General features: G+C 43.7%; 2 protein-coding genes across 2 annotated transcripts; one reads left to right on the forward strand and one right to left on the reverse strand.

Annotated features, from left to right (window-relative positions):
* Nucleotides 1-9,735: 9,735 nt before the first annotated feature.
* Nucleotides 9,736-39,727, reverse strand: NSDHL (NAD(P) dependent 3-beta-hydroxysteroid dehydrogenase NSDHL). Its single transcript, XM_078064706.1, has 9 exons — nucleotides 39,613-39,727; nucleotides 32,264-32,304; nucleotides 30,053-30,164; nucleotides 26,358-26,516; nucleotides 18,227-18,373; nucleotides 14,787-14,915; nucleotides 12,925-13,067; nucleotides 11,799-11,901; nucleotides 9,736-10,733 (listed from the first exon to the last, which is right to left on the reverse strand). The coding sequence occupies exons 3-9, from the start codon at nucleotides 30,122-30,124 to the stop codon at nucleotides 10,401-10,403; spliced, it is 1,086 nt and encodes a 361-aa protein (XP_077920832.1). The 5' UTR covers nucleotides 30,125-30,164; nucleotides 32,264-32,304; nucleotides 39,613-39,727; the 3' UTR covers nucleotides 9,736-10,400.
* Nucleotides 39,728-39,896: 169 nt separating this feature from the next.
* On the forward strand, nucleotides 39,897-44,084 carry CETN2 (centrin 2). Its single transcript, XM_078065228.1, has 5 exons — nucleotides 39,897-40,022; nucleotides 40,959-41,117; nucleotides 41,444-41,572; nucleotides 42,913-43,050; nucleotides 43,505-44,084. The coding sequence occupies exons 1-5, from the start codon at nucleotides 39,924-39,926 to the stop codon at nucleotides 43,592-43,594; spliced, it is 615 nt and encodes a 204-aa protein (XP_077921354.1). The 5' UTR covers nucleotides 39,897-39,923; the 3' UTR covers nucleotides 43,595-44,084.
* Nucleotides 44,085-71,864: the final 27,780 nt, after the last annotated feature.

Raw genomic sequence — 71,864 nt, forward strand, 5'->3', positions numbered from 1 at the left:
CCACATATCATACAAAAAATCAGTTGCAGGCAGACTGCAGATCTAAATGTGAATGAAAGGCAAAACCACAAAGCTTTTATTTTGTTTGTTTGTTTGTTTAAGTGGGCTCCATGCCCAGTGTGGAGCCCAGTGTGGGGCTTGAACCTGAGCTGAGATCAAGAGTTGGACGTTCAACCTCAATCGACTGAGCCACCCAGGTGCTCCAAACAACAAAGCTTTTAAAAGATAAACGGGAGCTTGGTGGGGAGATGGGGTAATTGGGTGATGGGCATTAAGGAGGGCGATTTAAGTAAAGAATACTGGGTGCTGTATGCAACTGATGAATCACTAAATTCTACCTCTGAAACTAAAAAATAAAATAAAGATGTTAGTAGAAAGATGCTTTCTAAAAAAAAGAAAGAAAAACAGGAGAATATCTTTGTGAACTTAGAGTGGTCAAAGATTTCTTAACCATGACACAAAAAGTGATTAATATAAAATAAAAATTTGATAAACTGAACTACATGAAAGCAAAGAACTTCTGTTCTTGAAAACACACTGTTGAAACGCAAGGCCACCCCAAATATGAGAGGAAATCTTCACAATACAGAAATCCAACAGAATGCTCACCCAGAATACATCAAACAAACAAACAAAATAAACAACTACTATAAATCAACACAAAGGATAGGCAAGCCTATAGGAAAGCAGGTAAAAGATCTAAACAGGTGCTCAGTATTAGTAGTTCTCAGGAAAATGCACATTAAAGGCATAAGATCTAACATTTAAAAGACAGAAAATACCAAGTGCTGGTAAGGATATGGGGGCAACTAGAACACTCACACATTGCCAGGGAGAGGGTAAGTTGGTACAACTGCTTTGGAAGAGTGTTTGTTCTTATCTATTAAAGCTAAATATATGTGTTCTCTGACCTAGCAATCCCAGTTACAGGTATTATTATGAGTTGAATTGTGTCCCTCCAGAATTCATATACTGAAGTCTTCTCCCCTGCCCTGTATCTCACAATGTGACTGTACTTGGAGCTAGGGTCTTTACAGAGGTAATCAAGTAAAAATGCAGCCATCAGAGTGGGCCTTAGGTCAATATGACTTTTTATAAGGAGAGGAGATTAGGGCACAGACACCCATGGAGGGAAGACCATGTGAGTCCACAGAAGAAACTGAACCTGCTGACATCTTGATCTTGGACTTCTAGTCTCCAGAACTGTGAGAAGCTAAATTTCTGTTGTTTAAGCCACCCAGTCGATGGTACTTTGTCATGGTAGCCCGAGCAAACTAAAACAGGTATATACTCAATACAATTGCATATATATGTTCAACAAAAGGCATACACAAGGAATATCCATAGCAGCACTATTTTTAATAGCCAAAAGCAACCCCAATGCCCATGATAGTAGAAAGAACAAGTCATGGTATCTCCAATCTGGAGGAAGAGAAGCCAGACATGTAAGAGCACATACTGCGTGGTTCCATTTACGTAAAATATAAATCTACATTTCTTGAGCTGGGTGCTTTTACACAGACATGTTCTCTTTGTGAGCTTGTTCAAGCTGTACACTTATGTATGACATGCATATTCTTTTTAGTGTCTATTTTGCTTCACCAAAAAGTTTAAAAACATAAGAGCACCAGACTTGGAGGGTCCCACCCCCCAATAATCTGCAGGATTCAAAGAGAATTAAACGGGAATGGCCTGTCTTTATTTGTTGTAGGTACCATTGATAATGTTCCAGACTACTTGCTGGGACACAGAAGGTGAGGGCAATGGGCAACCTTTGAGAGATGGCAAGAGCAGACTGCCTGGCTCATGGAGCCCCTGGATGCTGGGCAGAGGACAAAGGGGAGCCCGAGTAGAGTCAGGGATACCTGGGACGAGACTGTTAATATCAACCCGTTCCCATGATTCTGCATATCACAGCATACCCACTATCTATCCATGGGGGACCCTGGTGTGGTGGGGACAGCCCCAGCCCTGCCTCTCCCCACCATGCCTTGCAGGCCTTGGTCTGAAACTCTCTCCACTCTGACTTGGAATGGGCTCGTCTCCAGGCCTTGCAAGCAGCTACCTGCCCAGCTCGAGTACTGCTCATCTACTGGGGCCCTGAACATAAAGGGTAAGGGGATTCTTCCTGGTTCTAGAAGGAAGGGGGTACACAGGCCCCACAGGGTTATTTTGTGGAATATCTGAAGATACATCTGAGTTTTCGTAGGCTTTTGTTTAGAACTTCCATTAAGAGCATTTCGGTTATGCGGGACAGTGCCGGGGTGTGTAGTTCAGACACAGACACACAGACACACACAGACACACACACACATAATCACAGAAGCCATTTGTGTCACATGGTCATTTTCTGAAGCCCATGGAGCTGAGGAGGAGAGAGGGCCCTCCCTGATCAGTGTTCTATGGGACAGTTGTAAAAGGCATAACATGTTACCACAGGATGAGGCTCACAGCCCAGCAGTCACCAGACTGCCTGTGGCTAGATCTGGGCACAGAATGGAAGTGATGTCACTAGCGCTTCACATTATTTCATCCAATTAACTGAGAGTTAATTAGTATGTCCAAAGCGCTTTGAAGCTGAGGAGTACTGTTTCTTCACGACTGGGGTGAGAGCGGCAAGCTCAGGAGGAGCACAAGGAGCACTGTCTTCCCTGTGTCTGCGTCCCTATTCTTCTCATAAGGGCACCATCATATTGCTTTAGGGCCCACCTGAATGACCCCATATTAATGTAACTGATAAAATTCAATTTGAGAATAGGAGCACACCTAGAATCTTCTGTCCAGCTCCTTCTGGAAGCTTTTGGCTCTCTCAGTCACCCCTAGGTTCCTGTGCTGAGGAAAAAGATTAGGGGGAAACTCACAGGCAGGAAGCACTCATTGGCCACTAGAGATCAGATGGGCACTGTTATGGGTTGCATTACGTCCCCTCAAAAGATATGTTGATGTCCTAATTCCCAGTGCCTGTGACTGTGACCTGATTTGAAAATGGGTCATTACTGTTTTCTCACTGTTGCAGGGTTCTCTCGGGCTCTGTGGAGCACTCCTGCTGGGGTGGGGACAGGTCGGTCGGCTCCACGGTGCCACTGCAGGGGTCACAGGGAGGTCCCAAGCACGCACTGCCTTGGGGGACTCCTTAGTGTGGAGGGAGGCAGGCACAAGAACCAGGAACTTTGCGCTAGTGTCATCGGTGGCAGAAGCCCCGGGCGGGCACCAGCAGGAGCCTCACCTGGCCTGGCTGCCGCCCAGTAGAGACTTGTAGTAGACAGCCAGGCAAAGAGGGCAGGAGGCATTCCAAGGAGAGGCCCTCACGCGCTGCCATTAGCAATGGGCTTCTTGGTCCCACGGGAGTCCCTTTAAAGCTCCTGAGCAGACTGCCTGTGAAGCCCCTGGCCCAGAGGGGCCGTAGGTGTCAGAGGTTATCTTGGGCCCCTCCACACTGAAAGCAGCTTCTTAGCATTCAGTGGTCTGGCCAGAACTGACTTCGGAGAAGAGAGCAATCAGACAATCAACTGTTAACAGGGGCCCTATGATTGGCTATGGCTAGATGGTCTTTGTGTGGCCTTAGCTTAGTTTCTGAGCTTCACTTCTCTCAACACTAATCCCAGCCCCAAATACAGCACAGAGAGGCATGTCTAAATCCTACTTCCTCTCCTACCAGGAAATGAGACCTAACACTTGCTCACCTGGGCCACTGGATTCTCAGGCCTTTGTAAACCTGCCCTGCAGATCCACCCACATTTCTCAGCACCTTCTAAGCCAGCACCATCCCATTAGTGACCTCTGTACAGGTTTTGCAATCATCAGTTGGTGCCAAACTAGCCCAGTGAATTATCTGAATAGTATTTGGCAGACAGGGCTGCAGGGATCCAGCAGTTTGCTTGAAGCCCTGGGCCTGTCAGAGATAGGTTGGAGCATTGGCCCTTTACCCAGCGGCCTGCCTCTCCCTGCCAGCTTGGTGAGGGGATGCCCCTCCCTAGATTCATGACTGTTGAGCCTGTTGGGACTTGCCTGTCCTCTGGCCCCCTTCTAGCTGGAGGCCTGCCTTATACCCAGGCCCTAATACCTTCCATGCAAACTTCAGACAGAACTGTATCTGGCCAAGCCTTAGCTAGTCATCTCACTACCCTGTACTTGGGTTCGGATAGAACCTCATACTTCACTGGTTTTGCTAGGCAAACCTTAGAAGACCAGGAAACTCCTGCCCTGCTGAAAAGCCCAGAGCAGTGCTTTTCTAGACCTCATGTACTTTATTAGCCACTGTGGTAGACTGAGTAATTGCTCCCCAAAATGTCCACTTCTGGAGGAGGAGATGTGTTGATGGAAGTGGAGATTGGAGTGATGCACTCTGAAGATGGAGGAAGGGGCCACAAGCCACGGTTTTATAGTGGTGCTTGCCTCTGGTCCTTCTCGAACTCTTTCCACCATCCAAACACAAATGCCACCATGTCACTTTTCAGAGGGCAGAGGGCAATCAAGTCCCAGCTCCCTGACCCCTGCAACCTCATTTCCTACCATTTCCAGTCACAGACCATGGTGGTTCCCTTGGCCTGGAAGCTGGAATGCCATTCCTTATCTTCTCAAGCTGGCCAAATTGGATTCACCCTGTTTTATTTATTCATTTATTTTTTGAAAGTAGCCATCCTCATGGGTGTGAGGTGCTATATTATTATGGTTTTGATGTCTATTTCTCTGATGATGAGCGATGTTGAGCATCTTTTCATGTGCCTGTTGGCCTATCAGTCACTCTTTTTTTTTCAAGTTTTTTAAAAAAGATTTTATTTATTTATTTGACAGCGAGAGACACAGCGAGAGAGGGAACACAAGCAGGGGGAGTGGGAGAGGGAGAAGGAGGCTTCCCGCGGAGCAGGGAGCCCGATGCGGGGCTTGATCCCAGGACCCTGGGACCATGACTGAGCCGAAGGCAGACGCTTAACGACTGAGCCACCCAGGCGCCCCCTATCAGTCACTCTTAAGCAGACATTGGCAAACTTTTCCTGTAAGGGGGAAGGTAGTAACTATTTTAGGCTTTGTGGGTTACAAGATCTCTGTTCATAACTGGTCAACTCTGCCATTGTAGCATGGATGTAGCCATAGACAATATGTAAACCAATGGGTGTGGCTATATGCCAATAACATTTTATTGACCAAAGCACAGGCAAATAGGATTTGACCCCAAGTTCAGTCTGTGGACCTTTGCTCTTAAGGCAAAGAGCACTTGGGTTATTACTTTCTCTGTGGGACTCTCTGAGGATAAGTGCTCTATCTTGGTCACTTCTGCATCCCTTTGGACTTAGCAGGTGCTCAGTTAATATTTTCTGAATTGATGGTCCCCCCAGAGAATAAAGCCAATGGTGTGTGTGTCTCTCAGTACTTACTAGAGGTGTCTCATAAGAGTTGCAGTACAGGGAAAGGCTAAGAGGCCTTCACCCTCTTCCCCCCTTTTCTCTCCTACCCATCTCACTCAAGAAAGTTTTCTGGGCTGAAGGAGCTAATGTGAACACACCTCCTGGGGGCTGAGTGGGTGAAAGACAGACCTGAGAAAGGGAAGGCTCTAATTTGGGTCCACTATCATCTGGAGTCTTCCATAATCGACAACTAGGCAGTGCTGGGGGAAGGAGGTGCGTGCTGCTGATGGAAGGGTTCTAGTGTCTCTCAACATGCCTCTTTTTTTTTTTTTAAAGTTTTATTTATTTATTCATGAGAGTCAGAGAGAGAGAGAGAGGCAGAGGCAGAGGGAGAAGCAGGCTTCCCACTGAGCAGGGAGCCCGATGCAGGACTCGATCCCAGGACCCCAGGATCATGACCTGAGCTGAAGGCAGACGCTTAACCATCTGAGCCACACAGGCGCCCTCAACATGCCTCTTTTTTGTCTCCATTCCTAACTCTTCTTTGTGCCCTTTCAGCCCTTCATGTTGCAAAGTCTCAGATTAGAGCCTGTGTCCCTTCCCAGATGAGCACCTTTGCTGTGTTAGCTGCATGAATCTAGATGAGTAATGTGGGATGCACTGGCTTGGGGATCGGGAGCTTGTGGTTTAGCCCTGGCTCTGCTAATTGCCTGAGTGCCCTTGGCCATGACTTCTCTCTGGGGTTCCCCCAGTTGGTCAATGTGGGTGTTAGTAGCTTTGTCCTCTTAATGCCCTTTCAGTCTGGTCACACTTACTGGGCAGAGAAACAAATCAAAAGCCCCTGGCCCTTGAGGAATGTAGTGGCTTGTTGGAGATCTGGACAGCTAAGCCAATGACTGACGGCAATGCAGGGTGGGCTCTGCAGGAAGCCAGAAGACAGAGACCGTGGGGAGGAAGCTGTGAGGAGTGAATGATGTTGGAGATGACATTTGAAAGAGGAGGCTGCAGGCCCAGCAGGACGAGATACCCCGAGGTGAGATGTGCCGAGAATGCAGCTGAGGAGCCAGAGGAACTTAGAGGCTAGCCTGGTGGGGTTAGGTGGGGGGGGGGGGGGGGAGACAAGGGCCCACAGACAGAACAGCTGGCCACAGCCACCCTGCGGTCCATGACCACATGCAGATGAAGATGCTAATGAAGCCCGGGATCCCTACTCTGGCCTCTTCACCCTCAGCTTGTCTCTCTTGGACCCTTACCCCAAAGCGGGCTTCCCTACAGCTGCTGGTGCCCACCCCACTGGCTTGAATTTTGTATCGGGCCGCAGTCATCTTTGAAAAGCTAATCCCAGCTCTGTGCCCTCTCCCGACAAAACACACTCAGATGCCCCCAAGGCTGCGTCCAATTCCTGGGGTTCACAGACCTCCCAATTCCACACACGAGTGCCAGGCCTGGAACCTCTGCTCCAACCAGTCCCACTGGCTCTTTCCTTTTGTTGCTGCTGTTACCCTAGGATTGCAAGCCAGGCACGTGGTTACCCACATTTCTTGAGCACCCACTCTGTGGGGACACTGGTTGGCTCCGCCATCAAGGAGCTCCTGGCCTGGTGGGGGTGGGAGAAAGTACACCGAGGGAACACACTAAATAAAGCAAAGACTGAGAGCTACAGCCTGGGAGCCCAGAACAAATAGATGATCTCCAATTGGGAAGATCAGAGTAGACTTTTGTGGGGAAAGGGATCTGGCTATTCTGTATTAGGGGACATAACAAGGTGAGGGCATGGCAGGCAGCCAGGGCAACCTGAGTAAGGGGATGTCTGACGGGTCATGAGCAGTATGGCTGGCGCACAAGTGTGAAGTCCAGTGGAAGAAGCTGGAAAGGTGGGCTGAGAACAGGTTGTGATAAACTGGCCACAGAAGGTGTTCAAGAGAAAGCTGGGACCCACTGAAGTGTTTTTGACAGAGGAGGGACAGATCTAGGTCTCTTTTAGGAAGGACAACCTGGAGACACATAAAGGCTGGATCAGGGGAGGCAGACAGATCAGCCTGGCTGTTCCAGTACACCTGACCCTGGTGCTGAACTAGGTCAGTATCAATGGGGAGGGAAGAGGGACTGAAATGAGAGACCTCCCCAATGGACATGAAGAACTGAACATGGACTTTCAGCTGTCCTCAAGCTGGCAGACAACTGCCTTCCCTCTAGCCTGATTCTACAGATGGATGTGCCACGGAGGAGGGTAGTGGAGGGCGGTGCAGGCCTAGGTCGGTTATCCAGGATGTCATTTTAGGGAAGTGTGCTGCAAAGTTATCAGCCATCAGAAAAGGGATGGGTTGGAGTGGCCTGGGGACTTAGGCTGGTGAGCGGGACAAGTTCAGTCTTACAATGGCTGAGGCAAGGTTCTAGCTGGACTTGGTGACCTGGTGGGAGTCCACTTCGGTGGTTTGGAACCATGGGTGGGGCCTGTAAACACAGCAGCAGGCCCACTGAGTCTCCGCTCAAAAGGTCCGAGGTGGGGCCCCATCATTTCTAACGAGCTCCTAGGGGGTCGCAGAGGCTACGCTTTCTGGGCAGTCAGACTTTCTACAAACAGATGGGGTGACATAGGTCTGAGTCAGGAATGCAGGGCAGAGCAAGGAGCAGCCATAAAATCTGTCTGGGGTAGGGAGGGTGTTTCCACTGCAATATCAGCTCCAGGCTGTGCCTGTTTTATTGACCACTGAAGCCCAGGCAGTGCCCCACAAACATGTAGAAAGAATGGGTGAATAAAACAGGTGAGCAGACAAGAGGTTCCCTCAGGAAGTAGAAGATACGAATAGATTGGACAGTCTGGAGTTCGATGAGGGACATCTTTTGTAGAGGCAGCTGCTAGCATTTTCCCAAGAGAGCTGAAAGGACAAAGCTGAGGGCACTTTGGTCTGTCAGCCTCACTCTTTTAGGCATGAGTCTCCTCGTAGCAGCTCTGAAAGCAGAGTCTATCAGTCCTATGCCCTGGCCTCCTCCTCCCTCCCACTCCTCATAGGAAATCAAGCAGCGAGCTCTGAGTTCTTTCCAGGTGCTTCAGCTAAAGCTTCATTTGTATTTCCATGGCTGCATCATTGCCCAGACCTTTGCCACTTCCTAAGTGATCTCCCCGGCTCCACACAGGGTGGCGACATAAGTTTCTTGATTTTTGTCCTCCACTGCGTAAACTGTCAATGGTTTCCCATGCCTATAGGAGACAGTTTAGCTCTCTTGGCTTGGCATCCTCAGCCCTGCTTATCTCTTCAGCCAACCCAACTTCCCACTACTCCACGCCCCCAACCCCGAGCCATGCTGGTCACTCCTGTACTTACTGAATCCAAGAAAGACAAACACACTGTTAATGAGATTATAAAAAGCCACTGACTCTGAACCTGACCTTTCAGCCTGAAGTGCCACCTACGGGCCTGTACCTACTGACTATTCATTCTTCAAGTCCAATTCAGTGCTGTCACCTCCTCGTTGGAAGTCTCTTTGATGGTCTTGCCTGGAAGCCATGTCTCCCCTCCTTGAACTTACACCACCTTGTCTCAGGTGCATTATTTTTTGTCTGGTATTACAGGGGCTTGTGAACATATCTTGAGCTCCTCTATTCTAAGTACCTTAAGGGCAAAGACCTTGTCTTACTTCTACTTGTGCTCCCTTGCCCCATCAACATAGCAGTCTCCCCTCAGGTGGGTGTGATGTTCCTATCACACAAACCTCATGGCATGTACAATATCTTCACTTTATTCCAGTGTCCCCGGCTGCCTCTCCACCCCTGGACAAAGGCAGAGAAGAAAACAGAAGTCTTTAACATTACATTTCGATTAGTCTGGGAAGAAATCAGGTTCTGTAAGCAGAACATCACCAGAAAATAGAGAACACTGAATCCTATGTGCTTTGCCTTTTGGAGACTGGCCTGAAGGGTTCTATGAGTGTGAGCTGCAGAGAAACAGTCCTTTCTACATCATCTCATGGAGTTTCTGCCCAAACTCCAAGCAGATAAAGAATGCTCTTCTCTCTGACCTTTTCAATGGCTTACTGTCAACCAGCTCCATGTCCCATGTTAGAAGAGCTACACAGCTGAAATGGCAGGCCACTGGGGCACACTACCACCTTGTAACTAAAAAGGACAATGGGGCTCCGCTGATAAAGAGAGACATGTCAGGATGCTTGGGTGGCTCAGTCGGTGAAGCGTCTGCCTTCAGCTCAGGTCACGGCCCCAGGGTCCTGGGATCGAGTCCCGCATCAGGCTCCCTGCTCAGCGGGGAGCCTGCTTCTCCCTCTGTCTGCCGCTCTCCCTGCTTGTACTCTCTCTCTCTCACATGCACGCGTTCTCTGGCCAATAAATGGATAAACTCTTAAAAAAAAAAAGAGAGAGAGAGAGAGAGACACGTCCATGAAAGAATGTTTTATGCAAAAACAATGCAGCAGGCACAGCGGCTGTACCATAGAAGGAGGTGCCCACCCAGAGGTCTTTTCCCTCTAGAGACTCATGGGGGGAGGGGTAACAAGTATTTAAGCTTTTAAAAAGTTTTTGCTTTAAATTCTGCATCTATTTGAAGTTTCACCATGTGTTTAAAACTTCTGCTTTTCTTCTAGGATATGTGTAATATGTGGCTCCTTGAACAGTCCGTGGCTTCTACTCTAGTACTGGTTTGCATGGAAGTAAATCTAGTTTCCCATCATCCATTAGCAAATGGATTGTTTTTTTCCCTACAGCTTCCTTGATTATGTAGGAGGATGCTGGAATGATAAGTAACCCAGGAGAGAGGAGGGGTGGGAGTGGGGGGGAGTAGGGGAGAGGGAGAGGAGAACACAAAACAGTAGAATATGAAGCTGCCTGCTTTAAGAAATTCAAATTCAATCCGACAAATGGGAGAAATGCCTCCGGTTTCCTCCACCCTTGTGGTCATGGAACAGCTGGGTGTGCTCTCATCTAACTGGCAGGAGGAGACCTAAGCTCAGAAGAAAGTCACCTGAAGGAGGTTAGTTTGTTGGTCCACAGGGGAGAGTTAGTAGCCGGGGAAGGCACTGCGAGGGCCCAGTCTCTGGGCTGCATCACTTGACCTTCCGCAGGTAATAAAAACTCCGCACAGTCCTTTCTATAGCGTCATCCATGGTGACCAGTGGCCGGTAGCCCAGGACCTTTTGGGCTCTCTCACAGCTGTAATAGTGGAACGTGCCAGCCAGTGCGACACGCATCGGTGTGAAAGTGGGTTGGAGCTGGATGACAGGACTGACCACCAGCACCAGGAGGGACAGCAGGAGGGCCAGGTAGTAGGCCACCCAGTAGGGGATGTGGTACTTGGGGGCCTCGTAGTTGAGGCCTGTCAGGATGCGGGACAGGAATGTCCAGAAAGGGATGGGTTCGTCATTGGTGATGTGAAATGCCTGGAGAGAGAACAAGAAGTTAGAAAATGCTCCCCAGCTGGCAGGCCACACTTGGAACTTGGAGCTCAGGCATAAGCTGCTGGCTCAGCCTGGGACCAATATTTTGGGAAGCCAGTGGCCTCTGCCTGCCTGCCCACCCAAGATCTCCAATCTGCAAACGTCAGCCAGTGGGAGAGATGCTTTTTTGATTTGGGCAGACTAAAGGTATAGACAGGAAAGGTAAGTTTTATCTATGGGCCAGGATTTTTAAGTGAAGCTTAGATTACACTCAGGAAGGTATGTTTGTTAATTTAATAATCATGTTAATCATGGTAAAACTCCTTATCTTCATATGCAACAACAGGTCACATGCCTTTTCTCAAATGTGCTGTATTTGGTCTAAAACAAAAGCCATACGCCCACCCGACCTCCACCACCCTAAATGTTATAGGAGTGGGAAAACAGCAGAGGTCCAGGAGAAAAATGAGATCCAAAGAGGGGGTTCCAAAGGGAGTAGTGAGAAACAAGGAAGAGGGGGGCCCTGTGAATGGGAGGAGAGGGTGAGGGGGCCCTAATGTGCTCTCCCCTCTCTGCATGAGAGCTCACCTCCCTGACATGTCCATCCTGCCCACCAGGTGCCAGATGCCAAGAGACTGAGATACATCCACCCCTCCGGAAGGGTGAGAGGCATGAGCAAGGGTGGGCAATGGGAGAGAAATGAAGAGACTTTCAGAATGACTGGGAGGGAAGATGAGTAGCAAGCACCCCACTGAATGTACATGGGACCCTGCTGGGAGCAGTCACGTCCACAGTGGGTATCCAGGTCCCGTTACATGGAGAACCAGATCCTGAATGCTTGGTCAATCCCAGCTCATGGGCTCTGGATTTGGGCTGTCCCGAGGGATGTGGCACTGCAATGTCACCACACTCCCTACCACAGGGGATCAACCTCGGACCAATGGGATCCTAAAGCAGATCAGCCAGGACCCAGGATCATGAAGGCAATTTGCCAATGAATCCAAGCACAGGGACATGCAGCCCGAAGACGGGCAGACGTGCATGGGGCAGGAGGAGGGGCTGCCTTACCTTCCCACTCACGGCCGCGTCTTGGGAGAGGTGCTCTGCAGCCAGGATGTGTCCATGCACCACGTTCTCCACAAAGGTGAAGTCCACCAAGTTCTCCCCGTTTCTGTGGGCGTACGGGGCATGGTTCCACTGTTAAAGATGCTAAGGGGCCAGGATACCTGGGGCCCTCAGAGGCAGTGGGACATGTAAGGGCCGAGCAAGGAGTCTGAAAGCCCAGTGCCCTGCCTGCCCCATCCTGGCATGGCCCACACTCAGGGCTAAGGGCTTGCTTTGGCCTCTACACCTTTCTACCATCTCTTTCTAATCCCTCAAAGCAAGAAGACAGGGCAGCAGGGAGGCAAGGTGGCAATGGAAAAAAAAAAAAGGAAGGAAGCAAAGGTGTACTGGGGAAACAGCCACGTGCTGTCACCACCCACAAAGGCCTCGCCACCTGCATTTTCTTTGAGAAGGAATGTGAACACCTCTACCAGCCTTCCTAGATCCAAGGCCTGGCCCTTGACCCTGTGCCAGTCTCCCGCCTCCCCAAGCCTGTTTCCTCAATTTTCAAAAAGGGACACAAATATTTTCCCAGGCTACGTGATGGTATACTAAGTTGAACAGTGTCCTACCCAAATTCATGTCTCCCTGGAACTTTTGGATGTAACCTCATTTGGAAATAGGGTCTTTGAAGATGTAATCAAGCTAAGATGAGGTCATACTGGGGTGGAGTAGGCCCTAAATCCAATGGCTGGTATCTTTATAAGAGGGAAATTTGGATGTAGATACACAGAAAAGACGCTCACGTGAGGGTGGAGGCAGAGATTAGAGTGACTTGTCTACAAGCTAAGGAACACCAAAGACTGCTGGCCACCACCAGAAGCTGGGAGAAAGGCCTGGAACAGATTCTCCCTCAGTTTCCAGAAGAAACCCCCGCTGCCAACACCTTGATTCCAGACTTCTCGCCTCCAGAACTGAGAAAGAATTAATCTCTGTTGTTTTAAGCCCCTCGGTTTGTGGTCATTTGTTGGGGCAGCCCCAGGAAACCAACACAGAGGGCAGCAGAGAAGGCGGCATTATAAAAGAGCTAACCAAGCAAGACTGATGCTTGTGAGGGGTCAGGGAGAAGACCAACTGTGGGCCAACTTACCCAATCACGAACTTCATCTTGCCTTTCCTGGCTGCCTCGATGAGGATGGGGACCAACTGGGGGTCCCTTGGGCCGAAAATGCCATGAGGGCGAATGGCCATGGTTAAGAAATTCCCCTCAGGATCATTGGCACCCAGGACTGTCTGTAAAAGAGCAGAAGGGGCATGTCAGCGGCACCACTTACGGGGGACACAGAGGCTGACTTCTGCTCTGGTATAATTTGGGGCTACTTCTCTATCCCATCCACCCATACCACCCAAATTTGAAAACACAGGAGATACAGTATGATCAGGGGCCCCTGGCTGGCTCAGTCGGTGGAGCATGTGACTCTCGATCTCAAGGTTGTAAGTTCAAGCCCCACATTGGGCACGGAGCCTACTTACAACAACAACAACAACAATATGATCAAAGAGAAAGGCCTGGGTTTGGGTTCCAAGACTGAACTGCACAAATGCAGCCAGGGGAAGATCTGAGGGTTCCAGGTAATGAGTCAGTCATGAGTCTCCTGCCTCTCCTGCCTTAAGTTCCACAGGCTTGTTTCCACCAGTCCTGAGCTGTTCTCAGTTCTGAGTACCACCTCCTAGGAAGGGACTCTGATGAACCCAAGTGGGCCAGGAAGAAGGGACTGAGAAGGTAAAGGGTCTGGGAGAAACAGGTCAAGTCTTCAGATGTGTTCTGTGTCTGAGCCATGGCTGTCACTTGCACCTCCTGAGCACAGGAGGTGGGAGTCTCAGTGCCTTGGATGAGAGTACACAGGGCCCAGCAAAAGCCTCAGTGCTTCCTGGGTTAAGTCCTAGCAGGTGGCAGCTCTGTGAAGCTCTCTGTGCTCCAGGGAGCAGGGTGGCAGAACCTGGAGACAGGACTCCAGCTTACAAAAGGCCAGGCTTCCACCCCTGGATTGGGTAGGCCTTTGTGTCTTCTTGCAGACGAGTTCTCCTGGAACTTTCTGACCTGGAGTGATAGCAAACGGATGGGAGGCAGCTCAGTGGAATTCACGCCAATTCAGCCCTAAGCTCTAGCTCGGTATGTGCTGGCTACGAAATGCAACCTCAGTGGGTGGGACAAGCTGCAAACACCTGGGAGAGGTGCTCGCGGCTTCCCCAGCTAAGGCAAGCTGTCCGCGGTCAACGAGCATCCACGGCCTTCAAGCGAGTCTGTCCTTATGGTAATATTCTCCTTGGACATTAGTCTGGAGCTAGCCGCTGTCAGGGTCCCTGGAGCCCTGGAGTCCAAAGGCTCAGTGCTCGTTACTCAACGCGGATTGCTGTTAAAACCAGGTGGAAACCAGTACCTTACCAAGTACTTTTCCTTAAAATAAAGCAAGATCCTTTCATCGTTTAATTTACATAAGGGAGGGGGGCAAGAGTGCCACTAGGAAGGCGTGTTCAAATGAAAACACTTGTGTGTCAAGCCCAAGTTCTGCCTGTGTGCTTGGGATCATCATCAATTGCCTCTGATTTCTATGGCAACCGAGGAACCTTGCACGGCCTAGCGGTTGAGTGCAGGCTCTGGAGCTAAACTGTGTGGGTTCAGCCACCTACTACTTGCATGACCTCAAGACGAAACTGAATCTCTGTGCATCAACTGTCCTCATCTATAACCTGATGATGACAATAGTATCCACCTTATGGGGTCCTTGTGAAGTTTAAACGAGGTAGTTCCTGTACAGTACTCTGAGCAGTGTATGGTCACATTAAGCTATTGTCATTATTTTTAAATTGAATTTCAGCCACAAATTTTACTTCCCAAGTTAGGTATGCAGGCCTGAGAACACTAACTTCATAAGTATTTTTCTTAAAAATCTAAACCATCCAGATGTTCATGGAACTTGCTTGTCACTCAACCAGTTCTCAGGTACATACCCTCTCCTGTAAGATTTTTGTCTCCGTGTAATAGTCAATGGGTTTCACAGCATAAGGCAGGTCTTCGGTTCCATTCTTGATGTTGACGCCCTCAAAGATGACACTGGCACTGCTGGTTAAAATGAGTTTCTGGCAGAGGAGAAAGGAAGATTAAAAAATACAAGTAAGAAATAATCATTACTTAAACAAGCTGATGGTCATACATGAAAGAAAATCAAATGGCACCTGTTCGCAACCCTCATGCAAGCCACCCTGTAAATGATTTATTGCAATGCTTTGCTTTTCAGGCCTTCTTAAAATAATTCAAAGATCACCATCTTCTGTAGCTACGTGGATTCGAGACACATTCTATTACATTCTAAAACAGAGGATTTCACCTTTTTTCTCTCCTATCACTACTGAGAGATGGAACGGACTTCCATTATTTGTGGTATCTAAGTATGGGAATGATTCCCCAAGGGAGAAGGATAGCCCACGAACTCTGAAAGAGATGTGCCGTGATTCTGAGACCAACCCTGCCATGTCAGCACATGTACACGCCCACTTGAGAAATGCTATTTGAAAGGAAATGCTTTCTTACAAGGGTCCCAGCTTCTAGCCCTCTGGTTAAGGGCAGCACATCCAACACTGAACACCATTAGCTCGAATCACAGCTTTACCAGTTTTATTCAACATTGTACTGGGATACTTTGAAAAGAAGAAACAAAACTATCACCATTCACAGATGTTGGAAAAGTCTACATAGAAAACACTATGAACATACAGAAAATTTTACAGTTAGAGTTCAGCGGAACTGGTGAGTACGAAATCAACATACAAAAACCAACTGTGTTTCTATGCATTAGCAATTAAAAATGTAATACGAAAGATATTATTTCAATAGCCAAAAACTAGGTACATAGGGATAAACAACAAGATGTGCAAAACCTTTCTAAAGTAAAGGGTGAAAGTATTGAAAGAGAGAGAAAGAGATTATGTGCCTATGGATAAAAAGACAGTATTGGCAAGGTATCCACGCTCTCCCAAATTGCTTTTAAATTTGATGCAATTACAGCAACAATTCCAACAGGAACTCGACAAGCTGATTCTAAGATTTAGATGGATAAGCAAAGGGCTAAGAATAGCCAAGCAGATTCTGAAGAACATGGTTCGGGGGTGACTTGTCCTAGCAGTTACTGAGATTCATCCTACAGCTTGCTTAGTGAAGGCAGAGCACAGTGGCACGGGCACAGGCCGAGGCCGCTGGAGCGGAAGAGAGAGCTGGCAACAGACCCGTGCAAAGCACCAACACCTGACATGTGCTGGGTGGGCCACTGAACAGAGGGGAAAGGATGGATCACAGAATAAATGGTACTGAACAACAAAAATTCAATTGCTACCTCAGACCATATACAAACATAAAGTCCTGGTGGATTAAAGATTTAAATGTGCACAGTAACACTTTGAACCTTTGGGGAAAAACCCCACATTAAACAATCTTTTGATTTCACTGTTATGAAATGTTTCCTAAATACAACATGAAAAGCCATTTTCTTTTCTTTTTTTTTTATTCAAGAGAGAGAGGGAGGGACGGATAGAGGGAGCACGAGATGGATAAATCTCAAAAACATAACGTTAGGGGGAAAAAAAGCAAGTTGCGGGAAGATATATTGAATATATCGTTTCTATAAAGTTTTTAACATGCAAACTGATAACTTATATTGGCTGTACATGGAGCATATAGCAATGATAAACCCAAATTCAGAACACTGGTTCCCCGTGGGGTGGTGGGGAAGGACAGCAATGGCATGGAGAATGGATACACACAGAACTTCAACTCTAAAAGGTAATGTTACTTAAACACTGTGATGATTATATGGGTGCTATGTCATTCTTGAATCTTTTCTGGATAACTAGGTTATTCCATTTAAAAAACAGCAGCAGTGAAATTCACTGAGCTCTAGGTATACAAGCATGGTATAGACTAAGGAGTCTGGGATTTGGCATCAGAGTGTCTGATTTGAGTCCCACCTCTTTCATTTACTAGCAAAGAGACATCTCTTAGCCTTCCAAATCTGTTTCCTCACCTGTTAAGTGACATTAGGAGTTCCTGGTTACCTATCGAGGAGCAAATCAGGTGACAACTGCAGGGCAAAGTGTCTTGTCATTTGCAAAGCACAAGGGGTGGTTTTGACCATGATCCATCCTTTCTAGGGCACTGAGCCCTGAAGAGCTCCTTCCCCACTTGTTCTTGCTGGGCCAGCTGATGATGCCGGGTGCCCCATAAGGGTGATCCTGAGAAGCAGCATTTATGACAAAGCACATGTGGAAATTTATATCCCCTCAGGTCTGAGCTATAACAGGTTTCCACTGGTGAAAAGTAAATAGTCTGAAAATAGAGGCAAGGTCTGGAAAATAGTATGGCAGTTCCTCGAAAGGTTAAACATAGGATTACTGTATGATCCAGGAATTCCATTTCTGGGTATTTACCCAAAAGAACTGAAAGCAGAGACTGGAGCAGATATTTATATACCTATGTTCCTAACAGCATGATTCACAATACTTTTTCAAAAGTGGAAACAACCCAAGTGTCCACTGACGGATGAATGGCTAAACAAAATATGGTCTATCCACAGGATGAAATGTTATTCAGTGGTAAAAAAGAAGGAAATTCAGACACATGCTACAACATGGATGAACCTAGAAGACATGAAGCGGAGTGAAAGAAGTTAGACATAAAAGTACAGATACCGTATAAGTCCACTTCTTTGACGTCTCTAGATTCATGGAAACAGAATGTAGGATGGTGGGTGCCAAGGGCTTGGAGAGGAGGGGGTGGGGAGCTGGTGCTTAATGGGGATAGAGTTTCAGTCTGGGAAGATGAAAGTTCAGGAGATGGACGGTGGGGATGTTTGCACAGCAACGTGAATGTACTCGATGCCACTGAACTGTAAATTAAAAAACGGTTAAGGGTGCCTGGGTGGCTCAGTCATTAATCAACTGCCTTCAGCTCAGGTCATGATCCCAGGGTCCTGGGATCAAGCCCCGCATCGGGCTCCCTGCTCAGCGGGGAGCCTGCTTCTCCCTCTCCCTCTCCCGCTCCCCCTGCCTGTGCTCTCCTGCTCTCTCTCTGTCATAAATAAATAAAATCTTTAAAAAAATGGTTAAAATGGTAAACTGTATGACATTTATTTAACCACAATAAAAAAATATAAGCAATATCGACATTTTATGGCTCTTTAACCAAAGACTAATAAGCCTTAGGGTCCTCAAATGGTCTATTGCGATGCAGCTCAAATTGGCCCAGCAGCAAATAGGACTCAGTTTCTAGGATCTTCACAACACTTTAGGAAGCAAGCCTGGCTAGGCCCAGGAAGAGAACGAGAAAAATCCTGGCTCCCGCACACTTAGAAAGGGCCATGACATGCTCCCGACAGCACTCACTCCAGCTTTCCCCTTACCTGAACTCCAGCCTCTTTGCAAGTTTCAATGACATTCTTGGTGCCAATGTAATTCACTCTATAAAAGAGTTCCTTGTTGTTACTGGATGGTGGGGGTGATGCACAGTGGAAAACTGTGCTTACACCTTTCAGAGCTGGGTACAGATCCTGGAAAAGCAAACAAAGACAAAAAAAAAATCACTCCCGCTTTAGACAAGTAAACAGCCTCCTCACATTCCCACACTCTAATCTGTGGTATGTAGGTGTCTTGCCCTTTTATAATTCTGTAATTAACATGAAAATACATCTCATTGTAAAAGATTCAAACAATATAGATGTACCTAGGACAGAAACCAAGTTGTCCCTTCAATTGCCCCTCTGCATTGACTGGTCCCCAGTAAAAACTGGGTTCGGGCATGAGAAACCTGTGGGATCCAGACAAAGGCAGTATCGGTACCACTGTGCACCATGGGGGTGGGGGGGTGGGACAATACAGGTAAAACTCCTGGGAAAATGAGCTCACAGATACAAATTATGAATCATATGAAAAAGTTCCGCCCCATGAAAGACAGTGCAAATAGCCAATACACAGGACTATTCCTTTCTGTGAAAATAGATCTAGAACAGCAAGCTGAAAGGGAATGAAAACACGTCTGTTTAATTTACTGCTAAAAGGAACCAAAACTCCCGGGAGCAATGGCTGATTGCAGATCTGGGGCAGGAAATAGACAAGAAGAGCCAGGAACACCTTGTCAAATCAGAAAGTAAGGAAGCTAGCTAAGACTCCTGGGGTCCTGTTAAAAGGACTCAAGAGTCAACTTGAAGAGGCTCTCACTGTCCAAAGAAGGGACAATTTGATCACCAGGAAGAATAAGAATTCGTTCTGTAAACTAATGAGTACAGGGAAATGGCCAAGCAAAGAACTGAATTAAGAAACAAAGAGAGAATGATAGCATGTCACCATTTTCCGAAACGTTCATTAAGTAATAAGATCTAGGAATGATCATCAATAGATTAGCATTACCAAAAGAAAGACAATCATGACTTACGTGCCTAGATTCACTGATTATTAATATTTTGCCATAATTTTCTCTGTGTAGATACACAGACATATGATTTTTTTTTTCTGAAACCATTGGAGAGTAAGTCGCAGGCAATGTGCCACTTTGCCTCTAAACTCTTTACTACGTATCTTCTAACAACAAAGACATCCTCCTAAATACTGCTACACAATGATCATATACCAGAAATGTAACAGGATAGGACACTCTTATCCAATAACTTGTCTATATACAAATTTCTCCCATTGTCCCAATATTGTCCTTTAAAGGCATTTTTATATTTGGATCCAGGATCCAATCATAGATCATATTATATTTAGTCCTTATATCTCTTCTGTCTCTTTGAATCTGGAACATTCAGTGATGATTCTTGCCTGGAACCATTATTAACATACTGGTTGCAAAATGGTAAAATCCTAATTCCAGCATTCTTTTTACTTTTATTAGCTGGCATTCCTCTGTAATGTAGACGATCCCCTTTATACTGATTTACATGGATTCTTATTTTATTCAATGCATTACAATCCACTACTATTGTCTTTTGTGAGGCTTAAAAAAATCCCAAATTTGGCCAGTGGGGGTTCTTAAGGTTGGTTCCTGTGTCCTTTTGACATGTTCCCATTAGTTTTTGAACACTTTTTTTTTTTAAAGTAGGCTCCATGCTCAGAATGGAGCCCAATGTGGGGCTTGAAATCACAACCCTGAGATTAAGACCTGAGCTGAGATCAAGTGTCAGATGCTTAACGGACTGAGCCACCCAGGTGCCCCTGAGCACTTTTTTATTTTGTCCTAAGAAAATGTCTCAGGCTCACTTGGACTACCCCTGCTCAGAGTCCTGAATGGGAGCCCTGGTTCCTTTTATGGGCAATGGTGTCTAGAAATCAAAATATGAGCATTAGATATGCTGATTGCTATTGGTGCCCCAGAGAAAAAAACTGAACCAGAGTCAGATCCAGCTTCTAGTCCATTAGAAATATAGTAATACAAGGCACAGATGTGACTTTAAATTTAGTAGTACCCACATCCAAAAAGGAAAAAGAAACAGATGAAAATAATTGTAATGTATTTTAATATAAGATTATCCAAAATATTATCACTTCGACATGTAATCAACAGAAAAATCATTAATGAGTTATCTATATTCCCTTTTTCTATTCTAAGTCTGCTTTACTGGACAGTGCAGTCCTAGGTCCTCCAGCTTACAGGAAACACTAGAGGAGAGAGGGACATAGCAAACAAAACCATGGGGATGCAATCTGCAAAATCCAGTCCATGGGAAATGCTATGGGACAATCAATACAGTTTAAAATAAACATCAGTTATTCAACAAACAAAATGTGAAGGGGAACTTATAGAAGAGACTTAACTAGTTCAATCAACTTCAACGTCTTAACCTTTTTGGTTCCTTATTTGGGAAGAAATCTACATCAAAATACTTATTAGACATTCAGGGATATTCGAACACAGGCTGGAAACTAAGGACTTGTCAGTATGTTTTAGGTGTAGTCATGGAATTGTGTTTTTAAAACGGCTCCTTTAAGTCTTACCAAAAAAGGTGTGTGGGGGGGCACCTGGGTGGCGCAGTCGGTTAAGTGTCAGACTCTTGGGTTTGGCTCAGGTCTAATCTCGGGGTCATAAGATCAAGCTCTACCCTGGGCTCCGTGCTCAGCGTGGAGCCTGCTTGAGATTCTCTCCCTCTCCCTCTGCCTCTCCCCCCTGCTCGTGCTCTCTCTCTCTCAAATTAATAAATACATCTTTAAAAAGGCTCCTTATCTTTTAGAGACAAATACTGAAATATTTACAGAGAAAATGAAAATGGTGCCTAGGATTGGCTTCAAAATAATCTGAGGGTGGGGTGGGGATATAGGTGAGACTAGATTGTCCATGAGTGGATATAAAACAGAGGAAATCTATAAAATATTACAAAGACAGAAAGTGAAAGAACACACGAAGGAGAAAGTAACAGACATGTAGATTATAATGAAAGACTCTACTGTATGTCCAGTAAGGCTTCCAGAAAGAAAGAAAAGAGAGAATGGAGGTAGAGTCAATATTTGAAGAATTTTCCAGAAATGAGGAGAGGCATGAGTCCTCAGATTTTAAAGGTCCACTAGGTGTTGCGTAGGTTTTAAATATAAAACTAAAACACAGACCTAGACATATTCTCTACAAAACACACAGGATAAAAAAGAAAATCCTAAAAGGCATGAGAGGGAAACCCAGCTGACCCTCAAAGGAATGATGATCAGACTGAGTGTCAGGAAAAATAATTATGGACCGAAAATTCTGCCCCCCTCCCAACAAATCAGCATTTATGAGAGATGGTGAAATAAAGACATCCTCAGGCATACAAGGACTCAGAAAGTTTAGTGCCCAGATATTCAGTGAGGGGTGTTAAAGGAAATGCTTCAGGACGAAGAGGAAGGAACCTGGAAGAAAGAAATGGGAAACAAGAAGTACTGATGAATGAATTCAGGAATATGGCACAAAAACTAAGTTGTGACTTACAAACCCATTTCTAAATGTCCTTTGCCCTCTTCATGTCCTCCTTAGCCTGGACTTCATGATCCATCATTGCAATCTTGGCCTTGTCCATGTCTGTCTTTATCAAGTTGGTCTGGCAAACTCTGGCCCTGGTTAAGTGCACCTCTCTCCTTTTCCCTGCCGGTGCCTGAGAACAACACACCATGGTGGCGGGTCTCGCTTTAAGTTTGTGTTTAAAAATATCTGTAAATTGGGGCACCTGGCTGGCTCAGTTGGTTAAGCGTCTGCCTTTGGCTCAGGTCACGATTCCGGAGTCCCGGGATCCAGCCCTGCATCGGGTTCCCTGCTCAGAGGGGAGTCTGCTTCTCCCTCCCCGCTCACCCAGCTCGTGTTTTCTCTCACTCGCTCTCTCTCAAATAAATAAATAAATAAAATCTTAAAAAATAAAAAAAATCTGTAAATAAATACTAGCAACAATATCATGGGAGTTAATAGAGAGCTGGGGGAGCAGTTTGGAGAGAAGCTGAGGTTTGCTAAGGAGCCTCATCTCCTTTGAGGGGACACAACAGTGATCAAAAGAGACCATATCCCTGCCTTCATGGAGCTCACCTTCCCCGGGGGCGGTGGGCAGAGAAACCAGCAGATACAGAGTATATCAGTCAGTACCAAGTGTTATACAGAAACCTAAGGTAGAATAAAGGAGATCCGGAGGCTTGTTGCTTAGCATAAGTTGGTCAGAGACTTAAATAAATTTAGGGAGCAAGCTCTGTGGTTCACAAAGAGCATTCCCGGCAGAAAGAGCAGTGAGTACAAAGATCCTGAGGCAGAAACTCAGTTGGTGAGTTTGAGGAGTAGTCAAGAGGCCAGCGTGCCTGGAGCAGCGCAATGAGGGAGTACAGGAGAGGGTGAGGCCAGAGAGGTAGTGAGGGCAGGTCATGCAGGGCCTCAAAGTGATGATAAGGGCCTATACGTTTGCTCTAAACAGAACTGGACCACTGGAGGCTTCTGAACAGAGGGGTATCATGATTTGATTCATGCATTAATAGGGTGGTGGCTTGGACCAGCACAGTAACAAATGAAGGAGTGAGAAGTTGCTGGATTGGGGATCTATTCTGAGAGTGCAGTCAACAAAATCTGCTGATGAATGGGATGGAGGGTACAAGAGAAAGAATCAAGGGTGAATCTAATGTTTTTGGCCAAAGCAATTGGAAGGACAGAGTGGGCCATTTATTGAGACGGACAGGACTTTAGTAGGTTTGCTGTAGTGGGGAGGGGACTTGCAGCAGGGAACTAGGAGCTGAATTTTGAATATGGCAAGTCCAAAATGTCTATTATGTACCCAAACAGAGATGTCCAGCAGGCAGCTGGACAGATATGAGTCTAGCAGAACTACAGGCTGGAGATCTCGAGCTGGGAGCTTGTCAGCCCCTAGACTATATTTCGTCTGTGAGCCAGGGGAAGGGGGGATTTGATTGGACATTGAGTGTGCTCAGAGAAGAAAAGAGATCCAAGCAATAAGCTCTGGAGCCTGCCACATTTAGAAATTATAGAGATAAGGAGAGAGAATGGCAGGAGGAGAAATGGGCAAGTGGGGTGTCCTAGGCTTGGCCACTGGATCTGGTCGCCTCCAGGTCCCTGGTGGTTGTGACAGGGGCTGTTGGTGACAACCTAGCTGGAGTGCTTGTAAGAGACAACGGAATGAAGCAATCAGAGGCGGCAAGAGCCAATGGCTCTTTGAGCTCTCCTGTGACAGCACAGAGAAGTGGGACCTCTCCCATCAGGGCATTTTGCTTTCTTAAGATGGGTGATCCTGCAACATGTCTGTGTGCTGTTGGCTATGACCGGGTAGAGAAGGATCCACGGCTGATGCAGGAGAAAAAGGCCAGAATCCCTAGTGGAAGCACTGAGTAGGAAGAGGGGGGTTCCGGGTGGCACCTGGAGCATTTGCACGGATGAGGCACGTGCAGAACGCAGGTGTGGTCTCAGGCAGGTCTGAGGATACGGTGCCAGGAGATAGCACGGGCCCGGCTTGAAGGCCGTGGCCATGAAGAAAGAGGCAAAAACATTGTATTTTCTTCTCCAGTCCCGTTCAGCTGCCCAGAGGCCCCAGGGAAGAGGAAGAATCAGATTTAAACAGGGCTGGGGTTATACCTAGGAAGTACAACGTGATGCAGAAGTTTATGTGTCCCTTGGTGAGGCTCCAGTCCCATTATTCCATCAAACACTGGTTTAGGTACTGCTGTAAAGGTATCTTATAGCTGTGGTTAGCCTCTGTAATCAGTTGACTTTAAGGACAGGAGATTATCCTCCGTACTCTGGGTGGGCTTCATCTAATCACTCAAAAGGCCTTAAGAGGAAACCGTGAGGTTTCTGGAAGAAGAAATTCTGCCTTAGGAATGCAGCATCACCTCTTGCCTGAGTCTCCAGCCTGCTGGTCTGCCCTGCAAACTTCAGTCTTGCCAGCCCCACAATCACACGAGCCAATTTCTTTCATTAAATCTCATTCTATCCCCCTCTCTCTTTCCCTCTTCCTCTCCGTCTACATACACACACACCCTACTGGTTGTTTCTCTGGAGAACCTGGACTGATAGAGACAAGAAGAAAGAGGCAAGGGGGATAAGTGTTATGCAAGAGAGCAAGTCAGTCATGGACTCAAAGGCAGTGAGGACACAAACGGGGTGAGGGGCCGTGGCAAAGAGCCAGATGTCTGGGTGCGGTTTCAGAATTGGTACAGTGCAGGTATTAGAGGGCCCGAACTAGAAAGACAGGAGGTGGCGCTCAGAGTGGAGGGCCTGCAAGTGAGATCGCGGAGAGGACACATTTACCGGTGACACGAGGCCTGGAGGCCAAGAGGAGTGAATGAGAGGAGGCAAGGGTAGTGGCAGGGTCATGTGTGTCAATACTGAACTCATCGGCAATTAGGACAAGGCTGACCTCGGCCAGGAACTAAAATCACTAAGAAATGAGATGGAGCCACCTGGGAAAGGTAGGAAAGGGAGCAGGTGCCTGTGGAGGACTGTCACGAGGAAGGGCACAGTCGGCCAGCATGACCCGCAGAGCCAGAGGGATCTTCGGGCAGGGAGGAAGTGGCAATGACGGACAAGGAAGACTCCTACCCCATCTCCAGGCTCAGAGGCGTGGGCAGCGTGGGAGAGAAAACAGCCTGCGTGGGCAGTGTGGGAAGCCGTGTCCTTAAAATTCAAAGTAACAAAACTATAGCAAATGATGCCAAAGCTGAGAATGAGAACCCACTGACGGGCTGAGGGAAGCTATCTGTGATACAGCATTCCAGACAGAAAGGAATCACAGAGCCGTAAGAAAACCAAGGTAAGCCAAACACAATGGACAAAGGTCACCACCCGGCAACTTCACAGAGGATCAACAAAGAGCACAGAGCCTGGCATCCTGAAGATGGAGGGCACATGACTGTAAGCCTCACCAAGGTACCATTCCACAACCTTCCGAATGGCGATACCAAAAAGTCTAACAAAGACGTACAACAGCGGCGATCCGAACCACGCCGTCGGTGTGAATGGAAAATTGACAGAGCAGCTTTGTTGAGCAATCTGGCAACATCTAATAAAATTCAAAATGTTACTACCCTTATGACACAGGTAAAGCTTGCAAACATGACGTCAGCTCAGTGAAAGAAGCCAGTCACAGCATGATTCCACTTAGATAGGCACATCCAGAGAGACAGGAGATGAGTGGTGGCCAATGGCTGGGAGGGTAGTAGAGGAAAAGGGGAACAACTGCTAATGGGCCTAGGGTTTTCTTCTGGGATGACAAAAATGTTCTGGAATGAGACAGAGGTGATGGTCACACAACTTTGTGAATGTACTAACAACCACTGAATTGTATATTTTAAAAATGTTAAATTTACAGAATGTGAAGCATATCTCAAGGAAAAAAACCCCTGAAACCCAGCAATTGCACAGGTGACCCTTGAGCAACATGGGTTTAAACTGCACGGGTCCACTTATATGTGGTTTTTACATAAATACAGTACAGTACCATGAATGTATTTTCTCTTCCTTATGGTTTTCTTTTTCAAGTTTTTGTTTAAATTCCATTCCTTATGGTTTTCTTAATAACATTTTCTTTTCTGTAGTTTACTTTATTGTAAGAATATAGCATATAATACATACAACATACAAAACGTGTGTTAATTGACTGTTTATGTTATCAGTAAGGTTTCTGGTCAACAGTAGGCTATTGGGGACTTTTTGGGGAGTCAAAAGTTGTACACAGATTTTCAGCTGTATGGGGGGTCCATGCCCCTGACCCATGTCATTCCAAGGTCAACTGACTACTCTGGAACAGTAGTAGGCACACTATAGCCCGTGGACAACTTTGTTTGTAAATAAAGTTTTATTGGCACACGGCCACACCCATTCATTTATGTCTGGACCACGGCGGCTTTCACACTACCATGGCAGAGTGGAGTTGTACTGACCAAACGTGGGTTAAGTTCTTTCCTGTAACTTTAAAATTTTTCAAAAACATTTTTTTTTGAAACAATGTGGTTGACCTCTGAGCGGGGGAAGCCTGGTAGTTTCCTTTTGGGGGGCCTGTGGAAAACTGGCAAGGCTGGGTGGTCCGTTACCTGTTGGCTGCAGAGGTCTCCCAGAAAGAACTGCACCTGGGGATTGTCAAACCCTTGCCGCATATCAAATACATTGACAATGTAGCCTCTTGCCAGCAACTGCTCCACCATGTGCCGTCCCAGGAATCCAGAACCTCCGATCACTGTGCACTTATTGGCCTGAAGAAAAAAAGGGTGGTAGGTGGGACGTGAGAACTGGAAGCTATAAAGAGCCTGGACTCACATGTTCATGAGCCATCATAACGGCACCTCCATCTGTTTGAAATTCTTCTTGCATCCAGTTGGAAGCTTTATATAATTCTGGTGTTCTAGTGCCAGGGCACCCTTGTCTCCTGGATCAGTTAAGAAGGAAAGAGAGACAGCAAATGAGTCTGAGATAGATTTTGGCTGGATTGGATGATCTTATACCAATGATCAAAACTGAACAATACAAAAAGCCCGAAAGTGATACCTTCTTGCTTCTAATAACTGATCCCTTGGCACTTCTAAGGCAAAACAAACAGAAACAAAACACAACACAACACAACGTGCCACCCACTCAATGGACAATGTCCACTTAAACTATCAGAGAGAAGAAAGCAAAGTCTCTATACTCGCAGGAGAAAGTCAGCTCTTTTTCCTCCCCAACCATTACAGGGCTGGGCTCTGTGACTTTAGGCTTGTCACCTTCTCCCTTCCTGCCTTAGTGTATCCAAGACTGCTGCTGTCTGATGGGATCTCCTGAGGGGTTGCAGGGAGGATCAGTAAACTGCTAATCAGCCAGGCCTAGGGCTTTGCTTTTCCTTCTCTGAGCTCTGAGCAAGTTGAGGTATCAGGGAAGAGCCACAGTGTTTACATTTCAGCTTTTACAACATGCACACTTTCTTGGCTAAATTCCAATTCTGGTAACTGGGGGTAATGGAAGGACAGAGCACCAGATGTGGGCACTTCAATATTCTGATACCAGGGAGGCAATGCAAAACTGTGTCTGTTGCATCCTGATTAAGCTGGCTCCGCGTGTCTCCAAAGAAGGGCCTGTGATATCCCTCCCCCCTGGGGTCTTTCTAAAACCGTATCTGGGCTTCCTGAAGATGACAAACCCTCATTCTCCCTAACTCATGTACAGTCAATCAAAGTTGGGAGTATGGAAACTAAAGATGTTAAAGAAATTCTGCTCCTGATTCGAAAACAAACAACTAACCCCCCTATTTAATCCTTAAATACCTATACAATTGAGATACGCAGGAGACTCAACACGTTCCAAGGCCCCTTCTACAGATTCACCCCTTCAACCTGGTGTCCCGTCTAGACTGGCATTTTTACTGGAGTCTGCTGGGCCACCTGGAGATGGCTCTGGAGCTCTGGCATTTGTTCAGGCATATGCATAATCTACTGACATAATCAGCCTCGCCATTCCACGCCACCCCCCTCAACCAAATGATCTCTTCAATCCATTTCTGTCTAGGTTTTGTTTTGATTACTCTCATATACATGTAATCATACCATGCTAAATAATTTGCACTTTGACTGAAACTTCTAAGACATTCCCAGGACACAGGCAAATTAAATTACGCAAATTCCATTTGATCCTCATTTGGGCTAGCCCTTCTCCTTTCCTCAAGTCAGCTGTACAGGAAAATGCAGTTTTTTAGAATAACTCCAAGCCTCCCTGCTCCCCAAACTGATTTTTCATGGGTTGCTAAAAGTTTGCCCGAATCCAAAGAGGTTCAGACTAGACATGTTTTGATAGTATCCCAAAGGGTTTCAGATTCTCTTGGTTATATTATCTGGCATCTCTAGTTACAGTTGTTTCAAAGTTTGATAGTCTAATTTTTTTTTTAAATCAAATAACCTTTCTGTTATGTCCAGTGTAATTTCATTTCATGATTTTAAATGTGAGCAATCCTTTTTTAAAAAAGATTTATTTATTTATTTATTTGAGAGAGAGGGAGAGAGCGCGTGCGTGCAAATGGGGGGGACAGAGGGAGAGAGAATCCCCAAGCAGACTCCCCGCTGAGAGCAGAGCCCGACTCAGGGCTTGATCCCAGGACCCTGAGATCATGATCTGAGCTGAAATCAAGAGTTGGACGCTTAACCGACTGAGCCACCCAGGCACCCGAAATGGGGGCAATCCTTAATTCTTCCCTTTGACAGAGTGGTGTGGATTTTTTTGTTATATTGAAATGCGGCACCAATATTGCTTGGAACAAGCGAGCCAATGGCTATCCCTCAGAGATTTATGAGAACTGGCATTTACCCCAGAGAAGTCAGGTATGTGATGGGACAATGTCTTTAATCACACCTATAATACTACATGGTTAGAGATCATGTGAAATAACTACTTGCTTTTTATGGCCATGAAAGATGATGCAGAGGAAGTGGGCACAGCAGACAAGAAGGAATATGTACTAACAAGTAAGAATAAAACTCCAAATTGAAAACAGGTAGTGAGATTCAAGAATGGGTTACTGGGGGGAGTTATAAAATCAACACCTTGGAGAGAGTTTTAAGAATAGAAAAGAAAGCCATCCAAATGATTTCAATTGCTAATCTGCCCTACAAAATTTGTTTGGCTTAAACGTCAAAGCCGTGACAATTTGTTCTTTGATGTGATTGTATTTCCAATTTCTTGTTCATGTAAGATTTCAATAAAACTAAAAAATCTATTCAAAACATTAATCTGCCCTACAAATGATTTCAATTGCACTATGATCTTGAGCTAAGAGAATAGTCTAGGGCCCTGGGTTTCTTTTAACCTGTTCTGTTTTCCTTTGTCTCTAGCAGTGGGCCTCTTTTCAGAGAACTCTTACACAGAACATATTATAAGGTAAGATGAAAGTGTTCTTTTTATTTCAGTAGTTTAAATGTATAACTTATACTTCTTATAAAGTCAACCAATGAGAACACCACTGATACAACCATTGAAATGTACATTTTTTTGGCAACTAGACTCTCACATTAACCTTCAACTACAGAGGCACATTAGAGGCTTTATTCTGAGCTACACACGAAAACCAGGATGATCTGGTGGTCCAGGGAATCTTCTCGGCATCCATAATTTATTAACATTTGATATAAACACATTTTACCTTGGTGTGATTTCATTTCTGAAGTGTTAGCATTCATTAAAAGTGAATCAAAGAATCAAACCCAACATCTGCAGATCTACACAAACAACCTTCAGGGGGCCTGACAATTCCTTAAAGTCCTTTCTGATACTTGCAACACTAGATCTTAGGAGTCCTTGCTATTGCCATTATGATTACTGGGGAAGCCTTCTGCCAAGCCTAGTCTAGCCTGCTGGAGGCCACATGAAGGCAAACCAAGGCACCGAGCTGACAGCCAGCAGTTACCGCCAGGCATGTGAGTGAGGCTGTGTGGAACAAACACCTCAGGGGGTCCCCATGACTGCAGGTGCGGCCAGACGAGATCAGCCAAGGACCCCCAAGCCGGGCCCAGCCTGAATCACAGAATCATGAGCAAAGAAATGGATGTTGTTTTAAACCACTATGTTCTGACATTGTTACACAGCAAGAAGTAACTGATACCTTAAATAAATATATGTATCTTATATAAAAAGTCAACTTTGATTGATTTAATAAATGTACTGAATACAATTTTTGACCCACAGCTAGTATCAGTGGTTTGCTGGTGTATGTGTGCTTGACTTTCCCCTTATCTGGTTTTGGTTAACCTTTTTTTGTGTCGGTACTTACATTTGGAATGTCTTCTGTCAAATGTGTCCGTGTGACCTGATCTCTCACTGGCTCATCAAATGCTTGTTCCATTTCAGCTCCAAATACGGTTATGCTTGTGATGAAGTTTTCTCTTCATAAAGACATATTTAGAGACAGACATTTATGTTACATAAACTGAAACATCTTTTAGGTGTTCGTGTTTTTGTGTGGATGCCATTCCCGTCGAGTTTTCACAAAGAGCTGAACTATAGCTGTAGCTGTTAAATAAAGCCCTCTGCTGAACACGCCTGTGACAGGCTTCTCTCTGACACAAGGGTATAACTGGGCCCATAACTCACCGTACACTTGGATTAGAGGCAGAGTGGAAAGCGAGTTAAAGGACCTCATTGTCCATTTACAACCAAAGGAACATCTGTGGCACTGTGGCTTTTTCCATGGCGCTCACAGGCTCCAACTGTCCTGTTGCTCTGTGTTGGTCATTGCATTGCGGTAGCACAGTGGGAAAATGCACAGACCTTGGGAGTCCCGGGTTCTGGGGCCAGCCCTACTACCAACTAGGTAAATATGCTCAAGTCCTGTCTCTTCGCTGCAGCTGAGTTTCCCTTAAATGGACTAAGCGCTCGTCCCCATGACGCTAGGGCAGGGGCTGCTGGCAGCAAAGAGTGTAACAGGAGACAGAGCTCTTCTTCTTGTTGTAATTAAAGCCACCCTAACTATATGCAGAAGAACTCAGTGTCTGGGGCCATCAGAAGCCCTCGGGAAATGGTCCCAGTATGGTGGGGACCGAGCACTACACAACTGGGAGACAACGCCAAACAGAAGAGTAGTTTATAAGAGAAGCTTTTGTGACAGCTCTTAGGATATGCTCCTCTCTTCATTCACCCATAATACTGACTCGCAAACAAAAAGCAGCATTCAGTTTTGGGTTAGATGTATTTGGTCTTATATCTGTTTTCTTCATAGTGGTCAATGTACTTAAGTCATGGATCTCCTAACATCTGGAGATGGTGAAGTCTGTGACAAAGAAAACAGTCTAACTGCTTGCAAAAAGCTAGATTCAGAGAACACTCATTGGTGAGAAGATGGCTGCCATGCAAAGACCATGACTGCTCCAATCCAATTCATACACACACACACACACACACACACACACACACACACAGACACAGACACAGACACACACGTCCTTGTAGGAAATTATTCTGTGGGTGGATGAAATGGCCTTGTAACTGATATTAAGAACCTCTATGTCCCATGGGGGACATTTTAGGGTACCATATCTCTGAAATCATAATGGAAGTTATCAGGAAAATGTATTTCAAAACTTCACTTATCATGACCTTTTCAGATGCGTATTATGAATAAGCAAAGCTGATCTGTACTTCTATGCCTATCCCATCCCTCCCTCTATCTCATAATCCTCTTTATGTTCGTAAGGGGCTCTGTCACCTGTTCACTCTAAACAGATGTGACTGGTGAGCTTTAATTCATTTGGTTCAGTGTGTATGAGATGGGGAACGAGGATTTGGGCACTTTGGGGTACTTGCACCAAGGCCTAGCAAACAGCTCTCAGAATTCTGTCTTGCTCACCACTGTATTCTGGCGTGAAGTGCAGGGCCTGGTACTCATGAGTCCAGCGGATATGCGAGTGCCCACTTTGTACCAGCCCATGCAGACCACCTTCTGCTCTCTACCACACAGACACCCATCTAAAATGCAGGAGCTTCACTGAGGGCCAGTGGGTTTATTATATTCTGGCAGTGCTACCCTCACAAATACCCACTGCTGGCTTCTTACTCTATTTCCCAGATACTTGAAGCAGCATGAGGAAATGAGAGGGCAGATGGTATTTGGAGTGATGTGGCCATGAGCCAATGAACACCTGGAGCCATCAGAAGCTGGAAGAGGCAAGGAAGTTTCCTCCCTTAGTGCCTTCGGAGGGCGCATGGCTCCACAGACACCTTCATTTCAGACTTCCAGCCTCCAGAACCGGGAGAGAAGAAATTTCTGCTGTTTTAAGCCAAGTTTGTGGTTGGTTGTTATAGCAGCCATAGGGAATCAAAACAAGTATTCTTTGCGGTTCTGAAATCCAAATAGCACAGCTGCCAATTCCAAAGCCCCCTGTACTATTAGAAAAGCAAGAAGCCTTTAAGCCTGTTCCCCACTTGATCTCTAGGGGAAGATCTGGGAGGTGAAAGAAGAAACCCATTTTGCTGCCATGATCCATACCGTTCAAACAGCGCTCACTCAATCCTCAGCAAACCAGCTTCCTGTAGAAACAAAAACAAAATCAGATCTACTTTGTCTCAAATTATATACAAATTATTTTAAAGTCTGTAAATACTATGGGCCAGTTCAGAATGTTGGTGATACTTTAGTTGTCTCTAGGGACTAGGGTACCCAAGACTAGCTCAGGAAATGAGTCAGATTCCACTGGTAACCCTCCCCAACCTAAATTCCCCATATGATATACACTCAGATTAAAATGAACACCAAGAATAGCTCTGATTGAATAGACACTTCTTCAAAAAAGATACACTTTACAGATGGCCAATGAGCAGATGAAAAGATGCTCTATATCACTAATGATTAGGGAAATGCAAATCGAGACCACAATGAGATACCACCTCATACCCATTAGGATGGCTATTATCGAAAAAGAACCCAGAAAACAGAAAATGACAAGTGTTGACGAAGCTGTGGAGAAACTGGAAGTCTTGGGCACTGCTGCTGGACTGTGAGAGACAGCATGCAGTTCCTCAAAAAATGAAACATAGAATCACCATAGGATCAAGGAATTCCATGTCTGAGTATATAGCCCAAAAAACTGAAAGCAGGAATTTGAACAGATATTTGTACACCCCTGTTCACTGGCACCACTATTCACAATAGCCAAAAGGTAGAAGTAACCCAAGTGTCCATCAATGGATGAATAGATAAACAAAACGCAGTATTATTCTGCCTTAAAAAGGAAGGAAATTCTGACAACTATGGAATGGGAGAAAACATTTGCAAACCATGTATCTAATAAGGGTTTTTAAATAATGGGCTAAGGACTTGAATAGACATTTCTCCAAAGAAGACATACAAATGGCCAACAGGCACATGAAAAAATGCTCAATGTCACTAATCATTAGGGAAATGCAAATCAAAACCACAATGAGATATCACTTCACTCCTGTCAGGATGGCTGTTATCAAAAAGCCAAAAGATAAGTGTGGGTGAGGATGTGGAGAAATTGGAAGCCTTGCACACTGTTAGATGGAATGCAAAGTGGTACAGCTCCTATGGAAAATGGTATAAAAGATCCTCAAAAAATTAAAAATAGAACTACCATATAATACAGCAGTTCTACTCCTGGGTATATATCCAAAGGAATTGAAACCAGGATCTCGAAGAGATAAATATTAGCCCTCCGAGGCTCATTATAGTACTATTCACAACGGCCAAGATGGAAACAACCTAAATATTCATTGACAGATGAATGGATAAAGGAAATGTAGTCTAACCATACAATGCAATATTATTCAGCCTTAAAAAGGAAGGAAATTCTATAATATGCAACAACATGGATGAACTTTGAAGACATTATGCTAAGTGAAATAAGCCAGGCACAGAAAGACAAATACTGCATATTCTACTTATATGAGGTACCTAAAATAGTCAAATTCAAAGATTCAAAGAGGAGAATGGTGGTTGCCAAGGGTTGGGGAAGGGGGGCAGTGGGGAGTTACTCACCCATGGGCATAAAGTTTTAGTTTAGCAAGATGCGCAAGCTCTAGAGACCCCCTGCACAACACTGTACCTATAGTCAACAATAATGTATTGTACACTTAAACGTTTGCTAAGAGGGTAGATCTCATGTGCGGCGCTCTTACCACAGCAAAATAAAAATGAAAAAAAGGCAGGAAATTCTGACATGCTATGACATGGATGAACCTTGAAGACAGTATGCTAAATGAAATCAGCCAGTCACAAAAGGACAAATGCTATATGATTCTACTTATATGAGGTAATTATAGGAGTCAAATTCATACACACAGAAAGTAGAATGGTAGGTGCCAGGGGCTGGGAGGAGGGGGAATTGGGGAGTTAGTATTTGGTAGATATAGTTTCAGTTCTACAAGATGAAAAGTTCTGGAGATGGATGGTGATGACAGTTGCACAACAATGTGAAATGTACTTGATGCCACCCACTATCCTCTTGAAAATGGGCTCAGAATAGCTCTGAATGGGAAAAATAAGACCCCAAAGAGCAACACTCATGGGGCTGGGATTGTGAAGGTTCACATATCAGAAGCCTCACGTCTTTCTCCTTTACAAAGTTATGTCTTTGAATCCATTAAAAACCAGTATGTATGCCCTCCATACACACTGGGACAAAGCCTTAAACTAAAACTAAAACAACAACAACAACAACAACAACAACAACAACAAAACCTAGGAAGAGACCAAGTGAGCCCAATCTCCTCCTTCCTGCTGGGGCAAGTCCCCAACAACTAAGTCCTGGAGGCAAAAGGAAAGGACAGTCTGTCCACTTCAAACCAGATAGAAAGACAAGTGTTTTCTCCTTTGAAAACATGGGAGATTGGCTTCTTTGTAAAGATGAAATGCAGAGCAATTCAGAGGGGCGTGTTAGGGTGTGTGCGGGTGGTCGGGGCCCTGCCTGCTGTCTTCCATGGAGTCAGTGCTAGAAACTAATATTCTCTGGCTCCATCCAAGTTCATCACTCTAGTCTGTGGACAGACAATGCCTGTGTGCACAAGAAAACTGCAAACAGGAATCAAGGCAAAATGCACTTCCCTAAAGGATTCAATCAGCTCAATCTTGTCCTTTCATAGATCTAAGGTATCTTGTTTCTGTCATTCCTTCGTCTCTCTGCTTGTCTATCTCTAGGACACAGAAAGGTCCTGGCTTTGATTTTGTTGTGGCCCCTGAGAAAACCATCAGTATGCCTGCAAGCTTTAGCTTATGTTGTTCCCTCCACCTGCAGTATCTTCCCTCTCCTTGGTGAGTGCCTCAAACAAGTCCCAAGGGTAAAGGGGACCTGCAACTTGTAAAAGAGCACCCGGGTATCGGCTCACTCCCCGAATGCTGGCCACTGCCAAGCAGAACCTGCACAGGACACAGCACCAGCCTCCAGGGAGCCCACCATGTAGTATGGGAGAGAGACGTAGCAGGGAACTGTGGAAGCGCTTCTGGGCTCTGAGGAAGGTAAACCCGGAGCAGGGAGGCTGGCCCGAGGTGATCTCTGAGCCAAGTTCTCAAGGCCACAGAGGAGTGAGTCTAGCACGGGGGTTGGGTGTCCTGAAAGACATTCCATGGCCAGCGATGGGAAGGACAAGGTGATGACACAAAGCCAGCGTGTTCTGGCAACTGTAACAAGTTGTGTCACAGCAAGTGTGAAGCAAGACTGGGAGCAAAGTTGAGAATAGGAAGGGGCTGTGTGCCAGGTTAAGGGGTTATACTAAGAGGAGACGGGGGAGCCCCAGGAAGTTGTAAGCAGGGTGAGTGTTAAGATTGGAAGCAACACTCTGGCTGCAGTGTGGAGAAGGGATTTTACCCAAGTCTAAGGCTTTGGGCATGCCGGGGAGGGGAAAGAGCAAATCGAAGAAAAGAAATAATACTGCCTGAAAAGATGCTAAATGTCAAGTCCTTTTACATCTAAATATATTATACCATTAAGATCCCCAAAGCGCTCAGTTAGGTCCCGTTCAACAAAGGAGAAACCCAGGCTCAGAGAGGTCAACTGACTTGCCGCAAGTCAGGCAGATATAACACAGCCAAGGCAGGCGAGGTTGTTCTTCCTACTCCGCCGGGCTGCTACCCTGCACGCTGGCTGGGAAATAGGGTGTGGAGAGACACGATGTATAAGGACTAGCAGAGGCAAAACTGGGCAGGAGGCTCAGACGCCAGGTTGAGTCTGGACTTTACTCAACAGTCACACGAAAAAAGGGCAAAAGGTCAGCAAACACTGTCACTTAATGGATGTTAATATATTTCATGCCTTTCTCAGCCTGAGAAACTTATGCTCTGTCCCCTGCCTCCCTAAATACTGCCCCAATGCCCAGAGGGGAAGCAGGTAAGGGCCTAGAACCCTTTTACACTGGGCTAGCTGCAGAGGGCAGATCCTGGATCTCTAGTTCCACTGCTTTAGCCCATACCTTTGCACACCCCCCTTGTAATTCTCCAAGCATGCATGAAACCAGGAGCTGGTTCTTTGAAAAGATCAACAAAATCGATAAACTTCTGGGAAGACTCGTTAAAAAAAGAGAGGACCCAAATAAGCAAAATAACTAATGAAAGAAGAGAAATAACAACCAACACCAGAGAAATACAAACAATTGTAACAGAATATTATGGAAAAAATATATGCCAAAAAATTGAACAACTCAGAAGAAATGGGTAAATTCCTAGAAACATATAACCTACCAAAACTAAGCAGGAAGAATTAGAAAATTGGAACAGACCAATTACCAGCAACGAAATTGAATCAGCAATCAAAAAACTCCGAACAAGCAAAAGTCCGGGACCAGACAGCTCCACAGGTAAATTCTACCTATTCTTCTCAAGTTATTCCAAAAAATACAAGAGCAAGGAATACTCCCAAATTCATTCTATGAGGTCAGTGTCACCCTGATACCAAAACCAGATAAAGACACCACAGAAAAAGAGAACCATAGGCCAATATCTCTCACGAATATAGATGCAAAAAATCCTACACAAAACCTTAGCAAACCTAATTGAACAATACATTAAAAAAAATCATACACCACTATCAAGTAGGATTTATTCCTGGGATGCAAGGGTGGTTCCATATTTGCAAATCAATCAACATGATATATCACACGAATAAAAGAAAGGATAAAAACCATATGATTATTTCAATAGATGCAGAAAAAGCATTTGACAAAGTACAACCCCCATTCATGATAAAAACTCTCAACAAAGTAGGTCTAGAGGAAACATGCCTCAATATAATAAGGGCCTTACATGGAAAACCCACAGCTAACATCATACTCAATGGGGAAAAACTGAAGCTTTTCTCCTAAGATCAAGAAGAAGACAAGGATGTCCACTCTCACCACTTTATTCAACATACTACTGTAAGTCCTAGCCACAGCAATCAGACAACATAAAGAAATAAAAGGCATCCAAACTGGAAGGAAGAAGTGAAACTCGTGTTATTTGCATTTGACATGATACTATAAATAGAAAACCCTAAAGAGTCCACCAAAAAACTATGAGAACTGATAAATGAATTCAGTGAAGTTCCAGGATATAATATCAATGTACAGAAATCTCTTGCATTCTTATATACCAATAATGAAGCAGCAGAAAGTGAAATTAATAAAACACTCCCATTACAATTGCACCAAAACAATAAAATATCTAGGAATATACTTAACCAAAAAGGTGAAAGACCTGTACTCTGAGAACTATAAAAAGTGAGGAAAGAAATCCAAGATGATGCAAAGAATGGAAAGACATTCCATTCTGATGGGTGGGAAGAACAAATATTGTTAAAATGTCCATACTACCCAAAAGCAATCTACACATTTAATGCCATCCCTATCAAAGTACCAGCAGCATTTTTCACAGAAGTAGAACAAACAATTCTAAAATTTGTACGGAACCATGAAAGACCTCGAATAGCCAAAGCAATCTTGAAAAAAACAAAACAAAACTGGAGGTATCATAGTCCCAGATTTCAAGTTATATTACAAAGTGGTAGTAATTAAAACAGTATAGTACTGGCATTAAAACAGACCACATAGATCCATAAAACAGAAGAGAAAACCCAGAAATAAACCCACAACTATGTGGTCAATTAATCTCCGACAGAGCAGGAAAGGATATCCAATGGGAAAAAGACAGTCTCTTCAACAAATGGTGTTGGGAAACCTGAACAGCCACATGCAGAAGAATGAAACTGGCCCATTTCCTTACACCACACACAAAAATAAACTCAAACTTTGGATTAAAGACGTAAATGTGAGACCTGAAACCCTAAAAATCCTTGAAGAGAGCACAGGCAGTAATCTTTCTGACATCGCCTATAGCAACATTTTTCTGGATATGTCTCCTGAGGCAAGGGAAATAAAAGCAAAAATAAACTATTGGGAAACAATCAACAAAACTAAAAGGTGACCTATGGAATGGGAGAAGATATTTGCAAATGACATATCTGATAAAGGGTTCGTATCCAAATATATAAAGAACTGATACAACCCAACCTCCAAAAAAACCAAATAATCTAATTAAAAAGTGGGCAGAAGACATTAATATATATTTCTCCAAAGAAGACATCCAGATGGCCAACAGACACATGAAAAGATGCTTATCATCACTTATCATCAGGGAAATGCAAATCAAAACTACAATGAGGTATCACCTCAGCTGCCAGAATGGCTAAAATCAACAACACAGGTAACAACCAGTGTTGGCGAGGATGTGGAGAAAGGGGAACCCTCTTGCACTGTTGGTGGGAATGCAAATTGGTGCAGCCACTCTGGAAAACGGTATGGAGGTTCCTCAAAAAATTAAAAATAGAACTATCTAATGATCCAATAATTGCACTACTGGGTATTTACCCAAAGAACAAAAATAAAAATTCAAAGGGATACATGCACACTGATGTTTATAGCAGCATTATTTACAACAGCCAAGATACTGAAACGGTCCAAGTGTCCATCGACAGATGAATGGACAAAAAAGATGTGGTATATACACAATGGAGTATTACTCAACCACCAAAAAAAATTAAATCTTGCCATTTGCAATGACATGGATGGAGCCAGAGAATATTTTGCTAAGCAAAATAAATGAGAGAAACACAAATACCATATGATTTCACTCATACGTGGGATTTAAGAAACAAAATAAATGAGCATGGGAGGGGGTTAAAAAGAGAGGCATACCAAGAAACAGACTCTGAACTATAGAGAACACACTGCTGGTCACCAGAGGGGAAGTAGGCGAGGGGATGAGTTACACAGGTGATGGGGAGTAAAGACTGCACTTATCATAATGGGAAAAAAAAAAATAAATTTTAAAAAAAGAAAACAGTCTCCAAGCACCCCTCACACTTCCAAAACTCTTGTGTGACTTTGCTCACGACAGTATCTCGGCCTGAGTGTTTGGGTGTCAAAGAGTATATTTTGATGACCTCTCCCTCATGCTCGCTCATATCTCTTTCACTCCCCTCGAAGTCCGTTCCCAAGCCTCCACCTCACCTTCCTGGGCTGCTTTTAGCCAGAAGAGAAGAGATCCTCTCTTAAAATCTGTTCGGGGGAGAGGGCGGTGCTCTAGAATGGACACCCTCAAAGGAAGAGCCTCAGCCGGATTCGGTTTCTAAGTACCAGTCGTCCAAACCTCTGTGACATTCCCGTTCCCTTCTCTGGGTCTCAGTTGCCCCCTGAGTACAGTCTCCGCTCGGACACGAAAGGTCACGGTCTTCTCTGGCCCCTCCGGCCCTAATTCAGAAAGGCCCCTACCGAAGGCCCCACCCAGCCCCCTACCCTCCCGCCCAGTAGCCGATAGAACGCAGCCTCCAAGGGCGAGGTCGTGATCCTCACCCGTCCGTAGGTGATCCCCCGCTCAGCCTCAGCGCGCCTTCAGCTGGCACCCAAAGACCTACGGCCCCGGGAGCCACCCTTTTCTCCCCGCCCGCATGAGCAGAGGATCTGCCGAGACGCCTCCGCCAAGAGGATTGGCTCAGCTCGGCGCTAGCTCAGCCAATCGGCGCTCATAACATGATTCTGCCCAATGAAGCCGGGTCTCGGCTGTGAGCGCACAGCCCCCAAGCCCTGGGCCCGGCTTTTGTCCGTTAGCCCCACCCACCACAGCCCTACGCCAATGGGGAGCAGCGGCGGCAAGCGGGCCGCCAATGGGGAGCGGCGCCGCGCGCGCGGGGCGGTGGGAAGGGCGCCGAGTCAGTATGTACGTCGGTTGCCGTAACAACGGGCAGCGGGGTCCATCGGCAATGGTGAGTGGGGGCGGCCCTTTGGTGCCCCGCGCCCAGAGGCCAAGCTCTTTCCAGGCCTCATCTGGCCCTGCCAGCTCTCCTGCTCCGTTCTCGGCTTTGGAGTGACCCTACTTCCTCTGAGCTCTTTCCCGGAAGGGTAGGGTAGAGACGCCGGCCGCCCAGCTGGGCCTGTGATTCTCCGCTGCCTCCCCGTCATCCAGTCTGCGCCCCCCCCATCCCTCGGGCTCCCCTGGCCTTCCCCTGCCAGCCCCCTCGGTGACCGCCCTTGGTCGGAGAAAACTCGGGTTACCTGCATGCCCTGACCCTTCAGACCCTGGCCGCCTTGCGCTACCAAAGTTTACCCACAGAAACGGGGCGGGGGGGAGGTTTATTATGTTTGTTAACGTGCATTCTAAATAAGTACAGGGACATTCGGGAGACGTTTTGAGCTTCTTGACGGAGGCACAGAGGTGTCGAGTGGCTTGAGTTTTATTATTCGGTATTGGCAGAATATACACCTTAGCTACGTAGTAATATTTAGCCAAATGTCGAAGTAATCACAAAGTCGGAGTACATAGAGGGAAGCGGACTACTGCGAGCAGGTGTTGTAAGGACATTTCTAGACTTAGGATCCCCAAATTCAAGGACAGCTGATTATCTGTACAGTTATCCACAGTCAGCTCCTTGGCTAGATCTCTTTGGGGATGATTTTCAATAAGAGATGCCCAAAGGAACAAGGGGTCTCCTTGCTTCTAGAAACAATAGGAAAGAAGAGGGAGGGATAGAGGTGCATGGAAAAGATTCATTGTTCTTTCCAGTAAAGCATATTCTTTCCTGTTAAGCAAAGCTTTGGAATTGCTTGGTGTAAATATTTTTAAAATATTTTGTAACTATTTTATGTAAAATATGGATTGTATTACATAATATTGTGCTTCTGTGTTTGTAAAATATCTAAAGGCCTCTAACTTTAAGAAGGCAAGCATGGCATCATCTGCCCAGCGAAAAAGGATGAGTCCTAAGCCAGAGCTTACTGAAGAGCAGAAACAGGAAATCCGGGAAGCTTTTGATCTCTTTGATGCTGATGGAACTGGGACCATAGATGTTAAGGAACTTAAGGCAAGCCCTTTACATTCCCACCGTGCTGTTTTGCCTTTCGTCTACTTCTTTGTCTTCTTTCCCTGTTACTGCTCTACCCCTTTTGCCCTCTTCTCCTTGCAAAAAGTAACAGCAGGGTTTGTACTATGCTCTGTTTTCCTGTCTTTATTTACCTCAACTGTTATAAAATAAAATTGAGCACAGATATCAATCTGCATAATGTTATAGTGTTTCCCAGTCATTTTAACGTGATTGTGTCAGATGCTGGCTTAATGCTCTCAATGCTGTCATTTTTGCTCCTGCTAGGTTTAGATGTGCATATTGAGATGATCCTGTTTTCATTGTAGGTGGCAATGAGGGCACTGGGCTTTGAACCCAAGAAAGAAGAGATCAAGAAAATGATAAGTGAAATCGATAAGGAAGGGACAGGAAAAATGAACTTTAGTGACTTTTTGACTGTGATGACTCAGAAAATGGTAAGTTAGCTAGGATAACCAGCATATTTTCAACGCATAATAGTGAAGAAATTTGAATCTAGATATAAAAATGTCTTCACTGAAGAAAAGTTAATACAAACTGGAGGGTTCAGCTGAAAAAGGATGGTATTTATGACTGACAATTAGGATGCTTAGGTTCTACTTGGCTTTCTCCAAGGCCACAGAATCACAGAAAAAGTCAGTTTACCCTCTGTAAACTCATAAAAGTACAACCACTGTCACTCTTGTGATTATTTTTCTCCAACTGATATGTCACTGTGATAGCCACAAGGAGTAAAACCTGTAAACACCAGCAATATTGCACTGACTGACAAGACGAAATGCCTATACTCTAAAGGTCAAAATTCTTTTCTCTCTCATTTCTTATTCTGGGCAGCTTTAGCCTGAGGGCAGGTTACTTCAACAGCTGTGTTTTTCATTGCACCGAATTTGGCCTTTCAGCACTTTCAAGGTTGAAGTCACCCATTGTCTAGTTCCACAGGTGTCACCATTTTACAGGATCCAGAGGGCCAAGAAAGACTCTGTCACCCGAACAATCCACCTCACTCCTCTGCATGTCATCTCACCTAGGATGTATGTTTATGTTCCCCTTGGGCCATTGCTCTTTCATTGGCTTTCTGGCTCCTCTTTTGTGTGGCTCATCTGTGCTCGACTGGCCTGTGGAAAAGTAACTCCATGTATGTCTCAGGTCACGGGTCTGTTCCTACTCTGATAATTCTGTTGCTTTGAAAACATCTAATCATACCTATTTTTTGTGTGTGTCTACTAATTTAAGAGATCAGGAAGCTTAACGTTCTGTAACTACCTAGTAAAGCCGTCCCACATTGAGGGTTCGTTCCCAAATTGCTCTTATTAGAGGGATTCTCTCTCTCTTTAGCTACCTTTCAGGAATTTCTGGAGTTTGAGTTCTTGGAGATTTTCCTTTCTTCCTCTTTTAGAGTACTTGGGATCCCAATAACTCTCCATGATCCCATAACAAGTTAAATAGCCCTCTCTGTCCTCCCTGCATCTCCCTACCCCCGCCAAGAAGATCCCTCTTCCACCAGCTTAAGCAGTATATTTCCCCTAGCTTTAACTGTACCTTCTACTCCTATTTCTCTTTGGTTTGTACAGAAAGAATGTTTTATATTTCCTTTTTAGCCGCTGTGTTTATAATAATGTCACTGAGTTTGTCCTCTTCTACCCTGGGTGATGTTTGATCTCCTGTGAGCTAGGACTTATGTCATGAAGGCCATCATCAAGACCATGTAAAGGGGTTAGGTGCTAGTGGGGTTGCTGCACAAGTAATTGCTCCTGTGTTTTCTGTTTTACTTGTTAAGTCTGAGAAAGATACCAAAGAAGAAATTCTGAAAGCTTTCAAGCTCTTCGATGATGATGAAACTGGGAAGATATCATTCAAAAATCTAAAGCGTGTGGCCAAGGAGTTGGGTGAGAACCTCACTGATGAGGAGCTACAGGTTTGTAAGGCATCGGACTGGAGCTCAATTCCTGCTTGGAGCCCCTGTGTGACTTCTCGGAGTTTCATTTTCTCTGATGTGGGCCCCACTGTGAAGGAAAAGTAGTGTTCTCTTGTCCCTCTGTTGACCACTTAATTTCTCCTTTGATAGCGTGACAAATCTATGTGCCCTGCTCCCAGAAAAATGCACACATGTACAATTTTACTTACTATTTTAGGTTTTAGGAATTCCCCTGGGCAGGATGATCTTCAAGTTCCCTTCTAGATGATACGTGTGACAAAGAACTGATTGATTTTTAAGTAATTTTTTGGGAACCAAGCTGTTATAAAAAGCGTATATTTGCATTGGGTGGACCACAACTGTCTATTCATGTAACATTATAAAGACCTATTGCTCAGTTATATTTTAGTTTCATTTATGAATTGATCTAAGCTGAGTCTTTATTATCCTGCAGGAAATGATCGATGAGGCTGATCGAGATGGAGATGGAGAAGTCAATGAGCAGGAGTTCCTGCGCATCATGAAAAAGACCAGCCTTTACTAAAATCAGTCTCTTCTTTTCATATTGTGTGAAACCTGGGTTTTGAGAACATAAGCTATTTTCTCCTACTGACCTACCTGTATAACTTTAGTAACAATCTTGAATCTCTGTTAGGTATTTGAAAGTGTTCTTTGACATTTAAGTTCTCTTTAAGGTGACCTGCTGATTGCTTCAATTCCCCAGAGCAAAACAAAAGCACATTAGGGTGGTGAAAAGGGTCTTAAAGCTTTCACCCACCTGCATTTCTGCCTTGTATCACCTCACTCTTGTCATGCATTTCCACACTGATGCCACCCCAGAACGACTTCTTAGACAAGCACATGTTGTATCCAAGCCACCAGAAGCAGGGGGCATCTCCTTGATGTTTCTAGTTGTAACTGACACCTGAGTGCCGCTTTCTCTTTTATAAAACCCAGTGAACTTACTCACGTGCATTTGGATGTGTGTTTGTGCTATTTGTTTTGTCTTAAAAATAAAGCCTTTCTTATTTTAAGCTTTTGTTCTCTAGGGATGAGTTCTTTGGCCTTGACTATGAGTTCATCTTCTAAACCACGTGTTGAAGGCAGCCTGGTAGATCCCCAACTCCTTCCCAGCCCATGGACAGAAAATGAAATCATCCTTTACTATTGACTTGAATTGTTTCTTGCCTTGGGAATCTGTCAGGGTTAAAACTAGCAGAATTTCCATTTCACCTACACCTAAATGCTGCCTTAAAAATAGTTTGGGCAAAGTGTAAGGCTGAGAGTCCTATTGGTAATTTGTGCTTGGACAAATTGGGGGCAGGCAAGTTACTATGACAGTAGGTTGAATTTAACCAACCTCTGGTCAGTGTCTCAGAACTCAGTGATAGATTGGGCTGAGTGACCTTGTCCAGCCCCCTCTTGGCCCTACATAGGATGACCTATAAGAGAAGCCCTGGCAGATAAAGTCTCTGCCCCAGGCTGAGGGTGGGGAACAAGAAGGGCCAAGGGGAAATGGAAAACCTGGAGATGGAGAGAATAGGTTTCAAACTTCTGGGGGCATCCTAATCCCAGGATAGGGTTGCCTGATTTAGATAGCAAAGAAAACACCTAAGGCAATGACAATTTTTTTTAGTATAAATATATCCCATTTGGACTTTTTGTTATTTATCCATTGTTGATCTGAAATTTACCTTTACTTGGATTTCCTGTATTTCAAGTGGTACCCCTACATGGGGAGCAGGTAAAGAGGCATGACCCTGGGCCTCATCCCTGGACACTGGCATCCTGAAGGACTTGGGAACCCTCCAGACAAGTCTCCTGCAGAGGGATCATTCCCTGAGAAACACTGGGGTGTGGTGGGGAGAGCGCAGAGTAGCCTCAGACCTGGGTTCTCTCATGGGCTCCACCACTTTCTGGCTGGGTAATTGGGGACAAGTTCCTTCTCCGAGTGCCTCGGTTTCCTTGTCTGCATAGTGGGGAGAAGAGTTGTGCTTAAGTCAGAGTCACTGAGGACCCAAGGCAGAGTCACACAAAGGGTCAGGAAGGCATTTCAGAAGTGTTTGTTCTCAATCTCATTTCCTTGGTGTGATTGTCACATAGCTTTGTTGTTACATGTGGGTCTGTGAAGTTTTTATGTTTACTGTCCCCCAAAGCTGAGTTGATAGCATTTACCGGGAGGGTTTGACCTTTGTCATACTGCTGTTTTCTAATAAGAGGCATATGATCTGATAAAAGACATACAATATTGGAAAGGAATGAGAAGCCTGGGCCCTACTTCCTATTTTACTGTTAACCGTCACCCTGGAAACATTCTTATCTCCTCCTCCTTAATGTTCTTATAAATGAAATAGAGTCAGGAATATTGGGGGAAGGGAGAGTGATAAGTAACATGTTATCGTTAAGGATAAAAACAAGCATAACGTACTCATCATATTGGTGCCTGCCAGCCATTTTAAAATAGGTTTGCCGTTGCTCAGTGGAAGGGATGGGGACAGAGGGAGCAGCACAGATCAGTGGGTGTGGGACTGGAAGAGAGTCACATGGGGGGCAAGAATATGGGGACAGAGAAGCAGCTGGGACTGCTTCATGGGGAGGCAGAAAAGAGAGCTGCAAGGGGAGGGGGAATGTGGATGGAGAGAGGGCTGGGGTCAGTTTATGAAGGGCTGGACCAGATAGTTGAAGGGAATGGAGGGGATGGGGAAGAAATGGTAGGAGAGGTCAATGCAGGTGCAGATGATGTAGAGAGTTGTAGAGCGGGTGGAGGGTAATGCGGAGGGAGGGGGCAGAGTCAGCTTAGGTGGGGTTGGACCAAGAGGTGTAAGGGAGATGATGGCAGGGCGTGGGGACGGAGAAGTAGAAGTTTCTGTGAGGCCGGACCAGGGAAATGTAGGAGTAGTTAGGTAAGATGTGGAGGGTGTAGGGTGGATACGGAGGGAGAGACAGACTACTCTGCTGACTCAGTTCATGGGGAGGATCTATAGAGCTGGAGGGGAATGGAGGACGAGGGGAAGGGAGAAAGAGGGAACAGGAGTCTACTAGAGAGATGTATGGAGAGTAGGGTAGGATGGAGTGAGGGAGGTAGGAGAGGTCAGTTCAACTGGGGAAGAATTAAGAAAGATCCTGGAGAGTGAGGAGGGGTTGGGAAGTAGAGGGCCCAAGGTCAGTCCACTAGGGCAGGAAAGAGTGATTAGGTGGGGGGAGAGAGAAAGGGGAGAGAAAGGGAGCAGGGGTTAGTTTCTATGTAGATGGCCCAGCGCTGTAGGTGCTTGGAGGGGGGTGATGGGGTGATGGGGAGGTGGGGGGAGCAGAAGTGGGTTCACCTGGGGCTGGACCAGGGAGCTGTAGGGGAGTGGGGTGGGATTTGACATAGAGAGCACAGAGATTGGTTCATGAGATTGGGGGGGAAGGGAGGAAGAGATTCCTTCATGTGGAGTTGAGGGGAATGAGAGCAGAGGTTATTTCATATGCGGGTGGAGTAGAGAAGTGTAGGGGTGTGGTAGGATGGAGAGCAGGAGACAGCATTCCATGTTGAGCTGGATATTGGGAAGGAGAGGCAGCTGAAGTTGGCTGATGTGCCATGGACCAGAGAGAGTCATAGGGAGGTGGCAGGGAAGTGGATAAAGAGGAAGCAGAAGTGCCTTCATATGGAGCTGGGACAGAGAGGTGTAGGGGGTGTAGGGGTGGGGCTGGAGAGGGAGCTGTGGTCACTTCCTATGAGGATGCAGCAGAGAGATCCAGGGAGATGATGGGAATGGGGGCTTTAGGGGAAGGATGGAAAAGGAGAAGTCGGTTCCTGTTGGGCCTTGTGGGCCTCCTTAGTAACTCAGGGATATAGTGAACTTCCTTGAAAGAACTCTGCAGTGGAATAGTCTTTTCTTTGCTCCAAAGTGTTCCAACTGCTAGGAAGAGCTGCTTTAATCAATAGCCATACTTAGACTTGATATAAGTAAAATCTGTCTCAGAAAGTTGTTTAAAGAAAGGAGGTAGCTCAATCCCTCTCTTTCAGACATGATGCTGGACTAGGATGTTGATAGGGCATGAAAGGGCAGAAATGTGTATTGACTGCCTTGGGGTGCCTCTTGGGTTCTGTTCGCCTTCTATCAGATTTTATTTTATTTTATTTATTTTATTTTTTAAGATTTTATTTATTTGTCAGAGAAAGAGCGCAAGAGAGTGCACAAGCAGGGGGAGTAGCAGGCAGAGGGAGAAGCAGGCTTCCCACTGAGAAAGGAGCCCCCACTCAGGGCTTGATGCGGGGCTCGATCCCAGAACCCTGGGATCATGACCTGAGCCAAAGGCAGATGCTTAACCCACTGAGCCACTCAGGTGCCCCTTCTATCAGATTTTAAATGCTTGTTTTTGTCACACTTTCAAATACTGAGAGTTTTGGCCGCACGCTCAAAGGGAGTAATACCCTCAAAGCAGCATTTTACCAACAATTACAACTCAGGCACATCTCCACAGTCATCTCACTACACACTGAAATGTCCCTTTGACTAGAACTGCTTGCTCCCTCATGAAGCCAAGTTCCTCCACAGTCCAGGTACTACCTTTTTTTTTTTGAGCCCTCCATGGCCATTGTGGTAATTGTCTTGTAGCAAGTGGCTCCCTCCTCCACTCCATGTCTCAAGACCTGCTCAGCTCAACACCCTATATTCTAGAGGTCACTGGAGCCTTGCACATCTTCAGCTGTAGCAAAAGGAGTCAGTTTGTACTGATCACAGCTGTGAAGCAGTTAACACTATTCTAGTGGGCCATGCTGTGACACAGTGGACACATTTAGTGACGCAAATGTCCACCAGGGGCCGCTAAAACTCTCACAGAGGCTCCATCACCACGAGAACTTGTCTTCTCTAGCTTTTCCCTGCTGACCCCCAGTCTTCTCTTCTAAGCCTCCCGGTAACCACTGCCTTTCTCCTTTTGCTTTCTGATTGCTACCATTTAGAGGCTTGTAATTTTCTTTTCTTTTATCCTCTTTGCCCTGAACATCTAGTAATGTCACCAAGATTACCCTACAGTAGTCACTCTGATCCACCCCTTCCTTTTTCATTTCTGAAGCTACCACCTCAACCCAAATTTGGATTGGTGTAATGTCCTTCCTTCCTTGCCATCATGGGACCTGGGATCTCTACAATGCTGTGTCTGCCCCTGTCTAGACTTCCTGGCAACTATTCACTCCTTGGAGCCCCTGGGATCCAACAACCTCACCACTCGCCTGGATTTCCTGCCATCTCGCCTCTCTTCCCTCCAGCCTTTTTGAGCTTGAAAATCAATCCTCTTGAAGGAATATGCCAACAAAAGAGGATTTATTTTCTTTCAGAGAGTTGCTCTTTTTCTTCCTTGCACTGACTAAAAGGCTTTTTACTTATCTGTCTTCAGCAGTTTTTGAAAGCTTCAATCCATTTTCAGCTTTAGCCTCCCTGAGATTTTTCTTTGCAATCCACATCATTGCTTTTTTTAAAAAATGCATTATTAGATGTGTTCTCTCCTAACTTTTACATTTATTTATTTATTCATTCATTCAACAAATACTTAACAAGCACCCAGGCCTTGACCCCAGGCCCTGAAGTGAAAGAAATACGCAGTTCCTAGCTTCATGGGATTTACACTCTAGTGAATGACTGAGGGGGTGCTATTTTAGACAGGGTGGTGAGGGAAGATCTCTCTGTGGAGATGACATTCTAGCAAAGATCTGGGGCCATGTGGGGATCTGGAGAAAGAGTACCAGGCAGAGAAAATACAAAGTGCAAAGTCCCTGAGGCAGCAGCGAGCTTAGTGTGAGTGAGGAGCAATGAGGAGGCCCATGCCGCTGCAGCAAAGTAAGCAAAGTGCAAAATGGCAAGTTGCAGAAGGAGGCAGGGGTTGGTTAAGTTAAGGACTTGTAAACTCCAAAAGTAAGGGTTATGTTGTGTGGGTGATGGGGAGTATATATCTTTTCACAGTATTAGCTCATTTAGAGGGCTCCCTGCATAGCTACATGGCTGACTTAGAATTTTTTTAAAGATCTTATTTATTTGTCAGAGAGAGAGAGAGAGCACAAGCAGGGGGAGTGACAGGCAGAGGGAGAAGCAGGCTCCCTGCTGAGCAAGGAGCCCAATGCGGGACTCGATCCCAGTACCCTGGGATCATGACCTGAGCCGAAGGCAGACGCTTAACTGACTGAGCCACCCACGTGTTCCATGACTTAGAATTTTTTTTTTTTTAATTTGGATTAGTTGAGATTGAGAAATTTCTGGGACAACTCTGAAATGTGAAGCGATAGAGGCAGATTTCTCCTTTTTAGAATCCCCATCTTTCAGCAGCCACATTCCCTTCTAGAGTCTCTAGCAGTGGGATCACAAATTATGCTCTGTGCTATTTTACTTCCTGCCTTTTTCCCAGGTGCTCAAAATGTCATTATTATTTTCTCCCAAGTTCTGGTTATTTTCTTGCCCCACAGCCAGTTATCTCTTGCTGGTCAGGTTTAATAGATCATTCTAGGGACAGTGGCTTATTAACTCCCAGACCTAGGGTTTCCCAAACTCTTTGTGGTTTAGAAGGGACTTGATCCTTGCATTATGAGTGTTGGGCATGGATAATTATTACCCTATTTTGCATATAAAGCAACTGAGGCTCAGGAAGGTTAAGCATGAAAGCCAAGACTCAAGCACAGAGTTTCTGACTCTAAAGCTCATGTTCTTTCTACTCTAGCACTCTTCTCTCTAAGTAAGACAATTTGCTTCTTATTTCAATGAGTTCAAATACTTTTAAGTGGAAACTGGTTGGTTTATCCTATTCTCTTTCTCTCTGGTTTGGCTTACATGATTTCTATCTTAATTTCTCACTTAGACTTGATTGTCTACAACACCCATCAGGATAATTACTTAAATGCACCACAGCTTCCTGCTATGGGTTTAGGCCCCCAGAGCGATTCACATGACCAGCGCAATGATTAAGTTTATGTATCAACTGGACTGGCTGACACGGTGTCAAACATTATTTTAGGCGTTTCTCTGATGGTGTTTTGGATGAGAGTAACATTTAAATCTATAGAGTGAGGAAAGTAGATTGCTCTTCCTAATGTGGGTGGGCCTCATCCAATCAGTAGAAGGTATGCATTTAACAAAAAGGTTGACCCTTCCCCCAGTATCAGAGAAAGAATTCCTCCTTTGAACTGGAACATTGGCTTTTTCCTGCCTTCTAACTCAAACTGAAACATCAGCCCTTCTTTGCTCCAGCCTTCAGACTGGAACTGCACCATTGGTTCTGCTGGTTCTTAGACCTTCACACTCAGACTGAGACTTACACCATTGGCTTTCTTGGGCCTCCAACTTGATGATTTACCCTGCAGATCTCTATAATTGTGTGAGCCAATTCCTTATAATCCATCCATCCATCCACCTCTGTCTCTCTCTGTCTCTGGATAGATAGATATAATATAATTATATGTATACGTATAATCTATTGGTTCTGTTTCTCTGGAGAACCCCAAATAATACAGCCAGCAGAGGGCAATCTCCTATCAAACATTGCCTGTTTCCCATTTGGAACTCTTAGACAATTGTTCTCTTCAAAGGGGAGAAAATCTTTCTAATTCTTTTTTCTAATTCCCTCCAGACAAAAGAAGGTAACTTCAGAGAGAGAAAGGAGCATAAAGAGCTGTTGGTATATGTGACAGGAAAAGGTCATCCCCAGAACAGGTCTGAAATGCATTCTGCATGAAATAGACACCAAAGTTCTGCTGGAAATCAAAGACCACATTATAATCAGTCAGATAAGCTATAGGGCAAGATTTCACAGGTAGAACTTCTCTAACAGAAAGAACAATGGAATGAGTGGGAAGAAGGATGGAAACTGACATTACTGACATAGTTTATGTGTATACATTATGTATAGTCTTACATTCATACCTATGTAAGAATATAAATGCAGAAAACAAGGTCTGGAAGGAGGCACACCAAACTTTTAATAGTGGTTTTCTCTGGAGAGAGGAAGGTGCTTGGAGGGGGCTAGAGTGAAGTGGATTTCTTCCTTTTATTCTGTTCTGAGTTTGAATTTCTTCAAGATTGTATTGATGTATGACTTATATTTTTAAGATGTTATTAAATAACATTTCACACATATTAGGGTGGCCATATTAAAAAAAAAAAAGCCGGAAAATAACAAGTGTTGGTGAGGATGTAGAGACATGGGAACCCTGACACATTGCTGGTGGGAATGTAACATGGTGCAGCCACTTTGGGAAACAGTTTGGTGGTTTCTCAGGTTAAACAATGAACTATCATATGACCCAACAATTTCACTCTTAGATATATTACCAAAAGAATTATAAGTAGGGACTTGAAAAGATATTTGCACACCCATGTTCATAATAACATTATTCATAGTGGTCAAAAGGTCAAGTGTCCATACACAGATGAATTGATAAACACAACGTGGTGTATGTACACAATGGAATAGTATTCAGTTATAAAGAAGAATTAAATTTTTATATGTGCTGGGGCTCCTGGGTGGCTCAGTTGGTTAAGCGTCTGCCTTCAGCTCAGGTCATAATCTCAGGGACCTGGGATCCAGCCCCATATCAGGCTCTCTGCTCAGCGGTGAGTCTGCTTCTCCCTCTTCCTCTCCATCTGTGATCTCTCTTGCTCTCACTCTCTCTCAAATAAATAAATAAAATCTTTAAAAAAATTTTTATATATGCTATAGCATGGGTGGATCCTGGAAACATTATACTTAGTGAAAAAGCCCAGACACAGAAGGACAAATATTATATAGTTCCATTTATATGATATACTTATAATAAGCAATTTTACAGAGACAGAAAATAGAGATTACCAGGGGTTGGAGGAAGGGGGAAAGAGGAGCTGTTATTTAGAGTACAGAGTTTTGCTGAGGATGATGAAAAATTTAAGTATAGATAGTAGTAATGGCTATACAACAGTGTGAATATATTTAATGTCACTGAGTTGTACTCTTACGAATGGTTAAATAATAAGTATTATGTTATGCATATTTTAACCACAATTAAAACCTGAACAATTCTTTTTCTTTTTAAAAACCTTTAATTTAATTTAATTTAATTTTTAAAGAGATTTTATTTATTTATTTGACAGAGAGAGACACAGCGAGAGAGGGAGCACAAGCAGGGGGAGTGGGAGAGGGAGAAGCAGGCTTTCTGCCGAGCAGAAAGCCTGATGCAGGGCTCGATCCCAGGACCCTGAGATCATGACCTGAGCCGAAGGCAGACACTTAACCAACGGAGCCACCCAGGTGCCCCTATTTTATCTTATTTCAATTAATTAACACATACTGTATTATTAGTTTCAGAGGTAGAGTTCAGTGATTCATCAGTTGCATACAACACCCAGTGCTCATTCCATCACGTGCCCTCCTTCATGCCCGTCACCCAATTATCCATCCCCTCTCACCCACCACCCCCCCTCAACCCTCAGTTTGTTTCCTAGAGTTAAGAGTCTCTTATAAAACCTGAACAATTCTTAAAAGAAAGGGGAGTTGCACCATTTAGATCCAGTTGCACCCTTTCACAAAGGAGAAAAGAGTGGCTTCTAGGGACTGCAGAGAGGTGGCCTCAGTTTTATGGATGACGTATTTGGGTGAAGCAGCAAGTGCTGAGGAAGTTTCTGACAGTTGGAATATAATAAAGATATGTGAGAATTCACTGTCATCCACTTAACGCTGAACTCCATGAGAGTGAGGACTGGATTTATCTTTGCTCATCATTGCAACCTTAGAGCCTAGCACAGTGTTTGGTGCACCATAGACACTCAATAAATATGTGTTGAATACATGGATGAATTTCTGTGGCTTGCTAATAATCTACTTTAAAAAACAATTTCTATCCTATCATTTTGGGCACCATGGGCAATTATTTGATGCACGATGAGAAGTACAAGCCTGGAATTCACATGCTCGGTTGTCATTAGCATAGAAACTGCTGTATCAAACAATCTCTGTATCTCAGTGAGCTGACTCAAAAAGGATTATTTTTCACTTATGTTGTAGTTCAAAATCAGTGGGGGTGGGTTGGAGTGGGGGTTGGGCTCTACTCCACACGGACTATTGGGCACCCAGTTTCCTTCTGTCTGGAAGCTCCACAGGCCCTAAGCACTCCAAGACTGCCACTGGCTTCTTTGCACCCGGCTGACAGAGGACTGAAGACAGAGATCTTGGAGGACCACGTGTGAGGTTTGAGTGGTGAGACCTGCAAATGTCATATATCTCTTTTTCCTATACCCATTGGTCAGAACTCAGTCACATGACTACACTGAACACAAGGGATTCTGGGAAATGTGGTCTAGCTCCAAGTAAAGGAGGAAAAGGAAATGGTGTTTGATGAAAATGTAGCATCACTTATGTCATAAATAATATAGATGTGGAGAGCACTCCTGGGGTAACTGCATGCTAAGGAAAAGTTGCCCAGGACCAGAGTCTCAGGAGCTTCAGTGTTTAAGAAATGGGAAGAGGAGGGGAGGCAAAGCAAAAAGACTGAAAATAAGGAAAGTGACTGCAAGAATGTCACTAAGCGAGGGGAAAGTGTGTGAAGAGACAGATCTTAGAAAGAGAAATGTCTGTGGAAATCAGACTGTGGTGGCTTAGGAGTGGAATGTGGGTGAGAAAGTAGACTACTATAAAAGGGTAAGAAGAGAAGGGTAGTAGCTAGTGGTCATGCAGAAGTGGCATGGGGGAGAATTGTTTTGCTTTGTTTTGTTTTTTAGTGGGAGAGACTTGAGAATGTTTGAATGTTTAAAGGGAAGGAACCCCAGCAAATAAAGACAGTGTGGTATAGGGAAAGGAACAAATATATGACTATTGGAACAGAAGAAACGGTCTCAAATCAGACTTCAGTGTATATGGTGTTTTGATTTATGTCAGGAAAGGTGTGATGACAGACTATCTCTGATGCACCTATGTATGTGGTCACCTATGTGTATACTTCAATTTTTTCAAGAAAGGACTTAAGGCAGCTTGAAAAGATACATTCTGGTGACAAAATAAAACAAATGTAAAGAGGAAGAAAATGACATGTTGGGACAATGACGTGAAACATGCATTTAGGTTTTATAACTGAACATCTCTTTAATACTGACTGCTTTAAATATCAGTGCTAAGCTGATTTGAGATGACTTGATCAATTTATGCTGTGAACCATTAGATAATTCCATTTATGTAACTTACTCTGCAATGTCACATTTCAGGCAGAGACTCAGATTTATTCTGGATGTTGCTAAGAGAAGCACGCAATCCCTGCTCTTTGCCCCGTGTATTGTGCAACAGCCTTTGACCACAAGCAATAAAACCTGACATGAACGTTAGACAGGCACTGACTGTTCTGGCCTCAGGAACAGCTTCTAAGTCAGACAAGAAGCTCATTTTCATTTCTCTATAATCATATCTTGTTCTTGATTCCCGTGGCACCCTATAAGCCATCCCATTCACTCTGAACTCTTTCTCCTAAACTGTTTGATACTGCTAAGACGTCACACATCCTTTTGTCTACAATGTCGTCTTATTGCTCCTCTCCCCACAGCAGACTCACTCTTAGCCTACAAGATCCAGCTTACCTGTCACATGCTTCAGGGGAATTTTTCATGACTGGCCCGGGCTGGATCTGTACTCCCCTCGGGGCTCCCCCAGCCCCTGTCCTCTCTGTCATAGCTCTGGTCCTGCTAGATTAGCAAGATCACCCACTCCACTGACCTTGTGCTTCAACTCTGCATCCTTCGGGCCCAATACCTGGCATGGTCAGAGCTGGCATACTATGTATGGGGAGACATTGTAGCAGAGAGGTAGGGATTTCTATTTAAAATCACAACTTCCATTTTGACCTTGGTGATGCTTACATGGGAGTGTACCCTTGTCAAATTTCTCATCAAGCTTTACACTTATGATCTGTGCAGTTTACTGGGTATAAATTATACCTTGATAAAACACTGTTAACCTAGAAAAAATTTTTAAATATTTTATTTATTTATTTGACAGAGAGAGAAAGAGAGAGAGCACGCATGAGCACAAGCAGAGGGAGTAGCAGGCAGAGGCAGAGGGAGAAGCAGGCTCCCTGCTGAGCAAGGAGCCTGATGTGATGGGGGACTCAATCCCAGGACCCCGGGATCATGACCTGAGCCGAAGGCAGATGCTTAACCGACTGAGCCACCCAGGTACCCCTAGAAAATTTTTTTTAAAAAGAAAAAAGAAGAAAAATTTCCTTAACTACCTGCAGTTGCTTTTCCTTTCCAGGGGAGTGACACAGTTTTCTCTGAGTAGATAGTTCTTTGCTTAGAGAGATACTCGGCTGCCTTGGGCATGAAAGGAGAAAGTCAAAGACAGAGCTTAATTGCTCCCCACATGAACGCAGCAGAATATGGGATTTCCTGGTGCAGCCACTTTAACACTAAAGAAAGGAGTTCCCCTAGTACTGAAGGGCTTAGGGACTTTGCTTCAAGACACCTATCAAAGGTCTTGCATATCCACTCTTTTGTTTGGTCTTCAGGACCAATGTCAATATGGCTTCAGAGTCTTCCTGTGAAAGAAACCAACCAGGGTGATCATCTCAGCCTGGGACATGGGTGCCAACCACCAAGAAGCTTTGAGACATTGAAACCCTAGGCAGAAATATAATGGTCACAGGCACCAGGGCAGGAGAATTGTGCCAGAAGTCCCTGAGCCCACAAGAGAGCAGAGGGACAGACATGCCCTGAAATGCTCCAGATGTTCAGAATTGGGTGAGCTGGGATGCAGTTCATCCAGTCTGGCTGAGCTGTAAACACAGGTTTGGGGGAAGATGAAGCTAAATTGGAGTCCTGGCATGGATACCTGGTAGCTTGTGAAACCCTGAACAAGATACTAACCTCCAAGTTTTGGGTCTCTTCTCTGTAAGATAGTCATAGTCCTTACCTCACAGGACTGGAAGCACTGAAGGATATCGTATTAGTCTGCTTGGGCTGTCATAACCAAGTACCACAGACTGGGTGCTTAAACACAGAAACATATTGTCTCCCAGTTTTGGAGGCTGTAAATCTGAGATCCAAGTGTCAGCAGAGTTGGTTGCTTCTGAGGACTTTCTCCTTGGTTTGTAGATGATCCTCTTCTCTCTGGGTCCTCACATACTCTTCTTTCTGTATGTATTTGTGTCTTAATCTCCTCTTCTTATAAGGACACGAATCAGATTTGGTTAGGGCCCAGCCATAGGACCTCATTTAATTTTAATTACCCCTTTACAGACCCTGTATCTAAATATAGTCACATTCTGAGGTAACGTTGTTGAGACTTCAACATAAATTTTGGGGGGATACAATTCATCTGTGAACAGATATCATCCCAGAGTCTGGTGTGCAGGAAGTGCTCACTAAATATGTGTATAATTTTGCATGGGGATTTTCCTGTTGCCATAGAATTAGTGCCTCGGGGACAAAGAGATGGGATAAGTCCACTCTCTAAAGAATCCAGGGCAATAGGAAGCAGATATACTCTTCAGGGCTTTCTAAGACACGAGCAGAACCAGTACTGCTATCCCCTCCCACAGACTTGCCACCACCTCAACCCTTATTCCAATTGTATCTCTTTAATGCTGGCAGTCTCCTTTACTAGACTGGAACTCCCCAAAGCTCTGTTTTCTCCAGTTCTCTGTTCAACCCCCAGAACAACTGAGGGGACCATGACTGGCCATTCCTATCTTCCTGCCAAGTAGATCTCAGGCCATACTGAAGGCCTTTTTGGGTTAAGTCCCACCAGCTGCTAGTGTCTGAAAGCAGCTAAGGGCAAACACAGTGGCCCCTGAGGAGTGCTTTCTGACACATGAACTTGGGCTCATTATATCTGCTCCCTATCGGTCAATTTTCTCCTTTATAAAACGAGGGTTATAATTATGACTGGCTACATAATTTGCGGAGCCCAGTACAAAATAAAAATCCAGGATTTCTTGTTCAACAGTTGAATTTCAAGGTGACAACAGAGCATTATATCAACCATTCAGAGCCCTTCTAAGCATGGGGCTCTGTGGGATTGCCTAGGTTACACACCCATGAGGGAGGCTGGTGTTGGTTCTAACCTTGGGCTTTCTCTTGAAACCAGACAGGTGTGTGCTTCATGATAATCCTAGGGAAAGCACTTTACAAACAGCCAAGTGCTGGACTTGAAGACCGAAAATCTTCCCAAAGCCCAGCGTCTTCCACTTCCTGACATCTGTTGGGCTCATTTGGACTTTTCTAATTAGTTTGCTTACTGCACAGCACTCCCTCCTTATCCCCCTCTTAAGACCTCTCACCCAGTGTGCATCCCCCTTTCACTTGGCAATGGGCCAGGATGACCTAAAATGATTAGAATCAAGGGAGACCATCCATTCCTTAGGATTCAGATCCACAGTTGTTCTCACACTTCTGCCCTCGGTCTAGAGAAGTCTTGTTTATGGGGCAGCCTAGGAAATCCCAGCGTTCCCTAGCAACAAGGCCGAACCAGAGCTGTTGCTAGGGAAACCCTGGGATTTCCATAGCTACCAAGAGCGCAGTGAGCATCTCTGCTTCCACAGCTGAATATATCTGGTGTCAGCAGAAGAGGGGGAAGGGAAGCTAATGTTCTGCTGCCAAGAGAGGCAGGGCTGGTTCCTCTGAATTTCATTATCTGCACAAAAGGAGGTGAACAGGTCACAAAGGGCAGGACCTCCTCAAGGCTGACAAGTGGATGGTCTCTCCTAATACAAATAGACCTCTGAGAAATGGCTGGTCAACTTTTGTGTAGAGTTGTGCAGTCTGCTGAGCTTTCACAATGCCTACTGCCCCTGGCACAGAAATCACCATACTATGTTGTATCTACACATTTGTGTGCCCTCCTAATCCCAGCAGCCCATGACACAGCTGTATCCCCAGTGGCCAACATAGGGCAGGGTTTCCTAACCTCCTTGCTCACCTGGGGAAGTCTGTGGGGCTCTTCTCCGAATGTTTTTGAATGCAGGAAACAAAATAGGTAGGATTACAAAGTAAAGCAATTTTATTGAAATACAGTTATTAAAACACCTTTTAAATCACAGTCATGATATTATAAAATATATATGCATCTTCACTGATGCATTAAATAATAAGATTGAATGGCAGGTCTAATAATTACTGTAATTTGAAAGTAGTGACAAGTGTAAAGGATATTTGAAGAGACCTGCTGCCACAGTAACATGATATGAAAATATCAGGGATTTCTCTGGGTGACAAAGTCAGAGGTACTGCTAATCTTCCTGTGGTTGGTTGCCTGCATTCATTATCCATAATGCTAAATTTCAGTGAGAAGTTAGTAAAAATAAAGAATATTCTTCCTCCTTCTAAGTTCTATGGAGGTTGTGGGCTCTGTGTTTGGACACTGCACACTCTATGAATGAATGGGAAATAAATGAATGAATAAATGAATGAATGAATGATGAAAGAACAGGAGCTGAATAAATTGCCCAGGTTCCTTGAGCAAGTTAATATCTCATCAAGAGGGAGGGCCTTGTTCAGTCACCCTATTCCTTGTCGCTTCTTTCTTTAAGAACTGAGGACTTTCAAAAAGTGGTCTTGTAACAAGTGGGTATCTATATGCAAAAGAATGAAATTGGACCCTCATCTTACACCGTATACAAAAATTAACTCAAAATGGATCAAAGACCTAAACATATATGCTTAAAGCATAAAAGCTTTTGAAGAAAACATAGGGGAGAAACTTCATGATATTGTATGTGAGAACGATTTCTTGGATATGACACCAAAAGCACAGGCAACAAAAGGACAAGTAGATAAGTTGGACCACATCAAAATTAAAAACTTCTGTGCATCAAAGGACACAACCAACATAGTGAAAAGACAACTCATTAAATGGGAGAGAACATATTTGCAAATCATATATCTGATTAGGGGTTAATATTCAGAATATATAAAAAACTTTTACAACCAAACAACAACAAAACAAACAACCTGGTTAAAAAATGGGCAAAGGACTTGAATAGACTTTTCTCCAAGGCAGATATAGAAATGGCCAATAAACATGAAAAAGTGCTCAGAATCGCTAATGATTAGGGAAATGCAAGTCAAAACCACAATGAATACGACCTCACACCCATTAGGATGGCTTCTATAAAAAAATAAACAGAAAATAACAAGTGTTGGTGATAATGTGGAGAACTATCATATTGATCCAGCAATTACACGTCAAGTATATACCCCAAAGATTTGAAAGTAGGGTCTTGAAGAGATATTTGCCCACCCATGTTCTTAGCACTATTCACAATAGCCAAGAGGTGAAAACAAACCAAATGTCCATTGATGGATGAATGGATAAACAAAACGTGATATATACATATACAATGGAATATTATTCAGTCTCAAAAAAGAAGGGAATTCTGACACATGCTACAACCTGAGGACATTATGATAAGTGAAATAAATCAGTCATAGGAAGACAAATACTCTATGATTCCACTTACATGAGGTCCTTAGAGGAGTCAAATTTATTTACTTATTTATTTTTAAAGAATTCTTTTTTTAAAATTTTATTTTATTATGTTATGTTAATCACCATACAATACATCATTAGTTTTTGATGTAGTGATCCACGATTCATTGTTTGTGTATAACACCCAGTGCTCCATGCAGTACGTGCCCTCCTTAATACCCATCACCGGGCTAACCCATCCCCCCACCCCCCTCCCCTCTAGAACCCTCAGATTGTTTCTCAGAGTCAATAGTCTCTCATGGTTCGTCTCCCCCTCCAATTTCCCCCCCTTCATTTTTCCTTGCAACTGCTGAAGCACAGTGGTGAGAGGCTGGGCCTGCTGTCCTCTTTTTATGTTGGCTTTGCTAGTGCTCCTGAATTTGGAAGTTGAGACTTTGGGTCCAGGCACCAGTTGCAAACTAGTAAAGTTAGTGAGGGCAAGGGGCCCCCACTGGGCTTGGGGAAGCAGGGGCAGATGGAGGGTTGGTTGGGAAAGCAGTCAGCAAGTGTTTCTCTTTGGGATTCCCTCCTTGGCTAGACTGCAGGAGGAAGTGGCAGTGGCAGTACTTCTCTCTGCTAAACTGGCTTCACTCTCAGGTAAAAGCTCCCTCTTTCTAGGACTTTTGTGTCATGTATCTTCCCAGGCTCCACTGCCAGAAACCCTGCTTCCTACTTCCAGCACTGCAGCCTCAAATCATGAGGCAAATTGTGCATTCTACGGACACAATCTGCCAAATTTGGTGATTTTGATTTCCAACCATCAACATTGTCACATTCTGCAGAGTTATGCAATGAGGAAAAGACTGCAAACTAGCCACTGTATTTAGCAACACAGAGAAAGTAGAGACTGAAGTTACATTCATTCATTTATTCAGTTAAATGTATTGGACATCTACTATGTTACATGTACTGTGTTAAGGGAAACAGAAAATAAAGAACAACAACAACAACAACAAAACCAGGAAGGATCCAGGTTTCAAAGAAAAGAGAAAGTCCAGGGCCAAACCTGTGTCCCTTCTGCCTTCTCAATTCCACCAGAAGCTCTGGTGGCCATGAACTCTACCAACAGGCCCATATGACCCAATCTACAAACCTTCTTACTGGTAGGCTTGGCCAGGTGGCAGGACCCTAAGAGACCATGGGGCCCAGCAGGCTGAGCCAGGAGCTGGGTGGAGGGATGTTCTCCTACCTCTTGTTACTGGCAGGAGTGTGGGTAGGATTTGAGGCAGCTTCAGAGATCAGACCCCATAGCCTGGCCTTTCTATCCCAGATACCTGCAGAGCATGCCGCAGTGTCCAGGGATCTTGACCTGGGATTTACAGCACTAGAAGATGATAGACTAGGGCTGGGGTGGCATAGGCTTTGCCCAGGGAGAAACCACTGCTTCCTGCTTTCCTTCTGTTTCCATTTATTGTAATTATTGTTATATTTGGACTTATTTCTACTATCTTATTTTGTGCTTTCTGTTTTATGCTTCTTTCTTCTCCTTCCCTGCCATGCAATACATTAATCAAGTTTTGTTTTGTTTTGTTTTGTTTTTAGATTGAAGTCTTTTCCCTTTTACTGGTTTGGAAGTTATATATTCTATTTAGAATACCTTTGAGTATTCTATATGCACAATTGACTAAATGAGTCTAAAATTAACCACTGTATCTACAGTCCTCTCAAACTGCACAATGATCTTAGAACATTTTAATTTTTGCTGCCCTTTTGCATCTTATATGTTATTATTGTCCAGTTATTTTTCCTTGTTTCTATTCTCAAATTTAGCATTTTCTTAATCATCATCATCATCTTCACTGTCCCTATTGTTTTATATATATAGAATAAATTATATACAAATATATTTTATATAATGTATAATAAGAATGAGGTGTGTAAGCTTATAAATATAATTTATAATATATTATAACTGTAATTTATATCAATATAAATTTATAAATATACAAGCACCTTTGGTGAACCTATCATCACTGCTGTGTGAGGAACTTCAGGTGGTGGCAGTAGTGAAAAGCTGCCCCCGCCTGTCTTCCCTGGGCTTGGAAGTGCACAGTGGTGGCAGATATGGTAAAGGAAGAACATACTTTGTGTTCCAGGCTAAGCATAGGTGAGGGACTTGCTTGGGAGCTCCTGTGCTACCACAGTCTGGAAATTCCAGAGATCCCTGGGTGAAGCTTTGATGTTACTGACGAGTTTATATTACCTGTTAGAGGCCAGTTAAGGGCATGGACTCAATGTAACATATCTCTGTGGTCAGATTCTGTATGTCTTGAAATATTTACCAAAAATTATATGTTATGTATAACCCAAGTCCATCACCTCACAAAAAAAAAAAAAAAAAAAAAAAAAAAAATTAGGCCCAGAAATGGGCAGTGGCCTGACTAGAATCATACCAGAAATTCAGGACTTTAACCCAGTTTTGCAGCCTTTTACCTCCATGCTCTTTCCACTACAACATGCCATTCTTCTCCAGTCATTTGTAGCTTCCAATTCTGCTCTGCCTCCAATGTTATTGACATCACCAACCACCGAATGGCCCAAATCAGAAACCTGAGACTTCATCCATGACACATCCCTCTCTTCAGTCCCCACACCCTGTCTCTTTCTAGGTCTTAGAACTTCCTCAAATCAATTCACTTCTCTCTACCTCCAATACCCTCACCCCAGTCAATGAACAAATATTTATTGAGGACTTACTCTTCTGAGGCACCATTCTGGATATTAGGACCCAGCAAGTAAATAAGACAAAATCCCTGTCCTCAAGGATCTTACATTCTGGGGTGTGTTTCTGTGTGTGTGTGTGTGTGTGTGTGTGTGTGTGTGTGTGTGTGTGTGCATGAGAGACATAGAGGTACACAGAGAGAGAGACATACACACACAGGCAGAGGAGTGATGGATAACTAACAGGTAAATAAATACATGACTAAAAACATTGAATTGCACAGTTAAATGGATGATTATATGACATGTGAACTATATCTAGTTAAAGCTGTTTTAAAATGTATATGGACCATTTGTGCTTCTTTTTCTGTGAAACTCATTTATTTTGCCCTTTTTTATAGTGCATTGTTTTTTGCTTGTTAGTTTGTAGGAATTCCTTGTATATTCTGAATATCATTCCTTTGTCAAATATATTTGTTTTAAATATATTTTTATAAGCGGGGCGCCTGGGTGGCTCAGTTGGTTGCGTGTCTGACTCTTGATTTCTGCTCAGGTCGTGATCTCAGGGTTGTGAGATCGAGCCCCGTGTTGGGCTCTGCTGTGCACTGGGCGTGGAGCCTGCTTAGGATTCTCTCTCTCCCTCTGCCCCTCCCCACCCCTGCTCTCTCTCTCTCTCTCAAATATATATACATATATATACATGTATATATATATATATATATATATAAAATAAGTGTGAAATATACATACAGAAAACTGCATATACATACAGTTTGGTAGTGATTATGAAGCTAATACCCATATAATCACCGTACAAGTCTAGATATAGAATATCACCAGCAATGCAGAAGTCCCCCCACAATGTGAATCATAACCAACTGCCTCCACACTAAAGACGGGGTTATGATAATCATTTCCTTTTTTCTTTCAGTTTTACCAACTTCCAATACATTTATAAACAATATTGTTTAGTTTCAACTGAATTTTAAACATTTTATTCACTTCTAATTTCAAAAATAACTTGCATATGTTAAGTTCACAGTTATATGAGTTTTGACAAGTGCATATGCTCATGTGTCCACCACCAAAATTAAGACATAGAACTTTTCCATGACCTCAGAAATTCCCTCCATTCCATTTCCCATTCAATTTTCCTTCATCCAAGGCAACTGCTATTCTGATTTCCATCACTATTTTTAGTTTTGCATGTTCTCAAACTTTATATAATTGGAATCATATAGTATGTACTCCTGTGTCAGAATCCTGTCCCTCAATGTAATGTTTTTAAGACTCACTCATTGTGTTGCATGTATCAGTACTATATTCATTTTTATTGCTAAATTCCATTGTAAGGATATATCAAAATTTGTTTAACTATTTACCTGCTAAAAGACATTTGGATTGTTCCCATTTAGTGCTGTTATGACTCTGTTATGAACATTTCTAAATATTCTTATTCACATACTTCTTTAGACATATGGCTTCAGTTATTTTGGAGAAAATATCCAGAAATAGAATTTCTGGAACATAGCTTGGTGTGTGTATAACCATTTAAAAACTGCCTGTTTGGTCAGAGTCTCAATAGATTTGTATGCAGGAAGATTATTGGAAATACATTCAGGGAGGGAGTTAATACATCTGGGAAGGAGTAAAGAAAGTAGCAGAGGGAGAGTTGAGTTGTGACTCAGTCACAATACAAACTATCCAATCCCTTGAGGAACTCTGGAGCTGGCAAAAAAGCCTTCTTTATATATCTGCACTGACGAGTCGTTGGATGTAGTTTTCTCCTGGGGAGACTACATAACCTTTGGTTACATTAAATCCTCCATCTATTTAGGGTGCATAATTTGATGGTTTGAGACACATACACATTATAAAATATTCATCAAGCTAATTAATATATCCTTTGCCTCACACAATTACCATTTTGTTTCCTGTGGTAAGAACATTTAAATGTACCCTTTTAGCAAATTCCAAGTATACAATACAATATTGTTAATGATATAGTCACATTGCTGTACATTATATCTCCAGAATTTATTTATCTTGCATAACTGAAATAAAACATCTAAGATTCTACTTTATGAAATGAGAAAAAAAAAGCAAATTAAAACCAATGTAAACTGGAAAACAGAAAAAAAAAACAGTAGAAAAAAGCAATGACACTAAAAACTGGGTCTTTAAAAAGATCAATAAACTTCTAACCAAAACTCTTAGAACAAAATGAGAGAAGACACACATTATCAATATCAGCAATGAGATAAGTAATGTAATCACAGACCCTATAGCTATTAAAAAGAATATTATGAACAAGCTTATTTATGTCAATAAATTCAGCAACTTACAAGAAATGGGCAAATTTCTTATAAGACAAACTACGAAGAAGGTAGTAAATAATATGAACAGTCCTGTACTTATTAAAGAAATTGAATTACTGGTTAAAATCTCCCCACCAATAAAGCTTTAGGGTTAGATGGCCTCACAGGTGAATCCTACCAAATTTTTAAGGAAAGAATAATGTAATTCCACACAAACTTTCCCAGGAAATTGAAGATGAGCAAATATATCCCAACTTACTTTTTTTAAATTTTATTTTATTATGTTATGTTAATCACCATACATTACATCATTAGTCTTTGATGTACTGTTCCATGATTCATTGTTTGCCTATAACACCCAGTGCTTCATTCAATACGTGCCCTCCTTAATACCCATCACCAGGCTAACCCATTCCCCCACCCCCTCCCCTCTAGAACCCTCAGTTTGTTTCTCAGAGTCCATAGTCTCTCATGGTTTGTCTCCCCCTCCGATTTACCCCCCTTCATTTTTCCCTTCCTACTATCTTTTTTTTTTTTTTAAACGTATAATGTATTCTTTGTTTCAGAGGTACAGGTCAGTGATTCATCAGTCTTACACAATTCACAGCACTCATCATAGCACATACCCTCCCCAATGTCTATCTCCCAGCCACCACATCCCTCCCACTCCCCACCACTCCAGCAACCCTCAGTTTGTTTCCTGAGATTAAGAATTCCTCATATCAGTGAGGTCATATGATACATGTCTTTCTCTGATTGACTTATTTCGCTCAGCATAATACCCTCTAGTTCCATCCACGTCATTGCAAATGGCAAGATTTCATTTTTTTGATGGCTGCATAATATTCCATTGTATATATATACCACATCTTCTTTATCCATTCATCTGTTGATGGACATCCTGGCTCTTTCCATAGTTTGTCTATTGTGGACATTGCTGCTATAAATATCGGGGTGCACGTATCCCTTCGGATCACTATATTTGTATCTTTGGGGTAAATACCCAGTAGTGTCATTGCTGGGTCATACTATAGCTCTATTTTCAACTTTTTGAGGAACCTCCATATGGTTTTCCAGAGTGGCCGTACCAGCTTGCATTCCCACCAACAGGGTAGGAGGGTTCCCCTTTCTCCGCATCCTCGCCAACATCTGTCGTTTCCTGACTTGTTAATTTTAGCCATTCTGACTGGTGTGAGGTGATATCTCATTGAGGTTTTGATTTGGATTTCCCTGATGCCAAGTGATGTTGAACACTTTTTCATGTGTCTGTTGGCCATTTGGATGTCTTCATTGCAGAAATGTCTGTTCATGTCTTCTGCCCATTTCTTGATTGGATGATTTGTTCTTTGGGTGTTGAGTTTGATAAGTTCTCTATAGATTTTGGATACTAGCCCTTTATCTGATATGTCATTTGCAAATATCTTCTCCCATTCTGTCGGTTGTCTTTTGGTTTTGTTGACTGTTTCCTTTGCTGTGCAAAAACTTTTTATCTTGATGAAGTCCCAGTAGTTCATTTTTGCCCTCACCTTTGGTGATGTTTCTAGGAAGAAGTTGCTGCAGCTGAGATCGAAGAGATTGCTGCCTGTGTTCTCCTCTAGGATTTTGATGGACTCCTGTCTCACATTTAGGTCTTTCATCCATTTTGAGTCCATTTTTGTGTGTGGTGTAAGGAAATGGTCCAGTTTCATTCTTCTGCATGGGGCTGTCCAATTTTCCCAACACCATTTGTTGAAGAGACTGTCTTTTTTCCATTGGACATTCTTTCCTGCTTTGTCGAAGATGAGTTGACCCTTAGAGTTGAGGGTCCATTTCTGGGCTCTCTATTCTGTTCCATTGATCTATGTATCTGTTTTTGTGCCAGTACCATACTGTCTTGATGATAACAGCTTTGTAATAGAGCTTGAAGTCCGGAATTGTGATGCCACCAGCTTTGCTTTTCTTTTTCTACATTCCTCTGGCTATGCGGGGTCTTTTCTGGTTCCATACAAATTTTAGGATTATTGGTTCCATTTCTTTGAAAAAAGTGGATGGTATTTTGATGGGGATTGCATTGAATGTGTAGATTGCTCTAGGTAGCATTGACATCTTCATAATATTTGTTCTTCCAATCCATGAGCAGGGAACGTTTTTCCATTCCTTTGTGTCTTCCTCAAGTTCTTTCATGAGTATTTTATAGTTTTTATAGATACTACTGCACACCTATTAGAATAGTCAAAATCGAAAACACTGACAACACCAAGTGCTGTTGAGAATGTGAAGCAACAGGAACTCTCATTCATTCTTAGTGGGAATGCAAGATAGTACATCCGCTTTGGAATGCAGTTAGAGGTTTCTTACAAAACTATGCTCTTAACCATACAATACAGCAATTGCACTCTTTGGCATTTACCCAAAGGAGTTGAAAACATGTCCATACAAATACCTGCACATGAATGTTTATAGGAGCTTTATTAATAATTGCCAAAACTTGGAAGCAACCAAGGTATACTTCAGTAGGTGAATGGATAAACAAACTCGGGTACATCCAGACAATGGTACACCAAAATTTAACACTGAAAATAAATAAGCTATTGAGCCATGAAAAGAACTTCAATGCATATCGCTAAGTGAAAGAAGTCAATATGAAAAGGCTACATACTGTATGATTCTAATTATATGATGTTCTGGAAAAGGTAAAACTATGGAGACCATAAAAGGGTCAGTTGTTGCCAGGGGTTAGTGGGAAGAAAGCATGAATAAGCAGAGCACAGAATGTTTTTAGGGCAGTGAAACTACTCTGCATGATATTATAATGGTGGATACATGTGATTATACATTTGTCCAAACCCATAGAATGTACAACACCAAGAGCCAACTGTAATGTAAGTTATGAATTTTGGATGATGATGATGTGTCAATGTAGGTCAATCAATTGTAACAAATGTACCACTCTGGTGGGGGACATTGGTAAAGCAGAAGACTATCCATGTGTCAGGGCAGGAAGTATATGGGAAATCTCTGTACCTTCCTCTCAGTTTTGCTGTGAATTTAAAACTGCTCTGAAAAACAAATTCTATTTAAAAAAATAAATGTCAGACTTAAGCCCTAACATTTCCATAATTACATTAGACCAAATGGTCTAAATACATCAATTAAATGACAAATAGTGAAAGAGTAGATTTAAAAAATGACCCAACTATATGGTATGTATAATGAACTCATTGCAAATATAATGATATAAGTAAATTGAAAGTAAACAGGAATATCACTGTGCTTTTATTTGTAATAGTAAAAAAATTGCAAACAACCAAAATGTCCTTTACTAAAGAAATGGTTAAAGAAACTGTGCTTCTTACATATCATGGACTACTACTCAGCAATAAAAATGAGCAAATTCTTGATATATGCAACAATTTGTATGACCTAAAGGGTATTATTCATAATGAAAACATCCAATCTCCAAAGGTCTCATACTGTATAATTCCATGATAAACTTTCTTGAAATAATGAAGCTATAGAAATGGAGAACAGACAGTTGGTTTTCAGGGGCTAGGAATTGTGAGGGGAGAGGGATGAGTATGATTATGGAGAGATTGAGGTAGCACAAGGGAAGTCTTTGTAATGATGGAATAATTCTGTATCATGATTGTGGTGGTGGATGCACAAATCTATAGTTGTGCTATATTGATAGAACTATACTAATACATTGTATCGGTGTCAGTTTCTTAGTTTTGATATGGTGCTATAGTAACCCCTGGGTGAAACTGGGTAAAGGGTACACAGGACCTCTCTGTACTATCTTTGCAGCTTCCTTCAATCTGTAATTACCTCAAGATAAAAAAAATTAAAAAGTGAATGCAGACTTCCATTTTTTTACAACATACATTTTCTTAATATTCTGAATACCTTCGTCATGAAAATAACTAAAGTGTCAAGTAAGTAAATCAAAGCTTCTTTTGAGGGGAGGGGAGGTGGGGGGATGGGTTAGCCTGGTGATGGGTATTAAGGGGGGCACGTATTGCATAGAGCACTGGGTGTTATACACAAACAATGAATCATGGAACACTACATCAAAAACAGATGTACAGTATGGTGACTAACATAACATAATTAAAAAAATAAAAATAAATAGATAAAGGATAATATTTTATAAGTAAAAAATAAAATAAAAAAGAATTATTTATTTTGGGGGGAAAGAGGGGTGGAAGGGGCAGAGGGAGAATGAGAGAAATAATTCTCAAGCAGACTCCCTGCTGAGCATAGAGCCCAATGCGGGGCTTGATCCCAGGACCCTGAGATCATGACCTGAGCCAAAATCAAGAGTCAGACGCTTAACCAACTGAGCCACCCAGGTGCCCCAGTAAATCAAAGCTTCTTAATGCATCACTTTTTGGCATTCAAATACGGAATTGACAGAAGCCATAAATGAAATTGTAGTGGGAATCCTGGGAAGTGAGAGAGTTTCAAAGTCAGCTTTCATCCCTGGGGTTTCTGGAAAATCTTGGAAGCTTGGAGCTTCCATTTTGATGGAAGTACATTGGATGGAAAATACATAGGATTGAAGATAAAGTCTAGAGCCTGCTCAAAGTAGGAAGTCTAATGCGAGATTAATAGGAGGCTTAATAGAAAGTCCCCTGCTTAAGAACTCACTAAACTATCAGTAAAATGATAAACAGTAATAAGCCTGCCAGATAGATAGGGTGGTAAGGAAATTTACCTGTTATTGCCTTGGCAATGGGTGGAGGAAAAAACTATCCTGAAAAATTATATTTTTAAATTCTATATTTTATAAGGCACTGGTACCCAGAGTATATAAAGAATTTGGGGCACCTGGGTGGCTCAGTCTGTTAAGTGTCTGCCTTCGGCTCAGGTCATGATCCCAGGGTCCTGGGATCGAGCCCCACATTGGGCTCCCCACTCAGTGGAGAGCCTGTTTCTCCCTTTCCCTCTGTCCCTCCCCCTCTCATGCTCGTTCTCTCTCTCAAATAAATAAACAAAACAAAAAATGAAAAATATTAAAAAAAAAGAATTCTTACAACTCAAAAATAAAAGGACAAACATCGCAATTTAAAACATGGGCAAAATATTTAAATAGATATTTCTCCAAAGAATACGTATGAATAACCAATAACTACATGAAAAGAAGCTCAAGATTGTTGATTATTAGTAAAATGCAAATCAAAACTACAGTTAGATACCACTTCACACCCATTAGGATAGCTAGAATCTAAAAGGCAGGTAATGACAATTATTGGCAAGGGTGTGGAGAAATTGGGACACTCATGCCCTGCTGATGGGAATGTGTAAGGGTGCATCCACTGTGGAAAACGGTTTGGCAGTTGTTCAAAAAGGTAAACACTGAGTCATTGTTTGACCCAACAATTCTACTCCTGGGTATATAATCAAGGGAAATGAAAATATATGTTCACACAAAAAGTTGAATGTGCATACTTCCAGTAGCATTACTTACAATACCCAGAAGTTGGAAACAACCTAAATGCTCATCAATGGATGAATAGGTAAACACTGTGTGTGGCATATCCATACAATGGAATATTACTTGACCATACAAAATAAAGTAATGATACAGGCTATAACATGGATGAAGCTCTTGAAAACATGCTACGTGAAAGAAGACAGACATGAAAGGCCACATATTGTATATTCCATTTATCTGGAAGGTCTGTAATAGGCAAACTTGTAGAAACAGAAAGTAGACTAGGTAAGTATCTATGGCTGGGGGGGTGGGATTGGGAGGAAATGGAGAGTGAATACTAATGGATACAGGGTTTCTTATTGGGTTGATGGGAATGTTCTAAAGTTGACTGTGGTGATGGTTGCATAACTGTAAATGTACTAAAAACCACTGAATTGTACACTTTAAATGCGTGAATTTTATGGTATGTGAATTGTATCTCAATAAAGCTGTTTTTTAAAAGGGCAAGTTGCAGCATAATATGAGCAATATGATGAGATTTATGTAAAGTAGTGGATGGTTGGGAGTATTAGAAACCTCTCATAAACAGCTGACATTTGTATTTACTGAATCCATTACTAATTTGAGTAAATGTTATATATCCCCACTGATAGCCTAATTCTATGTTAGCAGGTCTACCTTTCTCCCATGACAGCAAAGCATGCAGGAACCTTGGTGGCAGCGCTAAGTCTCCATATACCCCCAGTGCAAAGGTGAAGAGACTGAGACCCAGAGAAGGGATTGCACTTGTAACTTAGTCAGTGGTAGAGCAGTGACTAGAAAGTGAATTTCCTAACCCCTTGTCCAAGGCTTCTGTCACTGGATGGTTTTTCATTAACCTTCTTGCTTTCTTCTGCTTCCCCTTCTTTTCGCCCACCAACAACCCCCCCCCACAAATAAGCCCTGTCAATTATTTGCTTCTTGAATTTATAAGTGATTTCTTTTCCTTCCCTCCCTTCTTTCCTCCCTTTTCTCCTTCCTCCTTATTTCCCTTTCTTCTTTCCTCCCTCCCCTTCCTTCCTGTTTAAAAAAACAAGGTTTTTCTCAGGGAGTGATTTCAACCGGTTCTTTATAGTCTACTGTAATCAAGGCCTGACTCTCCCTTTAATCCTCATCATTCCTCAAAGTCTCAAGTTCATCCTCTGGGGTTTGCTTTACAAGCATCATAGGCAGTGAGGATTGCAGACTTGGCAGGAGATAGGGGAAAGTCAGGCAAGAATGGGAGTAGGAGAGGGTTAGGCAATTACTATTCCACACAGGTCTGAGGCTCTGCACCTTCTAACTGAGTGTCTTGGTTTCTTAATCTTATTTCCTCCTCTCTTCAGAGTTGAGTGTCTTTACATTCAAAGTGGGAAGTGTGCATTTAAATCATTCTGTCTGGTGCTTGGATCAAAGACCGCTATTTTTTTTCTCCTTAATAGTCTATCTTGTATTTGCAGTCTTTGTTTCTGATTATTTAGAGGGTGACTCATGTCTAGCTGTTGGATGAAGGGAGAGAAGAAACCTTCAGGAGCACGTGATGTGGGTAGCGGGTGTGGAGAAACTCATCCATTAATGCCTGAAGTCTTGCTGCATTGCAGATAGTCCTACAAAGGCAAATGGGGCCTTAGGCAAGTGAGTGCCCTGCAGGATGATATTGCCCCAACAGTAATGTTTTCCCCAACTTGGGGGCATGTGTTCTTTTTAGAGAACCAGGTCTGGGCTAACTGTCCAGTTCTGGCTTTCCTGCTGTCTCTCTGATTTTCAGAGATCCTTACTTTCACCTTTGCAGCACCTTCAGAACGCTATTAAATCAGTTTTCTGTATTTGAAATACAATCACAGCAGAGACTATCAGCTCCCCTCTTACATACAAAGGGATTGCTTTTCATTTCCTTCCCTAATGTTTCTTTATGGTTGGTCTATTTCTGCAGCCTAGAGATCAGATCTACT

The sequence above is a fragment of the Halichoerus grypus genome, chromosome X (genome assembly GCF_964656455.1).
Source record: "Halichoerus grypus chromosome X, mHalGry1.hap1.1, whole genome shotgun sequence".
NCBI classification, from domain to species: Eukaryota; Metazoa; Chordata; class Mammalia; order Carnivora; family Phocidae; genus Halichoerus; species Halichoerus grypus.

What these genes read in the sequence shown, in the direction of transcription:
- CETN2 (XM_078065228.1), top strand. Translation starts at nt 39,924, where the DNA reads ATGGGGAGCGGCGCCGCGCGCGCGGGGCGGTGGGAAGGGCGCCGAGTC. An exon ending in CTGTGATGACTCAGAAAATG is followed by an intron (nt 41,573 to 42,912) that starts GTAAGTTAGCTA and finishes TTACTTGTTAAG; the next exon opens with TCTGAGAAAGATACCAAAGA. An exon ending in TCACTGATGAGGAGCTACAG is followed by an intron (nt 43,051 to 43,504) that starts GTTTGTAAGGCA and finishes ATTATCCTGCAG; the next exon opens with GAAATGATCGATGAGGCTGA.
- NSDHL (XM_078064706.1), bottom strand. Translation starts at nt 30,124, where the DNA reads ATGGAACAAGCATTTGATGAGCCAGTGAGAGATCAGGTCACACGGACA. An exon ending in TGACAGAAGACATTCCAAAT is followed by an intron (nt 26,517 to 30,052) that starts GTAAGTACCGAC and finishes TTTTTTCTTCAG; the next exon opens with GCCAATAAGTGCACAGTGAT. An exon ending in GCAAAGAGGCTGGAGTTCAG is followed by an intron (nt 14,916 to 18,226) that starts GTAAGGGGAAAG and finishes CTCCTCTGCCAG; the next exon opens with AAACTCATTTTAACCAGCAG.